Consider the following 72,089-nt stretch of genomic DNA (forward strand, 5'->3'; position numbering starts at 1 on the left):
TTTGACATAACTATTTATTACTATCAGTCCATTAATTTAAAGTTATGTTCCCTTTGATGAAATTTTGTTCCCTAAATTTATTTTATATGTTCTGTGGATCCATTCTGTGTAAATATGCATGCATATTCCAGAAGAGATACCTTGAGTGTTGCTTTCAATGGTTTCATTTAACAAGTCTATATCTTTTTAAACACATCCAGACTAGATATTTCTATAGGTAATTTATCTATCTACTTGTGATACAGCTTTGTAGCAGTTACACACAGAAATGCAATGGTTAGCTATAAATCTATGATTGTGTGTATATATGCCCCATGTTATATTTAATTTTATACAAATAGAACTATTCTAGCCCCAAGCTATTTAATTCATGAAACATTTTACTGTGTAATCCATCATCCATATTTTGAGTATGTCCTATACTATTAACCTCAATAATGACAGGGTGTCCTCCCCAGACTCCAAAGGAAGCAGATATTAGTATTCTCTTTGTTTTATGTATCATTCTTTCTCTGTTTTATGTATATTATTCATTGAACCTGAGGAACTGTGCTTTTTTATTTCTTTCATTATATATTTTTAAAAGTATGCACTATAGCAGCAAACGATTGCTTCATTTTTTTCCCTAAAATACATCTACTGCATGTTTAATCTTCAGAAACATGCATACGTAATTTCAAACAAGTTAGTTTCTTTCTGTTTGTAGTTCTTGGCTGTGTGACTAAAGGGATGTTGTAAGCGGTGCAATTTAGGACAATCTACTTTTATTCATTACTACATAATAGATGACAGTCATAGATTCCATGCTGTCAACCCTGCTTTTGCATCCTAATCATGCTAGACATTTGGTCTTCAAAAACTGAAATAAAACCCATCACCAGGACTTTCTCTTCTGGATTACGTAAGAACATAGTTATCTTTTGTAATAAATTTACTCTGACAGCTGCTAAAAAATTTACCAAGTTTTAAAACACACTCTGAAAGCAAAAGAGAAAATAGAGACTTTGGTTGATTATTTACCCAAAGCATTTATCTTTTGGGGAAACAAACAAATAAAAAATCACAAGCACATGTAGAGAAGGCATTAAGACCCTATTTTGTCTGCCACCTTGTGGTTTGTCTTGTAAGGTTTGTTTTAGGGGCATCCCATTTTTCATGAGAACAATAAGTGGCTTGGAAAAGGATAGACTGAATTTGGAATTCAAAGTCAGTCCCTGATAGTTCTCTGTAGGGAACAATAAAATAATAAAAGTTTTCTCTTGGAGACAGGCAACCCCTTTGGCAATAATGTTTATAGTCAATCCAGCCAGGGGAATGCCATCAGCACAAGTGAAATTCCAAGCAGCTCCCTAGTATCCCAGACAGATTAGTTCTCACTGTTACCTAGACAGATGGGAATTCGGCCCACATGTCATCTTAATGCTTCCCTGTTGTTAATGATGTTCCAAAAGTATCAAGGAAAGAAAATAAATGGCTGGCCTGGTGGCTGCCTGGAGCTACTATAAGTGCTGGGCCTGCTGGGTATCAAGTGTTTGTTTGGTGGCTTTCAAGGTAGAGTGGTCCATTGATTTGTTTAAACGCTGCAGTGCATTAGTGCTTCTTGCCTCCTCCCAAGACTTCAGCCTCAGTCCTCTCACTCCGAAGAGGATAACGTACTTCATTACAGAGAGAACATGTGCTCTTCAGTGACTTGAAACAGGATTGACTGACTGTATTGATTTTACCAAATTATGTCTCAGAAGCACTTTTGAACTGACACTGCGGAAAGGGAATGTAAAAAAAAAAAGGGACTTAGTTTTTTAAAAAAAGAGTACTTATACAAGCATATTGGTCATTTTTTTGAATTCTCCCAGGAATAACTTTCCCAAATTAGCAGCCCTAGGAAGTTACCACTTTTCCCATTTCTTCCTTTCTTCCTCCTTCCCTCCCTTTCTCTCTCCTTAGCCCTCCTTTCTTCTGTCTCTCCAGCTCCTTCTTCTCCTCCATTTTTTCCCTTCAGCTAATCTGATACCCAGTCTCCCAAAACATATCTTAGACATAATGAAGTACTCCAGAACAACAAATGTACAATATCTTAAGAGAACACCAAAGGAACTCAGAGGACAGAGTAATAAGGAATTCTAGTTGTCATTCAATACCAGTATGCCAGTCATTTCAGCTGGGGAAATGGTCTTCTGACTGAAACACGGATTCATCTGTATCTTCCCTTTAAAGTAAGTCACTTTGGGAGAAAGAAATACTTTTTTCCTTTCACTTTCTATGACTTACTTTTATTTCTCTTAAAACCAAAAATAGACAGTAGAAAATCAAATGCAATGAGTATAATTTTCATAAGCTTCAAATTAAAAACTACATTTTTATCTTTTTATTTATATATTTATATTTATAAACATATATTTATAATGTGCTTATATATATATATATATATATAAATCTAATTTTATTTATAAATTGAGTCCTGATTTTGGATAATAGGAGCATAATTTTGTCACTACCCAATAAGTAGTTCAATGTGATAGCTTTTCTACCAATTTTGATTTAAACTCAACAAATTCAAGGTTTTCTTTTTTTTCCTGATTCTCCATCATATGCTCTTTCAGTTCCAAGAAGTCTTATGCAAAATCATGGTATCAGGGAGAGTACCCAGTTTTTGCTTTTCTGGTGGTGATAGCTGGCGTGGACAATCTGCTTCTATCATCAGTGGTATCTGTAGAGATGGCCTTATTAAGCACCTACTATGTGCAATAACATAGTGCTAAAGGATTAGAAGATTAAATATAAGGGAGTCAGGACACTAGCTAAATACTTTGATTTTGAAGAAATAACAATACATTTTATTGACAGTTTTATTACAATTTAAACTCAGTGAGGATAAAGATTATGCCTGTGTTATTCATCACTCACACCTAGAAAAAAATGCCTGTTGCTTTATATTTTCTCAGTAAATATATTTTGAATAATTAAAATGTGTTTTGGGTGACAGCATGACATTCAGGGGGGTCATAATCAGTAGCAAAAGAGTTAATTTATTTAATCTTTATTTGCTGTATGAGCATTACATTGGTCCTAGAAATCAGTTAAACAAGGTAAACCCTGATTGAGAGGATCTTGCAGTCCCAGAAAGAAAGAATGAAAGCTGAAGGTGCAGATGAAGGTTTACTGGTACAGGTATTGCCATTAAAACCTGAGAAGGATGAGTTTTGACAAAAGGAGTTCCATTTTAGCTTTAGAAAAAAATTTGTTTAAAAAATATTTTAGTACCTCACTCTCCCCTAATATCATTGCAGGTCTAAAAAATTTGAAGTGCAACTAGGAAAACATTTAAACAGAAATAGTCATCGAATGCACTGGTACTTTGTAGCCTAATGCATAGGTCTTTGGTGTGAGCAGCTTTTTCCCTTTGTAGGGTCCAGGCTCAATATTCATTCCCCCTCCAGATCCATCTCTGCTTCTATAGATTGGACGATATTAGGTACCACTGGTGATGTCTAGGGGTTCTTCTCACAGGTGTGGCTGGCTTTGCAGGAGACCCAAACTACTAACAAGAAGACATTGAGAGAAAAACTCAGTGTATCTCAGGCCATCGAGGAAGCCAAATATCGTGGCAAATCCAAGAACTTTAATGAGGGGAACCCAGGGCATCATGGAGGAACTCATATTGAGCAGCAAGAACAAAGAGCAAAGCAAGAAATGAAAGAAGAGAATGAGCTAGGAGGGTTCTAATTATGATGGAATCATGATTACAGAAGAGTGGGTTGAGAAGAGCTGTTCAGGTCAAAGATGTCAATGATGAAGTCACCTTGGATTCAACATGAACATACTACCTAGTCTGGTAAGAAGGTACTACATAATGGAGCTCTACATTACGTAATAGATCACACATCAATATGTTAATGGGTAAACATCATGGGCTCTGACATGTCTCTTCCTGGTCACTCTACAGATGGGTCTATATTCATGCATTTAATAATTACTAGTCAAATGCATAATAGGTGCAAGACATTGTTCTGGGAACTGTGGGAAATTCATCATGAACCTAACAGAAACTCTCCTTTCAAAGTTGAAATTAACAAAGCTTTCAGAAAAGACATATCTAAAGTAGTTTGGAACATCCAGAAGAAATTTCTTTTATACGCTGGAAAGATTTTATCTAAAATAAGCTTATCTCTAAATAATAGAAAAGACTCTGTTATATTATTACTAAGGACAAATCCAGTTAGTATGAATGAGGGCTCCAAGTTCATATCTATGCCCAAAAAAGAGGGAAAAAAATGGATAGGAGGTCAGAAAACAGTGGGGTAGAAACTAAAAACACCATGAAAAAAATCCAAGAAAGGTGCATAGAAAGAAACTCATCTGCAGGTTTACCAGCTGATTCACAAGAGACTCGTGATTGGGGGGTGGGGTGGGGGTCAGAGATATTGTGTGGGCTCTGACATGCCTCTTCCTGGGCATGGCCTGGAGTTAGAAACTATAAAAAGATGTTTCTACCTTGGATGGAGTCCCCACTGCTGCGGGTCCTCTTGCTGCTAATATCCTTCAGCTCCCACAGGGCTCGATCTGCTGTGACCGCAAAGCTGAGCGGCTGGTAGAGGGCAGATTGCTTTCAACAGAGGTGACCAGATTTGGTTTCTTTGCTGCTGTGGCAGCAACTTAGGCAGCAGCTCCATGGAAAGAGGCTCTACCCTAAACCCTTTAAGGCTAGACAAGTGATTAATGTGCTAGTTTAAGCTAAAGAAATTCTAAGCACTCTGCTGGTGAGATTAAGTCACTCAGAGATCCAAGTAACGAGAGCCCACAGGAACCATTCAGAAAAATCAGAGGAGAGTAAAAGGATAACTAAAAATAACATATTTTTTTAAGGGAAAAGAAACCAGAGAGGTTTAATAAATTTATATGACCTCTCACTGGATTGTAAATATTCGAGGTGATAAGTAAATAGAAGAGGGAACGGTGCAAAGGAGAAAAAGAAATTAGATGGAGCTTACAGGTCTGCAGTGTTTGCCAGCCCAAAATGCAGTGCAGATCAGACTGACAAACTAGCTGAATTTCTTTTGGGATTCCCCAAGGTGTGTAGGAGGGGAAAGGAAGAAGACCTGAATTGCAAGAGATAAAAGAGAAAAAGAAAACCTCTGTAAGTTTGCTTTCCTAGTCCTTGAATTATAATAAGCAAACATTGCAAAAGAGAATTTAAGGAAAGAATATATTCTAGAGTTTCAAATGAAAAATAGATGACACAGAAAAGTGGGACACCTGTAATAGAAAAACAATAAATAAAAATTTAAAAAATATAGATTCATATCCAATCTCTAACTCAGTGGTCCCATGTCTCTGGGGCTCTGAGAGGAAAAGCCATCTCTAAAACACTGGGCCATTCCCTGATCCATTTAGACTTAGAGAAAGAGTCTTAACTCTAAATTTGAATTGTCTTCTCTCCTGGTACAGCTTCTTCCTTAATTTTTTTTAATTTTATTTTTTTACTGATTTATTTGGCAATTGCACAAGAATGACAAATAACCATATGGCAGGATGGGTTTGCATTTCTCTGTTTTCTTCCTTTATTTGAAGGTCAAGATTTTATTCATGCAACTTAACCAAGTATCTTAAAAATCCACCTTCTCCCTCTCCTTGAAGTTCCCCCTGTCCCTGTCTAGGGGCTTGGTTCAAGCAGGTCCTAGATGGCACTCGACGAGAAGCTGGCTTTTGGATGGAAAGATTAGGGTATGTCCATGACCAGCCAATGTTAGTGTCATCAACTCCACGTCATCACGCCAACAACAATGCATCAACATCTGCAATATCTAGGTATTTTATAGAACGTTGTGGGAACACCAAGACGACTACAATACAGCTGGTCCCTCAGGCTGGGAGAATGGGAAGGACTCAGCGCTGAAACCAGAAGACAGTTGGCCTGATCCTGCTGCTGTAGTTATGATGGCCTTCCCTCCACTTTCCCTTCTTTAAGACAGTCCTCTGTCGGCAGTCCAGGGTGACACGACAGACCTAGCTGGACAGGATTCTATTCTGTGTCACCAGTCCACCCACTGACCATAGTCTCTCAACTCAGAGATGAATGAGACTGGGCTGGGTGATTAGATTTCATCTCTAGAATGTAAGTTTAGAATGTTAGGCCTTAGGGTGCTAGATTTAGGGCAAGAACCAATGCTCTACAGAGGCAGAGCTAAGGGGAAGTTGGGAGTGAAAGGTACAGAACATTAAACTGTTGCAGAGAAAGCCAGCGTACAGCAAGATGAAGCCAGCCAAGAAGCAGAGAGAAGCAACTATGAGACAACTACGGAAAGAGAGTGAAATACAGGTTAAGAGAGAGAGTAGGAGGCAGGGAGAACAGAGGAGAGAGAAGCACCTAAAGGCTGTCTGATTAGAATAATGCCTTGTTGCATTTCCTGCAAAGTAATCTGTAACATTCCTCATAGTCTAATGATGACCCTTGTTTGGACGTCGACTTGTATAGTTTTGTCCTTTGGAACAGCAACGATGACCAAAAACATTAACTACAGAAAGTGTTGACTGATCAGTGACCTAGAATGGGTTATATTACCTTCTCTCTCAAAGCGGCAAGCTTCTTGAATGTATGATGGTGACATTAATGTCCCCTGGTGACAGAACAGATGCTGCATGTAAAAATGCTATTGTCATGTTTGGTACTTCTGTGCTTTTCTAAAGGTTTTTTTTTTTTTTTTTCCACTCTGAATCTCTAGTCAAAGCCAAAGCATTAGTGATGGAAATTATCAGCAACATTACTGCCTGTGAGGAAGATTGGAGGAGCAGGGGTCTAGGGAAGGATAAAATGCTTAGACCATGGGGAAGAAGAAGGGAAGAGGAGAATCCAGAAAGGTACTGAGGTTGATATGGCCCATTTCAGCTGGGCTGTGGGACTGCAGATTGAAAAAAAGACTGGAGTTTAGCCACTGCTTTCCTGATCACATACACAGATCAGCGTTTTCAGTTGGTTTTCCTTGTATTCTCTTTAAGGCATATTCAGTTTTCAAAAAGTCGGGAAGTGTGTGTGGGGGGGGAATACGTAAAAAGTACACTATTAACGCAAAGTTTTTTAATCGTTTATATTTTGTGTCACACCTGCACAAATTTTGCTGTGTTTTATGCTCTAAAATTTGCATTTAAAAAAGGATTGGAGTATTTCCAAATATAAATTTACATTATACTATACAGTATATTTTAATATTATGTTTTTCCAGTAGAATAATGCATATGAGAGTCCTAGTTAATTCCCCCTCCCCCTAGTCCTTTCCTTCATTTTACAATCAGTGCATTTGAAATGCTACCCCCATGGGCAATGTATACCCTAAGCCACCTGTATATAGTCTCATTACCAGAAGCAAGATTGTTCTGAGATAAATTGTAGCACAGCACCTGGCATGTCGTAAAAGGCCCAATAAATACTTACTGAGTAAATTAGTCAATAAGATTCCTTCTTAGTTTCCCGTGATTATTAATTAACATGATTCACTGCAGGCAGGCATTCTGATTCTCTATAGAAGAATAAGGAAGAAGAGGAAGGGGAGGAGAAGCAAAAACCATCTTCATTTTTTATTGAATGAGAGAATTGGACAACATGATCACGAAAACACATCGCTGTGTGTCATCCCTACACCTTTACTCCCTGCCCTCTTGGGATCTGCAGCCCTGTGCACATCCTCCTGGGGTCACTGACCCCAACGAGAGAAATGCCATCATTACTTTGTTTTAAAGAAACAAGTAGATGAAAAATTAGAAGGCAGGTTAAAAGTTTTATTCTAGTTATAAAACTGAAACATGTTCGCTGCATGTAAAATAGAAAGCACAGTCCAGATAGAAAGAGATTAAAACTCTAAAAGCAGAAATTTATAAAAGGGGAAAATCAAGGCAAGGACAAAATATATTTTATATTGGTCCTATGACAGAAACACAGATTACAGGGGAAAAAAAAAGTCAGCAAAGATATTTATGAACAGTGTGGGGAAGGGGAATCCCCCAGGTCCCTATATTTAGCAGCTCCAAGGCCCTTACGGTTTATTGTCATTGTCTGTTTAGTTCAGTGCGGGTGCTGGCATGATGTACACACCATGATCCTGACTATGCTTTACATTCATTTTGATTGATTCTGTCATCAGTAGTCTATTCATTCCTGGGGGCTTCTTCCCCTTGCAACACACACACATGCACAAAAAGACTGATTAGCAATAAAAATGCTCTTTCATGGAGTCTGCTTTAATTTCTTCCATCAAGGCAAACACTAAACTACTTCTTTAAGTATTTGAAACCCTGTGAACAAACAAACAGAATAAGCAAAACTAGCATTCATAGAGAAAGTTTAAAACTCATCACGTTCACATGATAGTAACCCCTGTTTTGTCTGTTAGCTTTTCCCCCATAGACGTAACTCCGGAATATCTCCCAATACAAAACACAGTTGTGTAAGTACTGCCCTCCATTATTTTTTTTCCTGAAACCAGGCATCACGATTCCCGCAGTCTGGACCTGCCTTAGTGAGGGCATTCCCCAAGGTGGGTTTCTAAGCATGCCGGGTATTTTCGCTCACAGGAGAAGGGAAAGAAACAAATTGCTCTCTCCGCAATTACACCAGGCGGGTCTATTGACACACAAGTGAATGAAATGTTTACACCCTGAGAGGCAGCCTCTGCATCATTCTCAAAATTACAGGCCCTCAGATCACCACTGATTGTCAAGCCCTAGAAAATTTGCTAAGAGAGACAAAAAGCAAGGGAAAGGGAGCTTAGCAGGCAGCAGTCAAGAGCTGTCTTTACGGCATCATGTCATAATGGAAACATCAATCCTGTTTTCCAGGAAAACTGCTGAAAACCCTGACCACATAATGCTGTCCTCAACTCGACTGCTGGAGATTGGCTTATAACTTATTCTTTCAAAAAGCCAAAAGCTAAATTCTCAGCGCCATGGAGAGCACAACCTAAAGATGAAACTGTAAACAATGTTGACGGCTCATTTAACACAGAAACAAATATAAACACCATCAGACCACTGATTCCAGGGTCAGCTTCTGAACAATACATAAATGTGATAGGTAAGTCAGGTGGAGGGAGTTCTTCAGTATCTAGCCCAGGATGGAGCACCAAATACACAGTTAAAAGAGCAATTGTTGGTTGACTTAAAATGTGAGTTACAATTAATTCAGAATATGACCATTTATGCAATGAAAGTTTATGAAGCAAAAACCACATTTGAGAGGATCTTCGCATATTTGATGTGCATAATAATAATTTGGGATAAATTCTAATGTTTTTATGTTTAGAAATACAGTCCTTTCCAACCACAAATATTTAATCTAATAACCAGAGCAACCACAAGTTCAACACTATAGTGCTGCCAGATCTAAGGGGCTTCATATTACCTCTCTCCAGCTCTCAAATTTCAGCTCCTACAGACATTACATGGATCCAGGTGGATTCAGCTTAAGCTTTTCTCCTGAACTGTAGATTTCACAAACATCAGTATTCCAGCATTATAGTTCATTCTTCTCCATCCTCCATCCTCACCCCCAATATGCATTTCTTTCTTCTCTATTCCAGGAATTCAACAAATAGGAGCTAACTTTGCACACAGCCCACCCTCCCAATTTGGAAGGCTCAATCAAGTTAGAAGCATCATATCCTTATTTGTCTACTCTTACGTAGTCTTATTCCAAGTCATATAAATTCTACTTTTTAAACAACTCTGTTATATTTCCTCTTCTTTACACCTACTTCTGCTTTAATTTTTTCATATTGCTTAATATTATTTCATATTTCATTATTCCTTAGAGTATATCTATTAAAATGACACACTTGTTCTTATATGTGAATTTAGTCATGCCTTTCCCAAGCTTAATAAAACCCCAGTGGCTTCTAATTTTCTATTAGATAAATATCAAACTCCTTAGAAAGCATTCAAGACCCTCCAGAGACAAAAGTCAATATAAGCCAACCAGAATGAAGTTCCATTAAGGGTGAATATTTTCTCAGCTTTGTTCATGACTGTATATCCAGTGAGTGAGTAGGAACAGTACCCAGAACAATACAGTATCTGAGATCAGTAATTATTTGCTAAATAAGTAAATATTCCTGGGCTTACCCTCTCTCCTCTCCCCCTAGGCCCCCAATGTCAGCACGGATTGCCCCTGATAGGCTCTACTCTTATCTTTCCACTTCTATTTCCTGAGAAGCTCCAGCTCACCTTGCAGTTCCTTTTAAATGTTTAAATGTGGACCATTGATGTGGAATTTTCTCTACCTTTTGCAGTAAACGCTTACAAAAATATTCTGTTCCCCAAGTATTTCTGTGTAGACATCTATTACCCAACTTACATATTTTACTACAAATATTTGTGTGTATCTTCAAGGTCTATCTGGCACATTTATTACTCCCAAATGACAATCAAAAGTAGATATGTGAGAATATTTCAACAAATATTTGGTAAATATAAGACAAATGTGCATATTTACATTTTTTAAAAATTGAACAAGAATATAAAAAGGTAGACATGGTTCTTTATTTAAGAGAAAACACAGAATACAGTTTAAAAAGTTATAATAAATATGTTAATTAAAAAAGAAATTTTTACTTATGTTAACTATTAAATGCCTATGGTAAATCTGGGCACAGGTAGAATGCCATGTCAACATTTAAGAGAAATGCTAAGGAGATAATTAATGAATAATTGCAAATAGGCTCTATTCCAAAAGCTACTCTGTAAATAGTATAGTGTTAGAAAAAAAGGAAGGAAGGAAGAGGAATGAGTGAAGAGGAAGGAAAGTAGAAAGGAGGGAAGGAAGGTAAGAAGGAAGGAAGGGGGGAAAAGGGAGGGAACATGGAGAAAATAAGGGAGAGAAGGAAAAAAGGAAAAAGAAAAAAATGCTTATGTTCTCAGGTCATTCCATAGAATATAATTTAATCCAAAATATACCAAAGATGACACAAATGGTATTGCTGAAAAGAAATCAGCAATATATATTCTTCTGACCACTTGGATATTGTCCTCTATCTTGAGAAATGTTCTCTAGAGAAGTTGTACAATTGTTGTAAGTGACACTTTATGGATCTAAGTTTGCTCTGAAATTATAGACACGCTCTTGGTGATAGGCCCTGTATTAGCTCAATTCAAACCTGGATTTGTGGGGCAATCTAGCTGCTGAAAGGGCAGTAACCTATCCCCAAGGAGGTTAGATTTTTTATTAAGTTTTGTGGGGTGTGTGTGTGTGTGTGTGTGTGTGTGTGTGTTGTTTGTTATGTTTTTAAAAATTGTTTTTGGAGGGTTTCATGCTCAAACCATGTTCTATTTCAGTACCAATAAAATTTAGGAAGATTTCAAAGAGTAAATATCTTGAAGTGTCCAAAACGAGGGGAGGAGAGGGACTCTACAATTCCCATTTACATATGTACACATTTCAGTCAGTGCGGATCCCTGATAAAAGAGCTTAGAATTCCTCTTTGCAATGTCTGCTAGAGAAAATATACACAGAGAAACATGTTCCAAACTGTTTCTTATACCTTCTCTTCCATAATAGCTTTTGCTTGATACATTAAGTATGTGCACAGGGTTTTCTGTTTGATTATTTGGGTTGTTGGTCAATTGTAAGCAATTACAGGAGTTGATTAAGCTTGGATACTGTTTCCATAAGAAAATTCACTTGTTGAAAAATATCGTATCTGTTTTCACTACACATACATGACTGGTTTGCCAAACATAAACAGAATTTAAAGTAGCCCCAAGATAAGTATTTCAAATCGAGAGCTATTGGATAGCAAATTTATATTATTTTTTCACTGTCTATTCTTCCCAGTTCTTTCCTGTGCCCCTTTCTTCCTTCTTCACATCCTTCTTTTGACTCTTTTTTCATTTAACAAGACAGCACTCGTAGTCCTTGCACTTTTTCTCCCTCCCCCCATTTCCCTCCCCCTCAGGAAAGATTGACAATGAATCAGCGTGCCTCCCGCGATTGTCTTTACTTGGTATTCCTTAATCAATCACAGCACCTTCCCCATGACCAGTAAGTAATAAAGGTATCAGTGAACGTCCCCCTTGTCATTTTAATTCTCCAGTCTTGGCCACATGACTTGCTAAACGTTTCTCCTAAATTGAGCATTAGAAAATCAAAAATCAGTTCACTTTACCAAATGGCACTACGTATGGGGAAATGGAGAGCAATGGAATCCCTTTAAGGCCTGGGAATAAAAGATTAATCCATTGCTTGATGACTACCCTGCCTCCCCATCCTTCTACATCCGACTTCAGACCCCTGCTACCTTTTCTAAATGGTACCTGGTTGCTTCTTCTCTGTGCCTTCTACCTCCTTTGGAATACTAGCCCCTGCAGATGGTATGATAAACTGCCAGCCAAATTCAATTAATTTTGTGAAATTGGGAGGAAGTGGATGTCCCTATCTGAGACAACAGAATTTCTCCTCTAGTTCCTCAGAACTAACTCAGGAGAACCATTAGCCCTGTAGTAGATTCCCTCGGTGTGTGGCACTTGTATAGACTGTCACAGATGTTTGCTGCTAACAGGATTTTGTGTCCCATGCCAAACATTTTTATGTCACTGTTACTTTTTATAAAACCACAAAATTATGACTAAGATATTTGGCTTGTATTTTCAAGAAACTAATTTGTTCACAAAGGAGAACCTTGGGGAAAGAGTCTGGTGAATAAAATAATTCATTTCTTGAATTCTCATTGCAGATAAAAATAATATGATTTTTAACTAAAATAACCCATAACTGACATAAAAGAAGCATTTTGATTTAAATTGGAAAAGGACTTAACTAGCAAAGGGGAAAATATTAGTTCAATCATCAAAACTCTTCTGATGACCACCATGGCTAGTTTTGATGACATAAATTTGCTCAGGGGGTAGGTATAGAGTTGAGTCACCAGCAAGGCAAAGGTCTATATTTGAAGGTACCAAAATAATTATCCTATATTATTTTTTAATTACTCAACATTATTCTATGGGACTACTTATAAATTTTACATCTATATCAACTTATGAAATTAAAATTCACTTCAGGAATATCCCTATCATTAATCTAATCCTTTAAAGTTTAGAATAGTTAGATCATCTTTACTTACTCTGTAAAAATAAAATAGAATTTTATTTTCTTCAGTTTAGTTCTATCATAAAATGTTAAAAGGAATAAATACCATTCAGAACTATTAATTTTCACTTCTCTCTGTTGGAATGTGTGATCAAAGTCTGAAATAAACTTTACTTTTGCCCCATAATAATACCTTTAATTTTTCTAACACTTTATTGTTTACAAAGAACTTTCATGAAGACTATCTCCTTTATTCTTTAAACAGCTTTAGAAGGTGAGGTTGGTAGTCATTATACCATCTTACAAAATAGAAAATAAAAGTATACATGAGAAAACAGAGCCAAGATTATTCAACATGATATCAAGGCAATTTAAATAACACAAGCACACATAAAAGGCAAATATTTACTCAAAAAGCCCAACGTTGCTTTAATCTACTCAAAAAATAACTTTTTTCTTCTCCTTTTTCTTTTGTATCCATATAAGATCATGAATGTTAACTAAACTTACTGTAGTAATTATCTCACAACAGTAAGTTAAGTCATTATGCTGTACACTTCAATTACATTTCAATTATAGTGGGAAGAAAAAGAAAGCTTTATGATGTAATATAATGATTTTTATAAGAAAATAGATGCTGCTGATGTCAGGTGTTGGCCAAAACAGAATCACTGGAACTGCTGCTAGCGTCCTACTTAAAACTACAAAACTGAACAAAATATACACAGAAACCGCGACCATCCACCTTGAATAACAGGTAGCAGAGAATAATCCTTGGAAAAAACAAAGAAAAACTAGTGGGGGGAGCTTATTACCAATGATATCAAAACTGCTTTGGCATTCTGCTTTGAGCAGATTCTTTAGTGGCACAGGAAGTGGACCAGAGCAGAGCAGTGATTTGGGTTATCAGAGGAGGGTGGAAGCAGGAGTTCTGGGGCACTAACAGGAAACAGCTAGTGTCTGTGACAGTGTATCAGTAAGTTTGGAGTAAACGCAGAAAGAGGACCCCGCTCATCTGTGTGGGCACTCATCGTTGGTGAGATGACACACTTAGACACAGCTGAGCAGAGACCACCTGCCTGAAGCCTGACAGGTGAATAGTGAAATCAGTGACTTAGCAGTAATGGAATAAACTGGAGTTCCAGCTCACCTAAGTGCAGAGACCTCACTGAACACCTCAGTCACTCAATTCAGACCATAAAAACATCCACTTTTCTTTCATGAGAACCATACAGTGGAATTATGAATAGTCCTTAGAACTAAGTTCACAACTTAAAAAGACCTAGCCAAATAGGGGACTAACTAATTTTGACAGGACCAAAACAGTGTCAGTAATTTAATGACAACATAATTCATACTCCATAAATTTTATATGTACAATGTCCAGCGAATAACCATAAATGATTAGACCTGTGAAGAGAGAGACAAATGTGATCTATAGGGAAGAAAAAAATAGTCAGAATTCAGATAATGGAATCTACACCTGGGTTTTTCATGCAGTTATTTTAAATGACAGTTAGTTGGTGGGGAGTGGGAGGGGTGGGGGGAGATTAAGGGGTGGAGGGACTGAGCAAAAACAAAAAAGGACTCCTGGACATGGACAGCAGGGTGGTGATTCCTGGGGGGGAGTGGGTATAAGAGTACTAAAGGGTAATGGCAAAAAAATGCAATAAATAATAAATAAATAAATAAATATATTCATGGGCTTCAAACAATAATTATAAATAATAATCTATGGGACTGTCAGAGGTAAAATGGAAATCTAAAAAGTTTAATGAAAATTTTAGAATTAAAGTGAACAATAATCTGAAATAAATATTCAATTATAGCAGATTGGAAAGGTAGAGGAAAATCACTAAACTTCAATATATATATCAGTAGAAATTATCTAACCTAAAAAACAAAGATAAAAAAATGGTTTAAAACTAAAAATAACATAGCCTAAGTAACTGTAAATCTTTAAAGCTTGTATTGTATTCCTAGAAGAGAAAGGAGTGGAACAGAAAAATATTTAAGGAAATAATGATATAAAATTGACAAATTCATTTTAAAAATAAGCATTCAGGCCCCTAAATCTCTGTAAACTCCAAGAAGAATAAGTATGGCAAAACATACCTAAGTACATCATCGTCAGACTGCTGGAAACAAAAGAGAAAAAGAAGACCTTGAAAGCAACTATAGAAAAGAACAAGCCATGTTTGGAACATAGTGATTTAAACAATGGCTGGTTTATCAGAAAAAAGTGGAGGACACACTACAAGTTAATTCTGACTTCTATGAAATGGAAACTGCATTATGAATAAGTTATTCTACATTTGAAAAAAAAAACAGTTAATGTAATTCACCAAATTAATAGTTATTGGGAAGTAGATTATCTCATCTAATGCAGAAAAAGCATTTGACAAAATTAAAACAACTTTTAAAAATAAAGTAGCTCAGTAAACTAGGTGTAAAATAAACTTCCTCAGTCTGATAAAGGGTTTCTTCTAAAAACCTATACCTAACATTATATTTCATGGTGAAAACATTTAACCATTTACAACTGAGAATGGGGAATGTCACACATAGTATATTCACTGACCACTTCTACTCAATGTTTCAGTACAGATTTTTTCACAGGGAAGTAAGGCAAAAAAAAAGAAACAAGCAAAAGCAACAATGACAAAATTGTGTATACACTAATGTTTGGCAAATTGCCAAGGTAATTTAAAGAAAAAAAGCTTTATAATAAATGTGCTCAGCTATATGTACATATGTAAAACACAAAAGAACTATTATCCCCTGTCTCACCCCATACATAAATACTGATTCAAAACAAATCACAAACATAAATATAAATTTTTATAGTATTAGGTTTGTAGAAGAAAGCATAACCACTAATGTTTATGCCTTATAGGCGGTAAAGGTTTTTGAGAAAATATGTAGAAACAATAACCCAAGAAGAAATTAAAATAAATATAAATTAGATTTCATCAATATTAATAACTTCTGCATCAAAAAACTATTCAGAAAATAAATAGGCAAACTATAGATTAAAACAAAATGTTTGCAAAGGATGTATAGGTAATTTAAAGAAATCTTACAACTCAATAAAACATGGTTATTTAAAATGTCTAAAAACTTTAAAATACATTTTCCAAAAGATTTCCATACTGTCAGCAAGCACCTGAGGTCATCAGCCAAATGTAAAATAAATGCAATTTATATTTATAATGTGCTGCCACACACCTACTCAACTGCCTAAAATAAAAATAAAAATGTAAAGAAAAAAAAGACAAAACAAAAACAATTTTAATAAAAAGGATTGACCCAAACAAATGGTGACAAATATGTCGTTCAGCCAGAACTTTCATGTAATTCTGGTTGGAATGTGAGAGGATGAAGCCAGAAACAAAACAACAGTACCTGATGTATGAATTCACGTTCATAAAGTTCTAGAAGAGGCCAAACTCAGTTATGCTGACAAACTTCTCATACACATGGCTCTTCTGGAGAGAGGAGTGGAAATTGACATGAAGGCATACAAGGAAACTATATAGTGATTTAAGAATGCTCTACACTTTAATAGGGGTGTGACAATTTGTAATAACAATGAAAGGACCTTGAATGCATTATGCTAAGTGAAGTAAGTCAGAGACAAATGCTGTATGATTCCATTAGTATGTAAAAATTTTTAAAAGCTGAACTCATAGAATCAAAGTGTAGAATTGGTATTGGCAGTGGCTAGGGGATGGGGAAAGTGGGGAGATGCTGCTCAAAAGCTATAAACTTACAGTTACAAGAGGACTATAGTGCAATGACTATAACTATACTGCATTATACTCTTCCCTGTTGTTAAAATCTGTGATGCATTCATATCATGGAATGCTATTCATCAATAAAAAGAAATGAATTACTGATGCACACAATGACCTCAAGAAATACCTGAGAACTCTTCTGAGTCAAAAATCTGATTCCAAAAGGTAATGCACTGTGTGATTTCATGTATGTAGCATCCTTGAAATATCAAAATTATAGAAATAAACAAGAGATATCTGGTTGTTGGGGGTAAGGATGGAGTGGGTGAGAACAAAGCAAAGTGGCTGTAAAATGGCAACATTAGGGAATTGTGTAGTGATGAAGATGTTCCACATTTTGGCTATATCAATGTCAGTATTCTTGTTACAATATTCTGTTAGAGTTTGCAAGACAGTAAAACTGGATAACAGACATATGGGATCCTTCTGCATTATTTCTTACAACTGTATATGAATTATCTACAATTATATACAATATCTACAACTGTCTTAAAATAAAAATGTTTAATTAAAAAAAAAGACCTCCTGAAAATGAAATATGTGGTAGGGTGCAAACACACCTAGTAACTAAGGGAGTAAAACTAAGTAAAAACTGGTTTGACCCCTGGAGTTAGTAATTAAGATTCTCTACTATGACTTGAAGTTTTGTTTTTAAGTCCTATATAAGTTCAAATATTGTAAACAGATTCAAATGCACACATACCACAGATTTTAACTTGAAAATGAATAAGTAGATTTGTATGTTTACTATAAGGTAGAGATTTGTTTTGAAGTTACTTTTTCTTGTATTTTGCTCATGAGTTTATTTTGTTCATTAGACTCCACATTTAAGTGAGATCATAGGGTACTTGTCTTTCTCCGACCGGCTTCTCTTAGCATAATACTCTACAGGTCCATCCATGTTGTCACAAAAGGTAAGACTTCCTTCTTTTTTATGGCCAAGTTTTATACTGTGATCCATCCTGGCAGTGCTTGGCATGAAAATGGTAACGTTCTGTAAAGCAACAATCCTATCGACTGATAAATCAATAACTGTCAACACATAGTTTCCCACACAGAAAACTCTGACCCAAATATCCTGACATTGTGGCAGCAAAACATGCAAACAAAGAGAAGTGGGCTGATGTTGATTTTGACATTCACTTAGGAACCTACATCTAGGAATCTTCAGTATAACCCCATTTGTAGAGACCATGTCCTTGAAGCAAAAGCTACCCATGTGGCAGAATTTTTCTCCTGAAATTATCGCACCATTTGAAGACCTGTTTATGCCCACAGACCTTAAGCTGTAAGCAATATCATGGCACTTTTGTATTGTGGAATCAGTTGAACTTAAAGAACACTATGACATTTGAGTTATGATGACCTCTAGTGATATTTTTTGAAGGAACTGATAGATTAAGCTCATTTAGTTGGTGACTGCAAATAGGAGCACTGGATGCCATAATTAAAAAGCCTCTAGTATTTTTCCCCCTCAATATTAATCTGGAAAAATAGGATAAAAATTTGGTAGTGTTTCATCTGCTAGAACCCACAAACCGAACTGATTCCCTGGGGCTAAGAGAACTTAGATTTAGTGTTTCTTGGAGACACTTTCAAGATACTCCTCATTCTCAATTTCTTTGACACATGGGACCATCTGACCTGACAGGAGAAGTAACCAGCCTTTTCAAGAACCTTTGCTTTTTTCCCCATCACATCTGGGAATCACTGAGAGGCAGCATTCACAAACTTGTATCTAGTGTATCCTTTGTTTGGACACCAGCGTCCACTCAGAAAAATACAAATAGAGTAAAATGCCTTTAGTTACTCTTTGGAAGACTAATTCCAAAAGCTAGATTTGGAAGTAGAAAAGTATGTGTCAATGATCATGCAATTTAATTGAAATATTTGAGTATATGTCATGCCTCATGATATGCCTACAGCATAAAAGTCAGAAGAAAAAGCTGACAGGGATTTTGAGGAAGTGTTTTCAGACATGTATAAAAAAGTGAAATGACACACAATTTAAATGTTCCCTAACCACATATATTTTGAAGTTAGATACATCTGAGATCTAAATGGATGGAGACATTACTCATTCCAGAATCGCTCTCTCCAAGGTTTGCAGCAAGGTAGGAGATGTTAAGCAGAGAGGATTAATGAAGTCTTGCATGTTCTCATGGGTATAGCTTCCAGGCCAGTGCTGAAGTTAAACCCCAAGATGAAACATAAAATATTTGAAATTTAACCAACTTCTCCCAGCTCAAAATTAGCAAAAATAAAAAGGCAGATAAAATATAAGAGGTTGGTAGTAGGGCTAAAGAATGATCATGTAAATTGTGACCTAGTCCTGGTTCAATTTAACAAGTAGAGAAATCTGAATGATCAGCCCCTTCACAACTACCTCACAAAAGATAGAGCTTGCATAAATAAAGAAGCAAAACCAAAAATTATAATCTATACTCAATATATGTAATATAATAAAAAGTATGAGCCATGCAAGGACATAGAAAACTATAGTCCATAATTAAGAAAAATTTCAATAAAAGATTATTTATTATGCCCAGTAATTGAAATTATTAGACAAGGATTCTAAAGTAATAATTATATATATATTTAAATGGGTGAATAAGTGGGAAGCAGAAAACGTTGAGTGATGGGAGAAACATGATTTGGAAGTAACACATGGCAGCAAAGGGTAAGCTGACTTGTTCTCCTAGAGAAGGATAAATAGAATAAATAATCTCCAGAGGAGGGCCAGAAGTAAATAATTCACATGGAAAAGGAAGATGGCAAAAGAAAATAGTACTATCAAAAAACAGAGTTCAATTTCAATAATGCCCATTTGGCATTTATCAATTGTCAAGCAGCATTTTTATATGTGCTTCAATTGATACCATAGTGCGATCATGCATCTATAATTTGGAATTTTATAGATAGAAAATTGAGAGACTGAGAAATTAAGTAATTCTCCTCAATTTCTGATAGTTGGACATCTTGGGTATCTAAGTCCGATGTTGTTACCATAAAGCACACTGCCAGGGGAAGGACTGGTAGGAGAGAATGAAGGTTGGAGGGAAGATACGAGTTGTAGGTGAGAATATAATACGGAAATGATGCATCAATTGTGAGAAATGCATCTTTATTTTTATTCTTAGTAATGGATAGTACTTTCGAAGCCCATTTTCAAAGTCCCTTACAACACAAAATTACCACATCATTTGGGCTCATGAACCCAATATGTTACCTCCAGCTATAATACGTTCAAAAATTCCTGTAGTGCAGTGGTTCTCCATGGGCAGTAATTTGCCCCCCAGGAGACATTTTGCCATTTCTGAACACACATTAATAATCACGACTGTGAAGATGCTGCTGACATCTGGAGTGGAGAGTCCAGGGTGCTGCTGAACCTCCTACAGCGTAGAGTGCCCCACTCAACAAGCTGTTGACAGTGCTGAGGTGAGAGATGCTGATTTGCTGGTGCCAAAATTTGCAGCAAATTAAATGTACTGATAGAGATACTCCTTTGGCTTAAGGAGCCCAGGTCTTTATCTTTAATATTCACACACATCCAGGGAAAAATTGAAAAGTGCTTTCATCATCTAATTAAATTTACTTGAACTGTCCTCTGGATCCTCACTCTTTACCTCGTTTTCTCCATAATACGCGTCAGGGTAGGGATGCAAACACAAAGACTAAGGCAAGGAACAGTCCGCAATGGCTGATCCGGAAGCACAGGCAGGACAAGGAGTTACTCCATCCAGTTTTCACTCAGTGGTCACATGCCCTGGTGCAAAGAGAAGCTGTTCTCATCGTTTTCGTGTAGGCGATACAATTGCTTTATCAGAATTTACGACTTTCAAAGTTAACCTTTTGTGCTTTTGCTTCTTTAGAGAAAAGAAAACGTCTTTTAGCCCTGAGATTATTTTCTTTCTCAGTTCCTTTTCATAAACCAGGGAAAAGAAACCAAACTGCTTTGAGCTTTAAATCAAATTCCACTGGCCAGATCAATCCTGAACAAATGTTTTCAACTCTCTTGGCCTCATTTTGTTTGCTTTTGAACTAAATGTGATAATACCAAAATAACGAGTTCATTAAGACTATTAAATGAGACATAATTTTGAATGCATCTAACACAGTAATAGGGATAGAGTAGATACTTAGAGATCTTAGTTTCCTCTCCCTAACATCTCACTAATGAAAAGAGGACCAACTTCAGGACCAATTTCTGACTTTTATGAATAGTTTGAGACATTGGGTTCACAAAACACAATGTATAGAACTCTAACTGTTAAGAAATTAATATACCATGGAAACAGTGTGTAATTAAAAATAATCCTGTATTATACTATTATATCTTCCCTAGTGTATCTCTGTGATGACACAACTTACAGAGAGAGAGAGGTTGAAAAGGAATCCATTTGAATTTGTGTATACACTTGAGCTTCCTGTCATTAATACTTGTTCAACTAGATTCAATATTTTCTGTAAAATTTACTTTGAGTACTTTCCTGTCCTTGAGTTTCATATACATTCTTCAAGGCCAACCAAGTTTTCTTTAAAAAAAAATACACACACACACACACACACACACACACACACACACACATATGACTGATTTCCAAAATCACATTAAGTGCTTAATGTGGCAACATTACATACATCCTTATGTAGGGTTAACATGTAAGTGGATTTGGAATAACATTCTGTAAATTATAATCTTAGCAATGCCAGGAAAATTATCTTAGTAAATCTCTAACTTTTCTAGATTTTTAGATATGTTTTATTTAATTTGTCATATGAAAATTTCCAGAAATCTAATCCATTAGGAAACTTTGAAATTTAGCTAAGCCTCAGTCATTAAGAGAAGTCAAACTGTATAGCCTTATTTAGAAAATTATTACAGTAATATTTTAACTCAATCTATAGACTATATCTCTGAGTCTAAAAGGTGCATTAGATATTATATAAACTCTCCTCTTTTAATTTGGAAATGATAAAACTGAAGTCTAAATACATTAAAAACTTTTGTTGGAATACACAGTTCTGGAGTAGCAAAGATTAAACTGATAATCCTAATATCCTGATTCTAAATTTAGAAGTGTTTGCCTTTCCTATATTCACAAAATTTTTGAAGTATGATTATCAAGATAGATTTCCAGAATACGTCATTTTTTTCCCATTAATTTTCTCAGCATGCAAAACAGGCAACAAGGCAGATATACTCACGGTTACACTTCTTAAAAGAAAAGCTAGATGGTATCAGTAGAAGTGAACTGTACTGGAGAAGACATAACTGAGGAACAGAAAAAAAACATCTATTTGAAGAGAGGTTTGTGTTACTTAACCTCAAAAAAAAAATAAACCTCTTTCAGCACTTATAAAAATAAATCTGACCATGCACTGGGGATAAAAGAAATAAGATTTGAGAGGAATAAAAAATTATTTTAACAAAGTAAATAATAGCAGAAGCACTTACTGTTGTCAGAAACTTTATAAGATGATCTATAAATCAAATCAAGAAAATTTAGAACCATTGAAATTTTCTCCCACAAATTATTCCTTGGAGTTTATGTGAGAGTTGGAAATTTGAGCTGGATAAATAGATTTCCACCCTAGACTGCCATTTTTAAATGTTAAGGTAATTGAAAATTATGATAAGGCAAATAATAAAATGGTACCGAATACAAATTATTTCAAGTAACCTGGTTTTGTAATAATTATAGAATTTATTGTGGTTACTTTAGTCTGTTTGTTCCTATAAGAACATTTCCTTTATTAGTCAACTGATGGGTTAAGAAAACATACATAGAAAATAGTTCAATAGCCAAAAATAAACTAAAAGGAATTACATTTTAACTTAAGAATCACATCACAACGTGACCGAAAACAACAAGGATGCCAGCCTGTTAAACCAAGCACACCGTTGTCCGGGGACAGCCAACTGACCTGGAGTCTGCACGATCCTTCCCCACGTGGGAAGGCCACCCTCCCCTCCATGCCCCCAGTCTTATTAGGGACTTCTGGACCCAAGGGTAGGTAGGACGACGACCATGTCCAGCTTGAAGCAGCTAGAGGAGCTCGAGAACTTCGCCCATTGTCCTTTATAAGATTATAAAGGGTCTTAAGTCCGAGAGGGAGGGATTGTTATTTTTTATTGCTAAAATAATTAATTAATTATATATATTTTTTTTTAAAAAGAAGAAGAATATGTGAAAGAGTGAAGTGGGAGAGCTTGTTTGTATGACCCATGGGCATGGACTTGGGGGGGATTGCTGGGGGCGGGGGGTACTGGGCGGAGGGGAGCAAAGGGGAAAAAATTGGAACTATTGTAATATAATCAATAAGATATACTTAAACATATATATATATATATATATATATATAACATAAAAATGTATCATTCTGAACACCGTCATATCTTTCTTTCTCCAATTATTTTACATAATCTGTTGAGCCTTTCTTTTGGGAAACATCCTATAATATTATTGTTTGTATGACTTTTACTCACTCAATCTCTTTTCCAGATCAAGTCTTTTTCTTTGATCCAAGCGCTATACACAGTTAATTTTCCATGCACAGTAAGATCCCAGGGAAATGGCCTCTCTGGCTCTCACTAAATTTCCAAAATGGTCTTTTGTATTTTCCAGCCCCAGTTTGCTTGTGAGCACTCTCTCCTGTTTTCTCTCTCCTCTGCATTAATGCTGAGGAAGAGGCTATAGTACCATGTGCCATCTTGAAGGGGCTCCCAGTGCCCAGATGTGACAAAATTAGGCAGTTAATTAATTAATCAATTAATTAATGGATTATAACATATAGAATAAAACAAATCTTATGAGGTCATATTGATAGGAATAATGGAAATGGATAGACCTTTTTTACAAAATATTCCAATTAAAGGTGGAAGTGGTGATTAAAATAGAAAATCACCTTTTGTCAAACCCACAGTAATAACTTTTCTATCAATAGAGGCTAAAAACAATGGTGCAAAGTTTGATGAAGAACAAGAGATTTATAGTATCTCAAAGTATTGTATCTCTCCACAATTACAAAGGAAAATATAGTAATTTTAGAGTGGAGAAACCTGAAAGACACCACGTTAAAAGAAAACATTAACAAAAATGAGAAATTGACACCATGTGTCTCCTGATATGATGCACTGAAAAGACACAAATCACCTGGGTGATTTTCTTCCATAAAAATAGTGAACCTCTATCCCTGCATGTAGGCAGCTTGGGGGTTGCAATCTGTTCTAACAAAAAGAAATTTGGTTCTGTGAAAGGATGAAAGGCAATGAGACTGTACAAATAAACAATGTTAAGAATGAAAAAGGGAACACCAGAACAAATGATACAGATATTAAAAATAATAAAGATTGCATGAACAACTTTTGAAAAATGTAAATGAAATGAGTAAGTTCTTAGAAAAAATATAGCTTATCGAAATTCATTAAAGACAGAATAAACAACTGGAATAATCCCTTAACTACTAAACAAAACCAGTGAGTGCTAATGGAAACATCATTCCTCCAAGAAAATCCCATTCAGAGTGCTTATCATTCTGTTCTAACCAACACTAAAGGAAGACATAATCCCAGCCTTATAGAACACCTTGCAAAGAACATGGTATTTGATCTGAAATGTATCGATAACAGGCTAGTCTCACTTAGGAACATAAATGTAAAAATCCAAAGCAAACTATTATAAAATCAAATCCAGTAATAAATAATGAGGAACATGCAGTCTGAACAAATTTAGTTCATTTGCGAATGGAAACTGCTGGAAATTGGTAAAGATGAGTCTCAGTATGAACACTAAAAGAAACTTGAGTAATGAGTATAGTTTGATAAATATCGAACTTGTTTTCCTTTATAGGATACCAAAGTTAAAGCAAGACACACAAAAACAACAACAAAAAAATGCATCCTTCAGTTTTACCATCAACAGAAATTGTCTTAGATATAATAAAAGTATTAGTTTATATTTTAGCATAATAAAAAGGGAAATGTTTTTAAACCCCCATATTTGAGTCTATTTGAAAGTTCTTCATGGATTTTTCATAGTGTCAGACTGTAACGGAATAAAAAACAGGTTCAGCTGCCTATCGCCACAAAATCAAATTCATTAGTCAGATGCTGGTACAAAAAGAAAGAGACTTTATTCAGGTGCTGTGTGACCTGGGAAAATGGCAGACTCCTGTCTCAGACCATCTCCTCTTTCTGCCATGGAAAAAGTCCAACCATGTCCTCAGCAAGGCCATGACAAAAGCTAGTGTCCAGAGCTCCTATTCCATTTTAAAGTGCAGTTCTTTGGAACCCAGAGGTGGGTGCTAAGCAGTCTTAGTCCCCAGCCAGGTAGCTTAGCCTGTGCCTGGCTGCTGTCTACTTGAGGCTCTCTCCGGGGACCTGCATGTGAAGCTCACACAGCCATGGGCCATGTGGTGCCAAGGCCTCATGCTTTCGTGCTCCCGGGTGAGAGAGCACATGAACATATGCAGGAGTGCATCAGCAGGTGGGCAAGAGAGTAAGAGGCTCCCATCTGGAGGCCATGGGCCATGCAGGCAGCAAGAGAGTGCCCTGTGCTAGTCCAGGTCACAAGCAAGAGAGTGAGTGTTTGTTCCCCTGGGATTATATTTGCTTGGGTGTGGGATGGACCAGGTGCTTCCTGAAAATGATCAATCAACTTCCCAAACTTTCTCACACTTTGGACAAGTCTACCTCCTGACCGATCCCTTCTTTCCCCAGGTGAGAATAACAGGTCTCATTGTCCAGCACCTCCCAGGGTGCCATTTTGATTCTTGTGGGGCATGTGCCTGCCTTCTCCTGGCCCCACTCTTAGTCTGGTACCAGGGGGTGGGGATGAGGCTTTTTTTTTAAACCTTTTTGTGCATTCAGCATAACAGCCTTCCCTTGCCGCCATCTTGGCTGATGGGGGAGACTCCCTGGCACTCTGACTATGTTTTATTGTAAAAAAAACAATACATATTTTCAGATAAAAGCTCCCTCGTTTCTTTAATTTTGTGTATTTGAAGCCACAGTGGAATTAAAACAATTTTATGTAAACTAGTTGAACTTAATAGATGGTTCACCACTATGAACTCTTACGTTCCTAGGCATTAGCTATTCCATAGTTTATTTTTTACATGGACACTTTTCAATGAAGATGATACATTAAGGAGCCTTATGAACAAATGACATGTTTTTTTGTCACTAGAGGACAACACCTTGAGTCTTTTGTTTTGTTTGCTTGTTTGTTTTGAAAGGAGGGAAAGGAATGAAGTTTTCCAAATTAGAAAGTTCAGCATCGTACAATAGTGTGACAATTGCTCTCTGTGTTGGAAAACAGTGTGAAAAATGAGATCAAACCACTCTGCTTTTCAGAAAACATAATGAGCAGACAGCTGTAAAATCTAAGGACTGTATGAGGAACCAATTTGAAATTTAAACAACAGAGAGGACATCCATTATTCAAATTGCTATCACTAGACAAGTATAAAATTTATTTGATGTAAACATAATTTCTGAAAGGTAGCTAAGAATTTCCCTCTTCAAATGAAAAATGAAACTCAATCCCAGAGTTTTGGCATAGAGCAGTCTTACATTATTGCATTATTTCTGCTTTCCAAGGCCTGTATATCAACTGGTAGAAAGAAAATGAATATAGATATTTTTCTTTGAAGTTTCTACTAACAATAATGGAAATTTTGTTCCAAAGCAACAATATCCCAACACCTGAGGTAATCTGAACATATATTTGTTCTTTGCTGAAGATGCCTAAATAAAATATGTATATAATTGATACATGATCTAATACTAAAGCAGAATCCAAAATAATTAAATCCATTAAACCAGAAAGAGAAAAAAAAAACAGATGTCAAGTAATGAAGTTGGAATAAGGCATGGGAATTCATGAGTGTGAAGTGGGCCAAAAGTTGGTGAGAAAATTAAATCAGAAATCTGCATGCAGCGTTCTGCATCAGGGGACTCTCGCGGTTCTGAGCGCCTGGCCCAGCTTCTTTCAAAATGTCTACTGTTCATGAAATTCTGTGCAAGCTCAGCTTGGAGGATGATCACTCGACACCCCCAAATGCATACGGGTCAGTCAAAGCCTACACCAACTTTGATGCTGAGCGGGATGCTTTGAACATCGAAACGGCCATCAAGACCAAAGGTGTGGATGAGGTCACCATCGTCAACATTCTGACCAACCGCAGCAATGAGCAGAGGCAGGATATTGCCTTCACCTACCAGAGAAGGACCAAAAAGGATCTTGCGTCAGCACTGAAGTCAGCCTTGTCCGGCCACCTGGAGACAGTGATTCTGGGCCTGTTGAAAATACCTGCTCAGTATGACGCTTCCGAGCTGAAGGCCTCCATGAAGGGGCTGGAGACTAATGAGGACTCTCTCATCGAGATCATCTGCTCCAGGACCAACCAGGAGCTGCAGGCTGACCTGGAGAAGGACATTATTTCTGACACATCTGGTGACTTCCGCAAGCTGATGGTTGCCCTTGCAAAGGGTAGAAGAGCAGAAGATGGCTCTGTCATTGATTATGAGCTGATTGATCAAGATGCCCGGGGTCTCTATGATGCTAGAGTGAAGAGGAAAGGAACTGATGTTCCCAAGTGGATCAGCATCATGACCGAGCGGAGCGTGTGTCACCTCCAGAAAGTATTTGAAAGGTACAAGAGCTACGGCCCTTCTGACATGCTGGAGAGCATCATGACTCCATGAAGGGCAAGGGGACACGCGACAAGGTCTTGATCAGAATCATGATCTCCTGCAGTGAAGTGGACATGTTGAAAACCAGGTCTGAATTCAAGAAAAAGTACGGCAAGTCCCTGTACTATTACATCCAGCAAGACACGAAGGGTGACTACCAGAAAGCGCTGCTATACCTGTGTGGTGGGGATGACTGAGGCCGAGGGGGCTCAAGCGTCCAGGAGAGGTGCTCCCGTGCTTCCAGCTAATGATTCTAGAAAATCACCTTGCAACTAATAGCCGCCTTTGCCCATCCCCGTGAGGAAGGTGTCAGCATTGCCCCTGCCCTGACCTTATTTCAGTTGCCCAAGCATCGCCTGGCTTTCCCGTCTAGTCTCTCCTTTTAGCCAAAGAAATGAACATTCCAAGGAGTTGGAAGTGAAATCTATGATGTGAAACACTTTGCCTCTTGTGTACTGTGTTGTAAACAAATGAATAAACTAAATTTTTACTTTAGAACCAAAAAAAAAAGAAATCTGCATGCAAAAGAACAGAACATTTTCTCGGGAAAAAAATAACTTTAAAACACATTTGTTTAAAATCCTCTGGGAATTCTCCTACGGTCATACAACAAATGGAGAAACATTCCTGCAAGAAAATATACTAAATCTCAGTAAGAACAGTGAGGAGTCTGGGGCATTTGAGCCATGACTCATTCACTCTCCCCGAACCATAGGTGTGTTGTTGTAAAAGTTCTAGCCTGGGCGTTCTACTGCTGGCAAGTACAGCCCGGGGGACGGGGTTTTCTCTTTTCCCCTAAATCCCAGTCTGGGGACTGTAGTTTCAATCTGGGAGGCAAAAACTGCCGTTGACACCAGTATGTTTCATTAATAAAGACTGAAACAGGTACATATTACCCTGATGATGACAGGACCTGAAAGTCACGTTACTATAATCAGCAAGCATAAAAGTATGAGAAAAAAATATTAGAAAATTTGTAGACTAGGTTGCCAAATGTCACAACTACCATAAAACCATATTAATTAAAATTATTTGAGAGTGGCACAAAAATAGACAAGGACTTCCATGTAGCCATATAAAGAGGTTAAAAAAGATTCCAATACATAGATTAGTTGACATAGATAGTGCTTCAGATGAGAGGTTTGCTTACTTTCTAATTGCCAAGGAACAAAAGTTTTACCAGATAATAGGAAACATAAAAGGTAATTTATACCAGGTAGACAATTGAATTAGGACTCACATGTGTCATAATCAGAATAAATAAAAATAACAAAATATATATTTATTTACCCCATAGACAACTATCAAAATACTTGAAAGTATACACATAGTTGTAGATGCAGGAAAAATAGTACTGATAGAATAATAAATTGACAAACTCTCTTTGAAGGCCATAAAGTAATGTTTGTTGTATACCTATTGAAAAGTACACCTATTATTTGGCTTCAGTATTCTATATACATAGTTATCATATATCAGATTTAAATATGGGAGGTAATCTAGTGTGGGTGTTAAAAAAATGCTTTTGCATCTAATTGTTTCTAATTTCAGCTCTGCTATTTTCAAGATATGTAACTTTGAAAAATTATTGTAGTTTTTTCTTCTTCGTTTTCCCCATATGCAAAGGAAATTTTAAAAAAAAGAGTACCTCCTTTATAGGATTTAATGATAATTTACTTATATAATATATATAATATCTCAGAAGGGTGCTCAGCATGGAGTAACTACTCCATAGATGCTTATTATTAAAAGTATGCAAAGAAATGTGTGTAATGAGACTAATGATAGCATTGTTTTATAATAGAAAACTAAGGAAAACAGTAAAATAAAGTCAAATTCCATAATCTGTCATTATGGGAGTATTATGTATTTTTATAATAAAATGTAAAACAGATATAAATATTATGTAAATATACATCTGCTGATATAAAACTATCACCAACATATGCAGTTAAAATAAAAAATAAAATTGTGAAAGAGAACACATAGTATGCTCTAATTTTTTGAAAAGAAAATATCTATCTATATATTACCTATATTTTAAGTGCATAACAAATTTCTTAAAGAGTCACAAGAAAAAGTAATCAGTGTTTTTGGAGAGAAGACCTGGGTATCTGGAGTATGAAATACTCTTTTTTTTTTTCTCATTATATACTCCTTTGCCTTATTTAAACTTATTTCATTTGTATAGATTATTTTTAATTAAAAATATGCTAAAATTAAAAATAAAATGACCTTACTTTCAACAAGAGTAAAGACACTTTTATGACCTATGTTCTTAATTATTTTCCTAGCTTATACAGCTGCTCCTTCTATTGAATCCAGGATACCATAATTTATGAGCAGTTATATATATGATAAGGTTATATAACTAAGTTAACCTTGAGGTAAAATTCTCAAGAATGTTATCTAGACAAAAATATTGCTTAATAAATCCAGCATCAGATCATCCCTACCCATATTACTTCATTTAACCCTCCTTTCTTCTAGCCACAAGACATTGAACTCCTTCAGGCCCCTAAATATACCGTCCTCCTGACATCAGACTCTTTGTATGTGTTATTTTTACTCTTTGAGAGACTCTACTTCCAGCTCCCAAATAAATCCAATGTATTCTATAGATATTAGCTCAAATCTTACCCTTTACTAAATAATGAGTTGGGTTCTTTTTATTATCTGATGAACACAGTTATAGTCATCAGAAAACTTACTGGAACATGAAGAGAAAATTATACCATGATAAAAGTTATTTATAAGTATTTTTACACACTGGATGGTAAAAGCAAATGGAGAAGTAATATCATTTCTACTTAGATTTAAATATGAAGGAGTTTGACACTTAAAAAAATATATTCTGAAGATTGTTTTAAAAGATTTTGAAACAAAAGTAAAATTAGCTGGGACATGTTTGTTAGTAAACTCAAATCTAACAATTCCCTTCTCATCTTAAATTAACCAACATCAGATAAAATTTCCTTTATTACTAAAGACCACAGAGTCAGGTTAAATTATTTGCAATTATGTTGCTTTGAAAATTATGTGTTTTATTATCTTAATTTTATTATTTTTAAATACATTTTTATCCTGAGATGAAAATAGATTCACATACAGTCATAAGAAATAATAGAGAAATTGGATATACCTTTTACCCAATTTCCCTAAAGGTAAAACTATGGTACAATATCACAACCGGGATACTGACACTGATACAGTTAAGATACAGTTAAGAGCATTTTCATCACTACAAGGATACCTTCTGTTGCCTTTTTATAGCTACAACCACTATCTGCTCACCCCTACTTCTAGCTTAGTCCCCGGCAACCACAAATGTTTTCCCCACTTCTTTAACACTGTCATTTCAAAAATGCTCTACAAATGAAATCACATCATATGTAAAATTTTATGACTTTTTTCATTTGTTAATAATTCTGTGGAGAATTATCAACAGTTTTGCTTTTTTAATTGCTTAGTATTTTTCCATGGGATGGATGTATCACAGACTGTTTAACAGTTCATCTGCTGAAAAATAGCTTGTTCCCAGACTGGGGCTATTATGAATTAAGCTGCCACAAATATTTGTACACAGGTTTTTGTGTGAAAATAAGTCTTTATTTCTCTGTAATAAATAACCAGTGAAATTGCTGGATTGTGTGGGAGGTGTATGTTTAGTTTTTTTCTTTTTTCATTTTCATTTTATTTTATTGATTCCAGAGAGAGGGGAAGGGAGGGGGAAAGAGAGGAAAAGAAACATCAATGTGAGGAAAAAATATCGATTGGTTGCATCTTGCACAGACCCCAGATGGGGACCTGAGGACCAAACCCAGAACCTAAGTATGTGCCCTGACTGGGAATTGAACCTATGACCTTTCAGTTTGCAGAATGACATCCAACCAACTGAGCCACACGGGTGAGGGTGTTTTTTGTTTGTTTGTTTGCTTGGTTTTTTTTATTTTTTATTTTTTGCTTGTTTGTTGATTTTTTAAGAACTATTCTTAGAACTGTGGTATGCTGTGAGACACTTCCTGTCTAACTGATCTTCCTTCCCCTTCTTTCACAGGCATCAGAGACCTGCTTCATCATCTAAAGGACCTCTTGGCATCCTCTGTCTCCCTCCACTATAACATTCTAGAAGTATCCCCGTAAGTCTCTGGCACAACTAATCTGTTTTGGTGTCTACTTTACAGAGGACACAACTGAACAAAGTAATTGTGTTTATGTAAAAAATGAATCAGGGGAGTCCTGTCCAGTGTGGCTCAGTGGGTTGGGTGTTGTCTGAACAGCAGAAGGTTGCAGGTTTGACTCCCAATCAGGGCACATGCCTGGGTTGCTGGCCAGGTCCCTGTTAGGGGCGTGTGAGAGGCAGTCAATTGATGCTACTCTCATGCATGGATGTTTTTCTCCCTCTTTCCTCTTCCTTTGTCCTCCCTCTAAAAATAAATAAATAAAATTTTAAAAAAAATGAATCATTGGACTAAAACATGTTAAATATCAGAAAGATAAGTATCATGTGGATTTGGAACAACATTATGAATGTTGTGAAGAAGTGTCTTAACTTTGAGAAAATTGCTTTAGAGAGCCCAGAAAAACATTAGAATAATATACCTTTCTATATTTACTTTAGCTATATTAATATCTCTGAGAGATTAGTCAGATATTAGAGTGGTTTTAAATAAATCTCAAGTTCTTTGAACTCTTTTAGAGTGTAATCCCTCTCCCACTGAATATGGGATGGTTTTGGTGACTTGTGTTTTAATAAAGAGAATAAGGCAGAAGTGCCTAGGTCATAAAAAGCAACCTCCTTCTGCCTAGTTCTTTTTCTCTTGGGATATGTTACTTGTAATCCCTGAACCTACATGTAAGAAATCCTGCTGTCCAGGTGCCACTATGCTGGAGAAACCAGAAATCCCAGAAGTTCCAGTTTCCTCAACTCCAGATGTTGAAGACTTCCCCACTCAGGCACCAGATATTTGATTCCAGCTTCTAGTTTTCAAGCTTCCCAGTCTATGCCAAGTGAATCCGAAACAAGCCATGTCCACCAAGGCTGCTCTTATTCCCAAGCAACATAAATACTATAGGTATGAGGGGTGGTGGGGTTTTTTTTGTTTGTTTGTTTTTGTACAAGAAACTTCTAGAACTACTACATTTCTGGATCTTGCTCTTTTATACTTTGATGTTGGCCCTTTTCCCAACACCAAGTAGATAACACAATTTCATTTCATTTCAGAATTCTAATTTAAAAGTAAGAAGTTTACTTTAAGTTTTAGGAGCAGCTGCCTATAATCAACCCCCTATATCTTCACCATAATAATAATAAATGTATTTATTTATGTAATATTCAACCGTGGAAAGCAAAATTAGTATAAGATCATAAGTGTAGCCTGGAATATGGACTTAACATTCACCAATTTCTAAGGACTGTAAGGAACCAGGACCCAGTTTTATTTTATATAATATTCAAGAAGCAGAATCTGGAACTAGCCATGCTCTTTAAACGTACTTTGAGCTATAATATGTAAAGGACTGGATTATCTCAGTAGGAGACTGTGAGGCTTTACCCTAAAGAAAACACACAGGAACGGAGTTTCACACAATTATCAACCTATCATCAGAACATTTGCCTTTTACCAGCTTTTTGAGCAAAATAATGTTTAAAAGAAAACAAAGGAAAAAGATTAATAATGCCACTCTGAGCAATCTCAAATATATCCAATTTTCATTTCTTTTTTGTAAAACTGACAACTACTGTTTGAACAAGCTGAGAATTTGATAAATGTCAGCTTAACTAATTAAGTTTTTATCCCACACTTTTGAAATATTTCTTTACCTCCTCAAATAAAATAAATAGTTGTATATTCATTTTAAAATATAGTGATTGATTAATAAATATAACATAATGACACAAGGAAAGTGCAACTGAAATGTAATTTGCTGACCTGTAACGTTCCTATGAAATAAGATGAATGTAGGTGCAATAATCTTAAATTTTAAAAAGTGTTTCATTTTCTGAAAGCTCCTTAGTGACAGAAGTGAAATTAAATAAAAATATTAATGCTCTCGATCCAGAAAACAGGATCATAAATTCCATTTCATGTCCCATCCAAGCATTGCAAGTGAGGCCTAACAACCAGCCCACCTGCACTAGAGAGCAAGAATTAATCTATGAAATGACATGCACATCGGAAACATGCAATATGTCAAATGGATTTGGAAATTTAAGATCTTTGTGAATCGGAATGCATTCTTAATGCACACTTAACTTAGGTTTTGTCTAATCATCCTGGAACTTACCCTTCTTTTCTTCTTATATATAAGTTTGAAGGGACAGGACTAATACTGAGATTTATTAAAGAAGGTTAAATCTGATACGATTGTTTTTATTTTTGAGGTCTCCACATATTGGGCCTCTTTTCTCTTCCCCTGCCTTTTCTCTCGGTTCTTTTACTCTTCTGCAGATTTGTTGGTATGCCTTATGTAGCTTCTTGTTGGCTCTCATAGGCTCAAGGACTATGAGATATACCTATTCTCGAGGAAGTATCAAAAAATAGATATAGTCAATAAGTTAATGTGTGTTAATATAAATATGAGGAAATAGGAGGAAAGAAATCAAGTGAAAGTAGAATCAGAGAATGCTAAGTGGAGCAGAAGAGAGTCATTCAGGCAATAAAGCCTAAATAGAATAAGACAAAAGAAAACAGATCAGTTGGCGTCTGAATCAGTGGGGAGAGAATTACAGAAGCAATACTTGCAAAAACAATTAAGCTCCAAGTAAGGAACGAGACTTCTCCATGGAAGAAATGAGACTTCAGTGAGAATTTGAATGAAATCTAGGCAATTAATTAGCAGAGGGTAAGGTATATTCAAATTTTAATGAATGTGCATTCAAAATATATGTCACGTTGAAATTGAATTGGGTTGAGGAATGAAGCTATTGCCAGCATGAAAATATAAGGAACAATTGCCCAGAGTTATTGGGGTGGGAGGATTGAGAAATTGAGTCCGATGATAAGTGTAGAAGAATACAGGAAACCTGACAATCACATCAAGATGAAATTGAGGTAACGGATAATAAGGAGACATTATTGGCATTTACTGGTCTCAGCATGATTTCTTCGTGATGAATATTTCTTAATCTCAGAGCCAGAAAAAAACGACACTGAAAAAGTATCCATGACTCTCCAAATAGGATGTCTTCCCAGAGCCACCTAACACATTGACATTTCTGTACTGAGGCCCGTGTAAGGTGTCAGAGAGTTGGGAGTCATAGCTGCAATACATGACACAAGTATGCTCATCAGAAATGTCATCCCCCTTGGCATAGAGAATAGGGAAGATGTCATCTGGGAATTGTAAGACCTAAGCCCAAAGGGAAAATATTTTCAAGAGATTCTGTTCTTCAAGGTTTAAATGCTCATGTGTTCAGAGATCTGGCTGATAATTAACATGGTAGCTTTGTACAATATGTCAGCATCTTGAAATTTAGCAGGAAAGTCACTCAAGCAATTTTATTTGACAATATCCTAAGTTTACCACCCTTTAAAATGTCAACTTCCTCCACTCCCCAAATTAGATATATTGCCTAGCTATTATGCAATAGGTGGATGTTTTTTCAGTCTGAAATAGCACTGCTCTACTTTGTATGTGACTCAGGAAGCTGTGACCTGCTATTTTAGTTTCGTCAAAACAGCTCAGGTGGCACTTGCCTGACACCTATTGGAATAGTCACAAAGCTATTTATGCCCTGATGACCTAAGTGGCAATTTGCTAAGCATTTAGCACCAACCCTGTTCCATTTATATTTCTTAGTGAGTCTTGTTTTCTTCCGCCACAGCACTGTGTCTCTAAGCATTATGATGAGCAATGGATTTGTATTGGATGGTCTATAATCAATACGTTAACCTATGATGAATTGTTCAAAATGACCAGATAAGTCTTAGAAAAACACGTTCATGCAAGAGATAAGCTTACCCTGGCAAACAAACTTACTTTCTATACAGACTGCTGAGACTTCTAGTCACGCTTGAAAGTTTACCCTCTTTAAGGCGTGAGCATTGCAGGGAAGACTTGGTCAACATTTCTGCAATCAATGTTACCAAGGAATATGTTCCATCCATGTATTCAATCCTTCATTTAATAAGCACGTAAAACAAAGTTCTCAAACTAGTGGCCAATTAATTGCATTTAGCCCCCAAACATATTATTTTTCACTTAATAATTTTTAATTAGAGGTATCCCCAAAATCTTCAAATAGGAAAATGTCAAGGACCCCCAGGAATATCAGAAGACCTGGCAACACTGCATGCCTGGAAGGCAATACTTGGCTGAAGCTCAGTACAGGCCACCTGCTTCGGGCAGGCCCCTGAAGCTGTCATGCTTTCCCCATCTCCTTTCTTTTCCCAATTCCCCATTAAGTTTACAGCAGGCGTTCTTCAAGTTGGTTTTCAACTATGTTATGTTTCTGAACTTGAACATGTAGGCTTTAAAGGACTGCTACAAAAGCATAAATCTTTTAGAATGGGAAAACAAATTATCATTGTTGGAAAAGGAGCAGTGTGGTATTCTTTGTGTCCGGGGTGTGGGTGATAGATGGTTACTGAGTAAACTGGCTTTCTTCTGAAGATTCTGATCTTGAGGGGAGGAGACAAGAGTCTGATGAGTTTTGTTAAAATCCTTTAATGAATTCCAATTGCAGAAGGATAGACTCCTGTCAGCAAGAATCCTTAGTATCATCCAGTTCCCATTAAATATGGGGAAACAGACACAGACTCAAACTAGGCCACCAAGATTCTCTCTCCCGTACATTTGGATATAAATTTTAAAGCTCCCAAATGTCTGCATGTGACAAGAACTATAAACTCAATTTCTGTAAGTCATTTTTTGTATTTCATAATATAGATAAAATAACAAGAGAGTCAGCCTTCAAAGAACTATGGCAATGATAGTGACAATTATCTATATAGTAAATTTTTGGAGGGAAACAAAACTGAGGATCCTAAAGACTTTTGAGTAACTAGCCACCAGCCCAACACACACTTCCTTGAATTTCAAGAAATACTCATGTATTCTTAAAATAAAAGTCCTTTTGCTTACCTAGCTTGATCTCCATTACTTGAAGAAAAAAAAATCTAAACAATTATAATGGAAAAAGAGAAAAATCTGTTATACCAGACCCTGACAGATAAAACAATAATCTCAACATTCTTTACCATCCATCAGACTGAAGGGGCAAAGAGAATAATGCAAATTCAGCTACTTTAGCTTAATTCTGTTTCTCTATAGTCCCCTTGGTTTTCTAAAATCTAGCACTATTCTGCGTTCTACATATTTCCAGTTTTAAGCATGCAGAATTGTAAATTATTATAGTTTATTATTGCTATGTTATTCTGTTTTATTGTTTGTTTCTCCTAGTTTGGATGTTATCTCTTCTAAATTTAAATGCAGCAAGTAGAAGCCATAAATTAATATTTATTTTATTAGAATTCCAGTAATAGATGCAATGACATTGAATGCTTCCAAGGTGGTTTTTAAAGCCTCCTTCTGAGGAAGTAGTTTGAGACAGTCTCTTTTTATAAATGAAGGGAAAAAAAACAAAACACTTTCTCATTAATGAATTATTTTGCATATGAAATCTATGCAGTCCTGGTATGGGAACCATAAAGATTATTGAGATAGGAATAATGCAGTGAGCTGAAGTGATATTCAACTCCAGTGACTATTTATTTAAACCAGCCTTCAAATAGTTTAGTATAATGTATCAAGTGGGACCATTTCTTAAAATTCATGGTCTCCTGTCTCTTTTCTGTTTGTTAACCTCAGATAAATATTAACGTTTCACAACTCATTGTATAAATGGAAGGGATGGGGGAGTAATATAATTGATTTAAGAATAGATCAGTAAGTGTATAGAAAACACTAAAGTAAATAAGTAGTTTGCAAACTTATCCCCACCCCACCCCCACCCTCCACAATGTTTTAATGAAAGATGGTTTCTTATCAGGCCAGCACTTATTACGCCTAGAGGCATGTAGAGTCAAAATACTCCTTTAACTACATGCCTTGAGGTCATTTTAAAGTGGGAAGAACAGTTCAGTTATTTTTCTTTATATACAGCAGCCACTGAAATTTACATTTATATTGTATATATATATATGTATATATATATATATATATATATATACACATATATGGTGCAAAAGGTTATTGTCTCTTTTGAATATGTAGTAAATCCTTATATCAAACACAAAGAAATATATGATTTTGTTCATAGAAAATCTATTTCTCGTGCCTTTGCTAAAAAAATAAAATGGGTTGAAGGGATACTGAAAATATATTTGTTCAAAAAATATCGAATTTTCATTATTTCCCAGCTTTACTGAGGTATAACTAACAATGAAAAAAGCACATATATTTAAGCTTTAATGATTTAATAAATGTATACAATGTGAAAATGTCACCACAATCAAGCTAAGTAACATATTTATGGCCTCAAATAATTACCATTTAAAAAAAAAATCTGTGTTGAAAGGACTTAAGCTCTACCTACGTTATTGTTAACTATAGCCCCATGATTGTACATTGATGTATAGAGTGAGGTGGAAAGCCCAGTTTGGCCCGGGGACTAGAAATGAGGAGGAAAAGTGCAGAATGGGCACTGAGAAAACCCACTGGTGAAATTAATGCCCCGAGACTGTGAAAGAAAAAGTGGGGCGTAATGTTAGCAAATTTTGAATGCCAGTGTGATGGAAGATTTAGGAAGGTCATTTGGAGGCTAAAGCATTGAAATTCACTCAGTTTGGGGCATTTTTTTCCATGAAAGAATTGAGGGAGGGAAATGCCTTGAACAAAGCTTTGCTCCAACATCACCTTGCTGCAGGCAAAACATGTCTGGCTCCAGGGGCACATCAGGATTTTTTCGAGAGCCCCAGGCACTGTTTTCCTCCCAGTCCCTTCATTTACATATGAAAACCTTTTCTTCGACCTAATAGTTCAGTTTTTTTCCTTCTGATTTTAAAAGAAATGTAAACATTTTCATGGACCCTAAAGCACTGTGAACCCTAAGTACTGTGTTTACGCTGCTTAATAAATGAATTGGCCTTATCTGGTCCACAAGAGAAAACACACCATTTAGGGGACTGTGTAGTTAGAAGATAAATGAATGGTCCAGAATGGTGACAGGAGATTAATTAAAGTAAATGGGGCAAAGGTAAGAGTTAAAATCTGAAGTTCGAGAGGAATTAACAGGACATGGAAATTATTTGGAAATAAAAGTGAAAGATAAAAGTCCAAGATAAATTCTAGATTTTCCTAAGCAATCCTGAGGACAGTGCAATAGATGAGGTTCCCCATTTCCTTTGTCATTTTCTCTTCTGTCTTGTCCACAAACTGCCAGTATCTACTGTTCTTAAACTGCCTCTATTCTCTTCCCACATGATCTCTGCTGACCTATCAAGGCACTTGACATAGTTCATCACTCTTTCCGCCTTGAAATATCACTCTCCTTTGGCTTCGAGGACATGCACTTGCCTAGTTGTTAGCCATTTTTCTAGTAATTTCTCTGGCTCTTTTGCTGAATCTGCATCTACCCAAATTCTAAGGTTGAACCTCTTTTTTTCCTATATTGGTGATCTATGGTTTTTTCCATCTGTAAAGTGATCCAATTCTATTTGTGGCATTTAGTTGTATATATGGCAAACTTATGTTTTCAGGATGAATTACTGCCTTGAATTTAACACTTGTATATGCAACTGTCTACTTGACATGTCTATTTGGACATAAATAGGTGAGTCAGGCTTAACTTGACCAAAACTGAACTCAGGACATTCCCTTATAAACAACTTCCAGCAGAAGTGCTCCTCATCTTATTTAGTGATAACCACTTTTTTTCAGTTGCTTAAGCAAAAATTCTGATATCATTCTTGACTGCTCTCTCATAACCCATTTATAAACCTTCAATAATCACGTTAGATCTTCCTTAAAAATGTACTCAGATGTTGACCACTTCTTAATAGACTGTCCGCCAACATCTTTTCTAGAATGGAACTCTCATACACTGCTTATGGTAAGGTACAATAAACTGGTACAACCACTTTGTAAAACATTCTGTCAGCTCCTTAAAAAGTTGCACATGCATCTGTCACAGAATCCATTCATTCCACTTCTAGGTTCTTAAGCAAGATAAATGAAAACAACCTCACACACTAAAATTTGTAGATACTCATAGGAGTTTTATCTGTAATAGACAAAATTTGAAAACAGTGGAAGTGTCCATTCACACATGAATGAAAAACAAATTGCCAGAGAATAATATTCAGAAAAGAAAAAAAGGAAGTTAGCTGTTGGCACATGCAACAACATGTATGAATCTCAAAATACCTCTGGTGAATGAAGGAAACCAGAAGTCAGACAGGACTGTGTGCTTTCATATTTATAAAATGCCATAAAACATGAACTAATTTATAGTAATTAAAAACAAATCTGTTTCAGATCTCTATTATTGGGGTATGGAGGGGAGTGGAGAGGGGCTGTAGCCAAGGACTTCTAAGGTACAGGAGGAAATTTCTCAGGGTTATCAATGTATTTGTTCTATTAACCTTATGATGTTTCCTGGGCATGAAAATATGTCAAATTTATCAAATTGTATTTTTTTAAATGTGGATTGTTTACTGTATATCAATTATAACTCAGTAGAGCTCTTTAGAAATAAAGTTAACTGAAAAACATGAGAAGGGAAAATATCAGATAATGGGAATGCCAGAAGAAGAAAGAGAGGAAAAAAACAGAAGAACTATATTCAACACAATAACATGACTGAAAATTTTCTGCAAATTAATGTCAGTCACCAAAAAGACATATCCAGTAAGCTCAGAAGATACCAACAATGATAATGCCCATATCCAATTGAAATTTGAAAAGACATAAAAAGTAAGAAAGTAAAAAGCAGTATTCAAAATGCATAAAATTATATTAGTAATCTCAGTAAATATAAATGGCTTAAATTCACATGTTAGAAAATAGACTCTCATGTAGAAAAACAAAATAAAGCTTAATTTTGTCCTTGAAAATATACCTGAATTATAACGAGAGAGAAAAATTAAATGTAAAAACATCTGAAAAATGATACAGCCTGAAAGCATTAACCTCAACAATAATAAAAAGTCTAGCATTAATTATGGAAAATAGTCTTTATGGAAAACAGGTAATTTTAGGAATTAAGAGAGTCACTAACAATATAAAACATATTCCACGCATGTAAAATATATATATAAAAATTCCACACGTTTATATATAACATTACCTTTAAATAAATAAGGTTTACAGTGATCCCTCACTTATCATGGGTTTTACGTTCTAGACCTCCCTGTGATATGTGAAAATCCACGAAGTCGGAACCTTACATTTATTTTAGTAGTTACTGTACAGTGCCACAAAATCCTGCGATATAGCGAAAAATCTGCGAAAGATCATTAAATATAATATTTTTAAAAACCCTGCCATAGAGTGAGGCCATGATAAGTGAACCGTGATATAGAGGGCCTACTGTATACAAGTATTATCAAACTGAACAACTGCTAAGATAAAATTACCTATAGATTCCAGTGTTCCATGTCCAACATCAGAATTGTTAAATTCAGCATGCAATATTACATAATTTTCACAAATAGGTGTTTAAGAACCTGAAGTCATTCTCTGAAGTCATTCCAAAATTTCAGGAGAGAGGTTAAATAGGATGATATGGAGTTTTCAGACTTGAATATATACCAGAATCCTCTGTAGGGATTAATTAAATACTGATTGCTGGGCCTTATCTGTAGAGTTTCTAATTTAATACAAGTAAATCTGACGTGGGGCCTGATGATTTGCATTTCTAATAACTTCTGAGGGGACCCTGATGCTTCTGGCCAAAGGATTACACTTCAAGAACCACTGTCACAGAGAGATATCAGTTCATGGCAATATTTAGGGAGGTATCATTCTTCCTATCTTGCAGGACAGGGCTATGATATTGAAAGAGAAATTGCTTAGGGGAGACCTATATTACAAAAGTAAAATTTGCTCTCATTATTTAAAAATCTTAATTGCCTTTGCTCTTATCCTAAATTAATGTTACTCTCCGTGTCACTGTTGAAGTATAACTAACGCCTCACCTCTGTCAACCAATGGCCACTGGTGCCAATTCAACACCAACAGGAACCCCCAATATGGGGAGTGTGGAGGAAGGAAATTTTATTCAGTGCAAAACAGTTGGACTGTGATAACAGCGTGGCTGTGTGGCAGCCATGGGGCCTGGCCCCTCCTACCAGCTAGACGACCCTGCTCTGTTTCTCGATGATCTGCTTTGCGCTGTGCTTTCCTGCTCTGCCATGCTCTGCTTCACTCTGCTCTGCTGAGACATCTCCAGTGTTTCAGCTCAGCCAGGAAGACGCAGTCTTCATTCTTCCCAGGAAAGGGAAAGGGCGCTCCGCTAGCCCGAGGGGGCGCTAGCTTATTCGACAGAAATCCCTGTCCCTGGACCAATATTGGTCTGTTCTTATGCACATAAGGACTCCAAATCCTTGCAGTTTGATTGGTCAAAAAACCCACTATATTTACTGATCAGAACAGAGCTACTCTGATTGGCCACAGCTGCTCAACTCTGATTGGATGGGGAAAGCCTCCATCCTATTGGTTGAAACAGGAAACTTTTATAAAGGCTGACTCAGACATCAGAGACACAGTGCAGGCAGGTAGTTCAGTGCAAAGGCTTCTCTGTGAAGGGCAGTTTGCAGGAGAGGCTTGTGTGTAAATGACTGCTAGGCTCTGTTTTTTAAAATTTGAATTCAGTTACCACTGGATCCCTTCTTAGTAGCTGGTTTTTTGTTTGTTTGTTTTTTTTTCCTTAAGGCTCTCACATCTGATTATGTTACCAATCCTACTGATTCTATTTCTTTTAGTACCTAGTAACCCATGTGGTCTTCCCAATTTTCATCTCACCCACTCAGAATTTCTCAGCTGAATATTGCAGTATCATCTGCCCGATCCCCTCTTCAGTTTCTCCTGACTCCTGTAAAATCCATTTTATAAGGCGTACATGATATTTTTGAAGGATGGCTTAAGTTATTTCATTTCTTTCCTCAAAAGTATTTATTTCTTTGTGTGTAGTGGATATTTTATATGCAATGTAGAGTAACCAAGAAAATCTTTGACATGATATTAACATATTCACGTAGTAAGTATTCATTAATTGCCTAATATGTGAAACATCCTGTGCTACGTTCTGGTGACCAGGTGTTAAAAAGGATAAAATCTGGTCCTTTTCTCGTGAATGTAGAATCAAATGGAGAAGGCAGACATAGACAGGTGATCTCAAGTGGAACACTAACAGTTGGGAGGCTTCATGTCTTTCATTAGATAGCCTAAATCCTCCACAGACACACATTTCTTCTAATATCTCTACATACTTCATATAAGTCACATCATATTATTTTCCTTCCCCTAAAATGTCTAATAAGTTCTTGTCTTTGTTTGTAGTTTTGCCACCATCTGGTGTGCTTTCCCTCTAATTCCCCCATTTGAGATCCCACTCATTTTTTAAAATCCAATTCAAAAGTCTTCCTTTCTCCCCCAGGTCAGAATTGATTGCTCCATCTTCTGCACTCCTACAACATATTGAACTGCAATTTGTATAGTGGCTGACTTACCAGTCACTCCCGCTGGATGCGTCCTGCGGGAGGGCAGCAGCTGTGCCTGCCACGGCCACAACAGCACCTCGTGCAGAGCATCCATTTAAATCATGCCTGTTAAATAAATAAATAAATGCATTTAAACTTCTTTTTTCTTGCTTTGCAGACAAAACAGTATTTGGTAATTGTAATTTTTTTTCACTTTTTAACCCATTGCTATACAGGCTTAGAGATAAGGGAAAATGAGTTCTTACTATTCCCATCACACATTAAAGAACTAAGGTCTCAAAAATACACTCTTTCTTAATTATCCATTAATCATTATTAATCAAAATTACAAGTGATAGCTATTTCTGATACTTAGTGTTAATTATATATGTAGCACTTCTTTAATGAATTTGAATTAAATTTAGATTTATCTATTAATAGATCATATCCATAACTAAGCTCGTTTTTATTGCTCTGCGATACTTCAAACACCGAGGCTCAAATTTTCAGCATCTTAACCAATGACTCAGTAATCTATCTTTTTTGAAGAAACCCAAAACTTTTGTCAATCAAACCTCTGTTGTCAAAATCAATGGTAAGGAACTGTAAATTGTATGGAATAATGATAAGAGAAAAAGCCTGATGGTTTTACAAAATGGCAAGAGGTTAACTAAGTCTTCAGCTTAATCTATGTTTTATTAAGGAAAATTGTGCAGTTTGAAAATCCATGAATGCACTTCCGGCCAAGATGGAGGCTTAGACGGACACGCTAGGTCTCCCTCTACAACTATAGAGGAATACAACTACTTCAAAACAAAGGATAACTAGAAATTCCAGAAAATAAAACTACACGGAAGTCCAACATATGAAGTTATAAACCAGCGGTGCCATTTGGGCAGGTAAGAGTTAAAGTGGGCAGTGCTGTTTGCGGTCGCACCCGGAGCGGCGGGGCGGTGAGGAGTCCTGGCTACGCAAGCCCCTGGCGGTGCGCGACCCCGGCGAGGAGTCCTGGCGGCCAAGCCCCTGGCGGTGCGCGACTCCGGAGCTGGGGAGAGCGGCTACGCATCGCCTTGAACAGTGAGGCCCAGGGGGACGGGAGGACGGATCCCGGTCTCCTAGCTGAATAACTGTGTGAATCCATCTTGGACCCCCGCCCCCAAAGAAAGCACCACAGGGCTGCGAAATAGGTCGCGGACAGGCAGACACCGGTCGCTGATTTGTGACGCGTACACAGGCACTGCCCCCGACAGCCGGCCCAAGAAAACAAAACGCATCTGTCAAAATGAGGCAGGCAACTTTAGAAATACCGGTAACACAACTCACCAGGCAGCAGATAGAGAACCTGACAGATGAACAGATAAGAAACCTGTCAGAGGCTCAGTTCTGGGCCATTGTTATCAGGTGGCTTACAGAATTCACAAAAGAGCAGGAAAAAGATATGAAAGAAGTGAAAAACTTTCATAACGAAAGGAACAAAACAGCATACGAGACAGAAGGAAAGGAAATAAAATCCAGAGTTCATTTCAACAAACTGGAATATGGAGAAGGAACAAGCAGTCAACCAATGCAGCGAGAGGAAATGGGAAGCAATAATGAAAGGATCAGAAACCTCTGGGACAGCTATAAAAGGCCCAACATAAGAATCATTGGTTTGCCAGAGAATGAGGAAGATGAACTAGAACTTGAAAAATTGAGTGAAAATATAATAAAGGAGAACTTCCCAGACTTGGGGAAGGGAATAGACCTGCAGGTCCAGGAAGCAAGGAGAGTTCCCAAGAGACTGGACCCAGGGAGAACCACTCCAAGACACATTATAATCAAAATGTCAAAAATTAAAGATAAAGAGAGAATCTTAAAAGCAGCAAGAGAGAAGAAAAGAATTATGTACAAAGGGGTCCCAATTAGACTATCAGCTGACTTCTCAAGGGAAACCCTACAGGCAAGAAGGGACTGGCAAGAAATATTCAAAGTAATGAAAATCCAAAACCTACAACCACGAATACTCTATCCAGCGAAATTGTCATTCAGAATAGAAGGACAGAGAAAGTGTTTCCAGGACAAAATAAAACTGAAAGAGTTCATTAGATCCAAACCACTGTTATATGAGATGTTAAAGGGACTGGTTTAAAAAAAAAAAAAACAGAAGTTAGGGAGATGAAACAAAGGCAAACTAAATAGGCAACGAGAGTGGAAGAGGAACTGTGGGTACGGGAAGCATATTGGGGGGAGGTCAACAGGGAGGGGGAATGGGGAAAGGGAGGGAGATGATATAGGAATTGGGGATCAAGGTAGGAGGGAATGGAATAGACGGAGAGAGGTTGGGAGGAACTGTATGCACAACTAATGGACATAATCTAAAAGGGGGGGACAACTGGAGGGAGGGGGGCCACCGGGTGGAGGGGAGCAGAGGGAAGGGAAATTGGCACAAATGTAATAATTTAATCAATAAAACACATTAAATCTGAAAAAAAAAAAAAAAAGAAAATCCATGAATGCATTGAACACGTTCATTTCAGGGCCTGCCATGACCATAAATAACTGTTTCTAGGTGAAATGGTTTTGTTCAGAGTCCTCATTAGGAAGCAGTGTCGGACAACCATGTTGCGTGTTTGAAGCCCCATGAAGGTGCAGCTGGTTGGGCTGGGGTGATTTATATGTACACTATCGTGAAGCAAAATGCTCTAAATAAGTAGAAAAAAAAGTTATTAACTGAGCCAATCAGGAGTCTAAAATGAGAAGCACTGAGAGTTAACCTGCAGTAAGCTTCAGGACATAGAAGGTGGTGGACAAAAGGAAAATGGTCGATGTGGACAGAAGTGTAGAAACCAGTTCTGCCACTGGATTCCTAAAGCTTACGCTCTCACAGTCCTAATGTGCAATATTGGAATTAGGTTTGTTGACGTATATTTTACATGTGGTAACATTCATGCTTTTTAGGTGTATAGGTCTATGAAACTGACAGATGTATACTAACACTTCACCATCATCACCATCAGGATGTAGAATATTTCCATCATCCCTCAGAAAGTTTTCTTGTTTAATTAACTGCTCTACTAGTTTTACTTAGAGGACTTCTTAATTCCCATGAAGTCTGGCTAAACTGAGCCAAAAAAAAAGTCAGATACCCAAAAGTATACATTATACGAATTTATCTATATTCTCTATATGATATATAGATATGTCTATATCACCTTTGTATGTATATGTGTATCTATGATGTTAGATATCACAACTGGACTGGAATGGGACCTGAATAGAGACTATGGGATCTTGGTAATAATATTCTGTTTTGATATGGGTGCTGGTACCCAAGTATTTTTGTTATATGCAAATTTATTGATGACTATTACTTTTAATTTTATATATGGAATTAAATATATGCATAAATATTTATATATTCTATACCTTCCTGGGGGTGGGAACACTCTTAAAAAATGCTGCAATGTCTGTGAGGGAAAGTCAAAGTTCTCATAACATGCTAAATGCCTGCATACAATTTATCTCCCTTGCTACTTTGCTCACTGTATTCATTCTTTTTCAGCCACACTGACTCTCTGCCATTCCAGTCACACATCGTTTATGCTGCTTCTTCAGGAGTAGACATTGCTGTGTTGTCTGGAATACGTTCTAGCTGTAACTCCCTCACATTCTTCAAGTCTTTACTCCAATAAAATCTCAATAATAAGATCTATTCTGACCACTCTTTCTGTAGAGAGATTACTTTTCACTATTAACATGGAGGAAGCCATAAGTTCAACAGAATTTGTGGAAAAGTCATATATTCAGTTGTTTAGCATAACTGAGTTTTCTGTTAGTCTCCAAGTGGGGATGCTGTATTTAAAAATCTGGAGTTTAAAATGAGGGAATAAAAAATATACATGTATTGGAGTTGAGGACCTACAGGCATATTTACATCTTTGGAATCATGACATTACTGAGAGACTGTGCGTATACATTGAGAAGAGAAGACCACCAAGAACTGAACATTGCGGCAAACCAACTTCATGAGGCTACGGAGAAGGAAAAATAGTCAAAATAAATGAAACAGGATAAACTAGTGACGCAGGGAGAAAAACCAAACTATTGTAACACCAAACCAAGGCAATAACATACATGGAGAAGAAAGTAAAAAGTTATGTAATATCTTGCTTAAATTTAGTGTGACTGCACAATTTATTACCCAAATGGGACACTTTTGAGAGTAAGCATAATTCCCAGTTGGGGAAAGAGTTACAAAACAGACCTAACTTGGGAAACCATGACTATATTGTCATCAGACATATAAGTCAAGTAATGTGAGGAGTGAAATTGACCATTAGATTTAGCTGTGTGAAGGCAGTTGTAGAAATGAAGATAAATGCCATATGGGGAGTTGGGGAAGTGTAGTGGATTGAAGACTTTCCTCCCTAAATTCATGCCCACTTGGAATCCCAGAATGTGACTTTATTTGGAAATAGGGCCTTTGCAAATATAATTAGTTAAGGATCAGGATGAAATCATAACTGTATTAGAGTGAGCCTTCAATCTAACTAAAAAAGACAGACACGGAGAAGGTGGCCATGTGAAGTTGGAGGGAGGGATTGGAGTTATGTCACTACAAGTCAAGACATGCCAATGCCTCGTGCAGGCAGAAGCTAGAAGAGGTGAGGAAGGATTCTGCCCTGGAGCCTGAAGGAGGAGCATGCCCTGCTGACAGCCTCATTTCAGCATTCTAGTCTCAAAAACTGGGACAGAAAATTTTCTGTTGTTTTAAGCCACCCAGTGTTTTGGTACTTTGTTACGGCAGCCCTAGAAAACTAAAATAGGAGGTAAAAAAAAAAAGGAAACCACACTTACTGTAAAAGGTTTAAGAAATAATGGGAGGAGAGAAATTAGAGACGATGATAAAAAGAATGTTTCTCAAATTTCCTTATAAATTATCTGCGCTGAAGGATAGCTTTTTATTTTCTGATCTATTACAGCACAATATTTCTATAGAATAAAGTAAAACAAATTACAGCAAAAAAGAAATAAAGAACTGAAAACATAGCAGATATAAACCCTATTTTCATTGTTATTTGATTCAACTAATTGTAAAATTATTCTACAAATGGTTGCTGTAATTGTATATAATGCTTACTTCCAACTGCCTTTTAACCCTTCCCAGAATGGCACTCATAGTTCAGGACAGGAATGGGTCCACAGACCACATACTTTGAGTGTTGCTGGTGTAGGCAAGTCTATAAAGACGGTCTTAGAGAAAATCAAGTCCAGTGTTCTAAGCTGGTTGATAAAGATTATTCTGTTGGAATATCGCCTATTGTTCTTTTTTACATTTTCCTGAAAATTCTGGAGACAATTATATGTGATCTTAATATCTATAATTTTGGAAAGAGTATAACTTCAATCAAATTAGGACCACCTGCACCAAATGTGTAGCAGTTACTGCTGCTCCTCTGCCCAGGTACTCTTACATCACTATTACTATTCCTTTGGGTCCTGTCTCCACCTTTCATATAAATGTACTTGTAAAGGCCCGCACTACAACCCTTCTTTGCAATACTGTCTTTTGTCTACTGGAACGACTTTTTTCACAAAGCACCTGAGAATTTACTTCATCTTTGCATAGTGCAAGGAATGAAAATCCAGCTCCCAGCTTCTAGTAGGGCCATACTCAGAGGTACAATCTGCACTTGAGAGCAATCCTGGGGAACAGGCTGAGATAAGAATTGAAACCTCATACTGATTTGGCTTCTTTCCCTTATTACTTTGTTTTCTACATTTATTTCCTAGTTTTTAATGGAAGCGTTTCCACAGTAAGCACTTGCATATGAATCTTCACCTCAGGGTCTGTGACTGGGGAATCTGAGTTGAAGACCAGAGAGAGACAATGACAGTACAGAAAATGATTCATAAAGCAGTATTTTATTTCTGATATGTCGTGACATTCATTTGTTACACTACATAAGCCACCATGACTTGATTGCAGGAGCTAATAGAGGACAAGTTTCACTAAGCCTTGAATCTTTTCTATAACATTGGAAATGCATAAATAGGTAAGAGGAATTTTATTTATTGATAAATGTTTAGAGTTTTATTCAAGGCAACATTTCTCTCTTGAGCAAAAGATTAGTTTAGGTTTTAGAAATATAACATGAATTATAATTAATATATTTTTATTTTTTACTCTATTGTGTATACTTTAATTGATGTTTTTTCTAGCTAGCATTTTATACACAGATATTTGCATTTCATCATATGCATATATAAATTATTTATACTCATAAATTCAGTAAAGCATATATAATATATGACTATAATCAAATATAGCTTAGAAATACCCAGTGTGTGTGTCTATGTGAAGAAGAATCAGTATTTTGAAGCACACTTTTTCTTGGACTTTTATAGTCAAAGCAGAATCTAGTGGAGAATTGAGCAACACTGAATAGAATTTACTTCATGAGCAAACAATTTAACTTTCATACAATATACTCAGGGCTCCAGCTGTGAATGTCTTACAGGTTTTCACTTAATGTAACTTTAATAATATGGATTACTTCTGCTTCATTCCTAAATATACTTATTTAGGAGAAAAATTATTACATATTGATAAACTATTGATTAGTCTAAAACTCTGGACTATTGTAAAAACTTTGGCTAGGAGTACAAATGACTACAATCTGCTATGTGGATATTGTTTTCCATCATAAATAGTAACTCTGTACTAATGTGCCTGGATACTTAAGGTGTTTTTTAGAAGCATCTTTTGTTTAAGTAAAATATATTACAATTAGTGAAAGAGATATTATCAGGTTATAGTACATTACATGAAATCCAGCTCCAGTACTTGCTGTGAATGCTTGGCCAGCCCTCCCCTAGCTCAGGTGCTTATCACATGTTTTTGGATGAAGGGCCGTCTACAAGCTCAAAGGTCAACCTAGGAAAAGGGAACTAAATTTCTGTCAGGTGCAAACTCTGGTTTTGGCTTATTGTGGTAGCTTTTGAAAAGTCAGTTAATATATTTTTTTGCTACAATAAAATAAATTTCAAATGACAAAAAGGGAAGTGCATTATAAAGAAAATACAAGAAGTATCTTTGCTAGAAATGTTATAATAACCTAAGTAATCCATCCTTTGGCTGCTTTATGGAAGTTCTGTGTGGGCAATGCTTATGAGCCTCCACTTATACTAGGTAACAGAATGCCAGGGCAGGATGGGAACTCAAAAGGTCACTTAGCCAGACCCCTTTTCTTTAGGTCGTGAAGATTCTAAGAAATCACAGCTCATATTCTTTGCAGGCGATGGAAAGTCAAATGTAAAAAAGAAAAAGCATTTCTGCGATAAGTCAGTAAAAATGCATCGAAATAACCTTAGTAAAGGTGACAATTTAAAAAGAAGAAAAAATAGTTTGCATGAATGGTATTTGACTCTAATAGGTAGCTTGTGAAATGCCAAGTATTTCAGCAATAAAGTTATATTGCAGCCAAGAACTTGAGAAGAAACAGGTCCTAATTTCTACTAACTCACCATCACTTATCTCCCAACCCTAACTGACACAAAGGAACCAAGTTCATGGAAATATCAATGTTAAAATCTAGAAATATGACATTTAGAAATTCTGTAATAATTGGGTTTTTTGATATGTACAAAACTGACATTAGCCCCATAGTCTGTGTGAACATCTAGGTAGGATAGTTATAAGAATGTCTGGGCTCACAAAAGGATGACAATTATTTTTTAAAATGGAACCATTGTTGTTGTTCTTGGTGTTGTTTATTTGCTCTTTGTCTTTGTTTTACACCAAAATAATTACACATATTAAAACACTCAAGCTCTCAGTACTCATTTAGTTTCCTGGTCGCCCAAGGCCTTCCTCAATGTAATCAACCAAGTCCAAAGACTATTCCCTTTGCCATTCCCAGTGAGTTGCTATAGCCCTTTAGCCTCTTCTAACAAGACTTGGTAATTCCGGCCACTTGCCTGTCTAACAATAGGTACAAGTGTATGTTCCTAAGTATTCACTGCTAATAAGTCTGAGGTTAAAGCCCCAATATCCCTAGGTACTTTACCAGAATCAGGTTCAAGCCTTCTCTGAACTTCTGGTTATTCCATTTCCCATGATATTCTGATAATAAATTTGATCTAAGAACCATAATTATAAATCTGTTTTTCCAGAATTGTCAAGTCATAATTTTCAATTGAGAAGCTAATGCTAAGTGAGGAAGAAGTAAGTTCTTTCTATCTCACCCAGGAAGCATCATAGCTCCCTGACATAAGCTAAGGTCAATGTGGCTATCTCTCCTCTTTACCTAAAAAAAAAAAAAGCAAATGCCATTTAGGAGAAAGTTATAAATCAACTTTCTGAAATGCGAATTTTATTTGGTCAAATAACTCAAAAGAGAAATGTCAAAAGTGAACACCCATACTGCCCTGATAATTGATATCTTTTTAAAAATATGGCAGTGGTGGTAGAGGGAGTGATTGATTAGAGAGTCTTCTAGAGAGAAACAAGGTAAGTTGGTTCTGATGGCTGAAAGGGTATAATCTGCATGGTTGACTCCACTGCCATAGAGGACGAGTCTCGGGAAAGTCTGAGGATTCCATAGACTGATGTTTGCCAGAGGAGAGGTAGATTGGGGGGCTGGGTGGAAATGGTGAAGGGATTAAGAAGTATAGGCTGGTAGTCACAGAATAGTCGTCGGCAGCCGTCCGTCTCGAGAGACGATGGTGTAGCTTCTTAAGAGTCTATCTGCACCGCCGAGAAATGGCTGTGCAGTCCAACTCGGGAGTGACACGGTATCTGTCTCCTCCTGTGTTGAATTGATATCTTGCGATGACGCTGGAGTGTCCTCTCCAGTGAAGCTGAAGCTACAGAGCCTGGGCAGGGTGATATGGAGGGTCTGTTGTTGCCCATGCAGCAGACCCCCCCTCTCTTCGCAGCTGAAGGGTCCAAGGGAAAGACGGAGTCAATACAGCTTGGCTTCAGGTGCGCCGCAGGAGTGGCCGGTGTTGACTACAACGTCAAACCGCCTTAGGGACTCCGGCTCCGGATTTTCTGTCGGGGTTTACTCCCTTAGCCTTTCCCCTGAAGAGGTATGCCGCAAGGCAGCGGAGGTTTTTTGGAGTCAGAGTTTTCCTTCTCTGACACAGAATAGTAACAAGGGTGTAAAGTACAGCTTAAGGAATACAGTCAGTAATATGGTAAAAACTATGTAAGATGTCAGGTGGGTACTACAAACACCAGGAAAAACACTTCGTAAAGTATATGATTGTCTAACCACCATGCATGCTTACAGAAACTAATACAAAATCATACTGAATCTAAACTGTAATTGAAAAATAAAATAAAATTAAAAAGTCTGAGGGTTCCTTAGAAAAATGTAACTGTTTTGCCAATTCAGGGGGCAAATTATTTTGAATTTGTTTCAGTTTCCCAAGCAAGCACGCGTTTTTCTCTCCTAACCGACTTCTTTAGATATCTTTATTTTTACGTTCAGAGGAAAGAGGCAGAGCCCATTAACAGATTTAATACAAATTTTGAAATGTTGAGTAAAAAGATAAGCTATGAAGAATATAATTCAGAGCCTTAGCAGTTACAAATCAAAATTACATCAGCTGGGATTTCTTAAATGCAGCTTTCTACATCTATACATTATGAATCTTCCTACTTATGCCACATTAGCTTGTTATGATTTGTGTCATTACAGTCACTTCCTCTCCTTACTCTAATCTCTGTGGCTTCTACTTGGTAAAATACAAAAACTGCAGTATTGCAATATTAAAATTATCTTGCATGTTTGCACTTTGAAGAAGCAGGGCGCGGGCCCATGCTTTGGTTAGTGAGAGCCCACTTTTTGGCCCGAACAGTATTTCACTGGACTCTTAGTGTTACATCATGGAAGATTCTAGGCTGTGCAGCACTCTGAGTCATTGCCAACAAAGCCATTTTAACATTCATACGGTTTTACAGTGAACATCTAGGCTCTCACATTTTAGACCAGGTAAACCAAAAGGTGTGGCAGATCTTACCGGAGTAGGCCAGTAAGGAAGAAGACAGAAGTTAGAACCAAAAATAAAATAAAATAAAAACGGCTGTGGTCCTATCTCCTCAAGGGAAAATTAATCATACAACTCAAAGTATCCAGAGGACAAAAAAGTTCCCCCTTAGCTAGTATTGGCATTAATTCTGTGGGACGGAAGAAGTTTCACCTTTCAGGGAAAGGGGTACTTGAACTAAGAACAATGTCAGTTCTCTCTGACATAACAGAGTTCAGTAGGCTCCCCCAGTTCACCTCTAATTTGTAGCCTAGCAAACAAATGAGTTATTAAAAAGATAGAGGTCCAGCTCCACGTGAGAAGACCTTCGCAGGAATTGCACAGATTTTCATTCCCAAGGCTTTATTTAAGTAGGTTAAGAATCAAGTGAGGGATTTGCATTTCCCGATCCCACCTGCACATCTGCGAAACCACCAGTGGGAGAATTGGCACTTGAATTCTTTAGCAGAGGCAGTTTCAGGCTGAGGCGGTCTATTTACATAAAACTATTAATAGTAAGTGCAAAATAAGGGATAGATTTGAGTCAAAATTGATGAGCAAAGCCAGGACAAGTCATAGGAAATGAGAATTCAGGGGACTCGCGGTGAGGCGACAGATAAAAGGGTAAGAAGTTTTGAGCAGATTATAAAAGCAGGTGTAGAGGGACTCAAAACAAAATAGTTCAAGAGATAGAGGATCACCGCAGGGAATATTATCTGGGATAGACTGTTTAGTTTAAAAGACTCATCATTGGACTGAAGTGAACCTTGGTCATAACAGAAAAGTTTTGACTACTATTAAATGAGAAAAAGGAAAATCTAGTACTATAAACCAGGTATATCTGGTAGAAGTCAAGGGAAAATGCTTTTTGATGAACAGATAGAAGCCAGCATTTGCACAAGGCAAAAGGAACAGCAGCCTTTCTGAGGTTCATTCCAGCCCCTTCAGCCGGACAGGCTAAGGCCAAAGGTGAGAGGGGCCTCCACCAACTGATAGGACTGAGAAGTAAAGAACTGACCAGATATTGGCCAGATACTTTCCCATAAAGGTCACTTAGTCTAAAATGTGCATTCAGCCATATGCATAGTTATAAGAGTTATCTTTAATCTTCACCTGCATCAGATCCGCCAACTGGCCCAACTTCATTACTGAAACATCACTGTACGCTGCCCACTTTCCCCAGCTACATTCCCACCATGGTAGGCTCTACTGCCCTTGACCTCTGCAATGGCTTCTTAATCAGTCCAACTGGTTACACCCTTACCCAGTGCCCCACCCATCCCAATCCATTTTTCTCAAAGTCGTCAGAAAGATTTTAATGTATATAAGTCAAGTGATACCACTGTCTATATAAAGTCTTGTGACTGCTCTTCGAAGCACTCAGAAAATAATCATCTGGTCTTATTCCAGCACAGAATGTCCTACCTGACCTAGTCTCTGTCTCCTTCTCCGATTCCATCTTTATCATTCTCCTCCTGGGTTACCCTGCTTCAGCTAGATGAGCTTTTCAGTTCCTATAAAAGGCCAAAGGTTCATCTGCATGGAGTTCTCTTCTCCAGCTCTAAGCATGGCTTACCCGTTTACCTTCAGTCCTCAGCTCACATGCCAATTCCTAAAAGGCTGCTCCGAGAGTCCTTCCAGCTCAGCTACTCTCTCATATCGACCTAGCATTTCATGCATTTATCACAATCAGATGTGTTTTTCTCTCTGTGTTTCCTACCGCTAAAATACAGCATCAACCATGTTGTCTCTCATCTTACTATCCTAACTCCAGTTCCTAGAGTAGTGAAGGAATGAATAAAATATTTCAAATCTTATTACCACTTTTGCTTGAGTGAAGAAATGTATCTTGATGCTTATTCATCCTTAAATTTCCATTTTTCCATGTAGGCAGCTATAATTTAGTTTGACACCTTTTTCCTCTTAGATCCAAATGTACTGTGAATTAATGTCTACCCAATGGCAGTAATAGTTATCAGTACCAGAGCAAATGCTATTCAACAGGCACTGCCTGATTACTTTACATTTATTAATCTATTTAATATTTATTATGGCCCAGTAAGATAGGCACCACTATTAGCCCCGCTTTATAGGTGAGAAAATATAGGCACAGATGAGTTAATGGGGGTGGTGTTACAGAGTTCAAAGCTAGGAAATTTTGATTATACTTCAATATAATTTTTACTTTTGGGGGTTCGATGTCCCATTGACTTTACCTAGGAAGTCACAGAAATTGCATTTACTAGATCCTTTTAATGTAAAAAATGTAGAAAAATCCAAATTTTACAAAAGAAGCAGAAAAGGAATCCAGTGTATGTATATGAGACAGTGATTTTGGCAGTATTCATGAAATGTGCACTCATATTTTTATTTTGTAATGCTTAGAGTCCCTTGTCAAGTTTTCATAAAAATATGGTTTTGTGTCAGGCAATGGGTATAGTTTATTCTCTTCTTTTGAGATTATGATACTACACATAGAGTAAACTAAAAAAGGGTGACAAATGGCAAGACTCTGCAGAGGACCATAACTAAAAATACACATCACACTTGTAGACATGACCAGGCCTCCTTTTGTGTCCAGCAATAATACATATTCTTACAGTCAGGACTGTCATAGTTACCAAAAGTCATCCTCAGGAATTTGGGGATCATCAGCTCAGTAACCATCGATGCCATTATAATACAGAGCTGTGAAGAACAAAGGGATGGAAAGGAGTATCCAGGACCATTTCTGGTCTTCGTTTTAGTATTAGGATGTTTTTGTGCCTGTGACTATGGAAGAAGCAGCCTAAAATAAGATCTTGGATTTATCTAAGTATGAACTTACAAAGCCAATGAAGACTGAAAAAATAGGATCTAAAAGTAATGTGGAATCAAATTAGTTTTAAAAAATGAAGTGTAGCATAACATAACATGCTACAGGTTGCAGGTTGTTACAGTGACCCACCGAGGTAGCAAAATAAAGAGACTTTGGGATGAGGTTGCAATGAAGGAACTGTAGCTCATATAATGTATCATCAATACATAGTCCTTCACTGCATTGTCATCCTGGCTCCTCCTGGTCACATTAACCCACTGGCATGCGAGTGGGCTGGTGACATACCCATGCTTGAAAGGGGCAAAGGTGAGATTAGCAGTTTGAATAATAAAAGCAAGAGTTTCCAGGTAAGCACAGTAAGTTTTAAGTCAAAGGAGACAACCACCTAGATGCTGTTCAAATGTTTTAAACACCAGGAAATCTGCAAATATCTGGATAACAGTGGATGTTTTAATGTCCAAAAAAAAAAATATCAATTTTGAATTAACAGGATGGGAGAGATATAAGAAGAAAAAAGGCACTTTGATCAGTTGCCTCTAAATGCTCTGCCTGGTGAACTGGAATCGTGGAAAAGCTCAGCTTCCTTTAGGAATGTGGCAGAACCATTTACTTGGTTTAATTGACCACAGCTTCCCAGGTTTCCTTACTCTCTTTGGTAGATTCAAATTGCAATGATTTAGCAAGGGGCACAAGACCAACAGGAGGAGACTCTGTTCTGATCCTCAAAGACACCGCTGGTTCACCTTAACAAAATAGCACAGCAGAGAGAATAATAATGCAATTAAAATGGGGATAATAACAGTGTGTATCTCATGGGACTATTAGGTGGCAACATGCATTGATACACAGAAAGCATTTTGAACAGTTTCTGGCCTACACGAATTGTTCTTGTATGTTCACTGTTAACATTATTTTATTCTTACATCTCAATTTGCTTGTCAAAAATAGATGTAAAATTCTCATTAGTAACATGAAATTTCTGTGGGTACTGGGATTATTTGGATAAGGGCCAAGCACAGGAGAAACTTGAGTATTGGCATAATGATTACATAACACAAATAAAAGCAGGATTATTGGAAATCTGCACAACATACCATCTCGGGACATGCAATTTATTTGTATCCAAAACTTCCTCAAAGTCAGACAATTGACAGACATGTACAAGAAGCACGAACATCTCGTAACATTTTAGTTTACAGCATCTTTGTCATAGGGATTTCTCGATTTATATGCACTGTTGCCACCCACTTTGTCTATGTCATGTGTGAACTCAAGTGGCTGTCAGAGTAACTCAACAGAATGACATGGTCATGACCACCCAGTTAGTCTGGTTTTTTCCCCCTTCTTTTCGGAGCTCAATTCTCCCATCTGTTGCTTCCTGTTTTTAGCTCTCACCTGCTACCAGCAATCTAATTTTTTTTTCATTTCCTGTCTTAAGTTTCTCAAAACCACCATGGTCCAATGCCTTTCTTTGATTTATAGCCAGATGGTCACACAGGGACTCGAGGGGAGTACACCTCCTTACTCTGACTAAACAATACTATGGCTTCCATGCTTAAGTCTCCACGATTCTATAAACAAAAATTTTTCAGTTTTCTGATTCAGATTGTCCTGCAAAGGCCCAGGAGAGCTAAGGGTTATACTTTTGATCTTTGAGGATGCCAAAACCTAGTCATCTGTTTCCCTTATTGTCTTTTTTTTTTTTTTAATTGAATTTATTGTGCTGACATTGGTTAATAGAACCCCGTAGGTTTCAGGTATACGATTCTATAACACATCAATATGTCTATTGGCCATCTGTATCTCTCAGTATCTTGATACTATTTTCAGGAAAAGGGTTTGGAGTTCACCTAAATTTGTTCTATGATATTTTATTTTGTTTTTTGAGAGGCAGCTTGTTTTATTAGAAAGAGACTGGAGCCAGAGGATCCAGTTGCAAACTTGAACTATATCGCCAACGAGGCCACTGATTTTTGGCAGTTTGCATTATCTCTGAAATGCTGGTTTTTGTGGGTTTTCAAATACATAAAATTGGGCTCAAAATATCTATTTCTCAAGGTAATTAGTGAGGAGCAACTGAGATAATACTAGGTAATAATTTGTCTTATAAGTGTTAGTTGATATTTTTATCCCCAACAGATACCCAAAACATGAATTAATCTTTATTTAAATATACACTGACTGCTATACACTGAATGTAACTTACTGAATAAATGCATACACTTCTTAAATTTTATGATTGAATAGTTCTTACTTAATGGAGAGTAATAATTGAGACAAAGAAAGAGGAGTTTGTTTATGGAGGCAAGAGTTCACAGATAAAAGAAAGGTTGGTGCACAATGACTCATAGGAATACAGATATATATATAGAAAGACTGAATGGTCCAAAAGAAAATAAAGGTGCAGTTCTTACTATTTCTGGTTAATGAAGAAGAGCTTGAGGATGTATAACTATTGGTTAGATATCTTCAACTATTTATCCTCTTGTTGCTATTAACTAATTTGTAGACAGCATTTTGATGATTTTTACATCGGAAATCATCAGAACTCTAAATCCCCTTCGAAAAATATCACACAACATGCCATATGTTGTAAACATGATTAGTAAGGTAGGAAACTATAATTTTTAATCTTTCATCTTTCATAAAATAAATCAAGTGAAACAACCTCAGTTATAAAAATACATTTCGCCTGGCTGCTGTGGCTCAGTGGATTGAGCGTCAGCCTGTGAGCCAAGGGTCGCTGGTTCGATTCCCAGTCAGGGCACCTGACTACGTTGCACGTCAGGTCCCCAGTTGGGGGCGCGAGTGAGAGGCAACCACATAGTGATGTTTCTCTCCCTCTCTTTCTCCTTTCCCCTCTCTCTAAAAACAAATAAATATACAAACAAATAAAATAAATAAAAATACATTTCAGTGCAATTTTTTCTTGGCTTAAAAATGACTAGCTAGTGTAAAGTAATAGTATGCATTTATCCACAATTTCAACTATAACTTTTTTTTTTCAGATTTAATGTGTTTTATTGATTAAAATATTACATTTGTGCCAGTTTCCCCTCCCTCCGCTCCCCTCCACCCAGTGGCCCCCCCCCTCCAGTTGTCCCCCCCTTCCAGATTATGTCCATTAGTTGTGCATACAGTTCCTCCCAACCTCTCTCCGTCTATTCCATTCCCTCCTACCTTGATCCCCAATTCCTATATCATCTCCCTCCCTCTCCCCATTCCCCCTCCCTGTTGACCTCCCCCCAATATGCTTCCCGTACCCACAGTTCCCCCTCCACTCTCGTTGCCTATTTAGTTTGCCTTTGCTTTATCTCCCTAGCTTCTGTTTTTTTTAAACCAGTCCCTTTAACATCTCATATAACAGTGGTTTGGATCTAATGAACTCTTTCAGTTTTATTTTGTCCTGGAAACACTTTCTCTGTCCTTCTATTCTGAATGACAATTTCGCTGGGTAGAGTATTCGTGGTTGTAGGTTTTGGATTTTCATTACTTTGAATATTTCTTGCCAGTCTCTTCTTGCCTGTAGGGTTTCCCTTGAGAAGTCAGCTGATAGTCTAATTGGGACCCCTTTGTACATAATTCTTTTCTTCTCTCTTGCTGCTTTTAAGATTCTCTCTTTATCTTTAATTTTTGACATTTTGATTATAATGTGTCTTGGAGTGGTTCTCCCTGGGTCCAGTCTCTTGGGAACTCTCCTTGCTTCCTGGACCTGCAAGTCTATTCCCTTCCCCAAGTCTGGGAAGTTCTCCTTTATTATATTTTCACTCAATTTTTCAAGTTCTAGTTCATCTTCCTCATTCTCTGGCAAACCAATGATTCTTATGTTGGGCCTTTTATAGCTGTCCCAGAGGTTTCTGATCCTCTCATTTTTGCTTCCCATTTCCTCTCGCTGCATTGGTTGACTGCTTGTTCCTTCTCCATATTCCAGTTTGTTGAAATGAACTCTGGATTTTATTTCCTTTCCTTCTGTCTCGTATGCTGTTTTGTTCCTTTCGTTATGAAAGTTTTTCACTTCTTTCATATCTTTTTCCTGCTCTTTTGTGAATTCTGTAAGCCACCTGATAACAATGGCCCAGAACTGAGCCTCTGACAGGTTTCTTATCTGTTCATCTGTCAGGTTCTCTATCTGCTGCCTGGTGAGCTGTGCTACCGGGATTTCTATAGTTGCCTGCCTCATTTTGACAGATGCGTTTTGTTTTCTTGGGCTGGCTGTCGGGGGCAGTGCCTGTGTACGCATCACAGATCAGCGACCAGCCGGCGCCTGCCTGCCTGTCCGCGACCTATTTCGCAGCCCTGTGGTGCTTTCTTTCTTTGGGGGCGGGGGTCCAAGATGGATTCACACAGTTATTCAGCTAGGAGACCGGGATCCGTCCTCCCGCCCCCCTGGGCCTCACTGTTCAAGGCGATGCGGCGGCCGCTCTCCCCAGCGCTGGAGTCGCGCACCGGCAGGGGCTTGGCCGCAGCTGGGATTCCTCGCCGGGGTCCCGCACCGCCAGGGGCTTGACGGATCCGGGATTCCTCGCAGCCGCTCCAGGTGCGACTGCAAACAGCACCGCCCTCTTTAACTCTTACCTGCCCAAATGACACCGCTGGTTTATAACTTCATATGTTGGACTTCCGTGTAGTTTTATTTTCTGGAACCTCCAGTTATCCTTTGTTTTGAAGTAGTTGTATTCCTCTATAGTTGTAGAGGGAGACCTAGCGTGTCTGTCTAAGCCTCCTCAACTATAACTTTTTGTGCATGAAATGCATGACTACACATTATTAACTGTCCCTGTATTTTATTGTCTTAAGCCATTATAACAGATAATCGGTTTTCCTGTAATGAGCAAAGCTTACTAATCAATAATTAGCTACCTGCATTCAGAGCTAGCAACCTTCAAAATTACTTTTATGTACTTGAACATGAAGACCTAGAGGCAAATATTGTATTATCTCTGTTGAAAGATGCTCATAAAAACACAGGAAAGGTGAGATGCATTTTCATTTTACTGTTCTTAGTTATTTCATATCTGTCTTACCACAGTTTACAAGTTCATTGAATTGAATTATTTTAGAGTACAGAAAGTGTACACATTTGGAGATAGGAAATTAATTTTAGCTTCTTGTAAATAACTGTCCTTGGTGCTAACACTCTTCATTTATGTGTTATGATAACTCAGAAGAAAAGAGTTTTCATAAGCTTGATCAAATCTCATCTTCTTTAGACTAAATGAGAGAACTTTTAACAATTCAAGTATATTAAAAAAATTCAAGTATATCTAAAAACTTTAAAGAAGGGGAATAAAATGGAGATAAACTAGTGAGAGTCATAGGTAGCTTTTTACAAACTTTGTTGCTTTTAACCTTGCCATTTCATATTGGGCACAAAATTAAATGTTATTAAATAAAGAAAAATATGATTAATCATTTCCAAGCCTTTTTATGTCACCAAACAGAAATTATAAATATAAATATTGAAAAGTAAACATCAGGCAAAATTTTAACTACTTATTATATATCAGAAATTGTTAAAAACATTTCTTCTCAAATTTTCAGCTGGTAAATATCCAAATACATGGAAAGGCTGAAAGAATTGTAAAATGAACACTGTAACTTGACTTCACTACATTCACTAATTATTAATGTTTCCTCTCATTTCATGTTCTCTCTCCCCAGATCTGTGTGTGTGGGTGTATGTCACTTCACTCTTGGATAATGCATCTTTTATAACCTCAGACTAAGACATTTTCCTGTACATCCACAGTGCCATTGTTACAGTAGGAAAACTAGTTTAATACTATCATATAATATGCAATACATATTAAATATTCTGACTTGACCCAAGATGTCTTTTTATTGTTATTTGTTTTGTTTTGTTTTGTTTGTTTCATCTGTCTGCTTGCTTTGTTATGTTTTATAATCCAGGATCCAATAAAGGCTTATTCATTTACAGGAGAGCGTCTATTTTCATTTTTATTATTATTATCTACTTATTTATTATGTATTTGTTCCAGGTGTAAGCTTAGTAGTTAGACAACCACATACTTTACAATATTACTAGTACCCCACCTGGCACCATACACAGTTATCACAATATTTTTGACTATATTTCCTGTGCTTTACTTATTTTCCCGTGACTATTTTGTAACAACTACCAATTTGTGCCTCTTTCAGCCTGTGCCCCAACACCGCTGCCCCTCTGGTAAGCACCATTTCTCTCTCTTTATCTAAGAGTTCATTTCAATTCTGTTTGTTCATTTATTTTGTTCTTTAGATTCCACATATAAGTGAAATCATATGGTATTTGCCTTTCTCTGACTGATGTATTGCAAGGAGCATAATACCCTCTAGGTCTTCCTATGTTGTCACAAATGGTAAGATGTCATTGTTTTTTTTCTTATGGCCGAGTGGTATTACATCATGTAAATGTCCCATGGCTTTTTTTTATTCATTCATCTACTGATGGGCACTGAGCTGCTTCCATAGTTTGGCTATTGTGAACAATGATGCAATGAACATAGAGGCGCATATATTCTTTTGAATTACTGTTTTGGGTTTCTTCTGATAAATCCCCAGAAGTGAATACACTGAGTCATAAGGCAGGTCCTTTTTAAATCTTTTGAGAAAATTCCATGCCGTTTTTTATAGTGGCTGCACCAATCTGCCCTCCCACCTACCCTAGTGCATAGGGGTTCCCTTTTCTCCACATCCATGCCAACACTAGGCATTGTGGATTTATTGGTGATGAAAGCTTCTATTTTTATATTATACATAATGCAATACCCTCTGTGCTTTTGGTAGCCCATGATTTTAAACAGATCAAAATATCTCTGCCTAAAACTACTGCATAACTACATGGTGACACAGAGCTAATACACTCATTCGTTTAAGTTTTATTTTTTATTGAGACCCTATTATGTCCCATGTACTATTCTAGACTTAAACATACAGTGGTGGACAAGACAGAGGAGGTCTTCACATAGAGTTTAGGCTTAGGTGAAAATAGATAGATAGGTAGGTAGATAGATAGATACATACATACAGACTATATACAGACACATATATAAAAAATATATATATCCAGATAATAAGTACCATAAAAGAGCAAAACAGAACAATATAATTAAACATTATTTTGTTCTTTGCTTTTAAATAGTAGGATGACAAAGTGACTTGTTGAGGAATTACTATTAATGAAAAATTGTCAGCAAGCTAAAGTGCCAGCAGGAGAGTGTTTCAAACAGAGAGAAATAGCCCTTACTCACAGACTATGTGCAATTTCCCTACACCCAACTCACCTGAGTTGATTACATTACCCACCTGACTGTACAGGCATTTGAAATTGGACCCTGAACTTAAGAATGACTTTGTTTCTTTCCATTTTGATTTGCAGATGTTATGAATGTCACAGAAATGTAATAATCAAGATAAAACAGCACTAACATTAGTATAGTTACAGATCAAAGGCTATGGAGGCACAAGAAAGGGGATTTGCATATTGGATGTATTACTTTAATATCCAATAATAGCCAGTAACATTTACTGAGCATATTCTCTGGAGCAGGATACTTTGCTAAGCACTTTACATGTAATATTTTATTATCTAGTTTGAACAACAATAGCCCTACCCTCTTCTCATGGAGACTGGGACTTTGAGAGGCAAAATAACTTGCAGAAGTCACAGCAGCTAGTTAAGAGTGCAACCTAGCACCACAGTTCTGGTGCCTCTTGGGTATGGAGGTGAGCTCTTTAATACTAGGTTATAATGTTTCCCACTTGCTACACATGAAGTCTTAGGAAGCTTCGTTTTATTCTAGTCTAGGATTAACATTACTTATCTCACAAGGGATATAATAGAGACTCAGCCAATATCTGTACCTGCTCCCAAGCTAGGCCTTTGGTTAGTACCCATGATTGACTCTAGTACGGAACTTCTCTGGTCTGCAAAGGAGCTAATGGTTACACAAAAATGCCTCAGGCTTCCACTGCTGTTAGACCAAAGAATTATTTACAAACATTAGAAAGATAGCATCTGGGGATCTGTCTAGAATAAAATGAATAAATGCATTCCCTGCCAAGTGTCCACTTTGAGAGAAGCAGTTTTGAATAAGCACCAGGTGGACAAACAGTATGTGTAAATCTGCCAGCGATCTGCAGACTTTATCAACTTAAATCTAGAGTCTGGAAAAGGGAAGATGCAGCCCAGTTCAGCCAGCATATGATAAGACATAAACTCTATAGTACCAGATGAAAACATCAAATAAGTCTGCGAATATTGAAAATGAAATGGCTGTCACATTATACTGTGATCCATCCTGTCTTCTGCTCTTCTGCTCATGCAAACAGTTGAAGTTACAGTTTATTCCAAACCATTCTGCAAACAAACGTTTAGAGAAATATCCACTGCCCAAGCAGGCTCTGTGACCCAAGTATGAAATGCAGGTACAGGTGTTTAGAGGACTATTTTCTCATTTTAGTATAATCTCTCTCTCTCTCTCTCTCTTTCTCTCTCTCTCTCTCTCTCTCTCTCTCTCTCTCTCTCTCTCTCTCTCTCTCTCTCTCCTCCATATATACTCTCTGGCCCTTGACAGAAAAAAAAAGTTACTGTATCTCTGATTTGGTTTTCTGTTTAGTGTCACTTCTTCATTCCTTAATTGGTAACAAATAGAGATAAACTTAGGATTTGCTAGGAAAGAATAATTTTATGACCAATAGAAAAATAAGATATATTCAAGGACAAATGTGGAAGAAAATAAATGACCTTGTGGTGAGTCTCTCCTCAGATCATACATCCTTTAAAATCATTTGCAGGAAACCTATTTCTTACAATCTGTCTGGAATTGAAGCTTGCCTCAGGGAGAACTATTGAAAAGAGAACACACAATACAATATACAGATGATGTATTATAGAATTGTCTGCCTAAAACCTTTATAATTGTATACTAACCAATGCCACCAAAAAAAAAAAAAAAATTCAATGAAATAAAAAATAAAAATAAAATAGCCCTGTCTGGTGTGACTCAATAGCTTGAGCACTGGCCCGAGAGCCAAATGGTCACTGGTTCGATCCCCGGTCAGGGCACATGCCTGGGGTGAGGGCCAGGTCCCCACTTGGGGGTATGCAAGAGGCAAGCGATTGATGTATCTCCTGCACATTGATGTTTCTCTCCCTCTCTTTCTCCATCCCTTACCCTCTAATAATAAGTAAATTTTAAAATAAAAATAAAATAAATAAAGAGGACAGACATAAACAGGGTATCAGAACATGGGTCATTCTTTGAACTTTCAGATACAAGCAAAATGAATTGATTCAATGGACCCCACTATCAGAAAAATAAAAATAAAATAAATAAAGAGGACAGACATAAACAGGGTATCAGAACATGGGTCATTCTTTGAACTTTCAGATACAAGCAAAATGAATTGATTCAATGGACCCCACTATCAGAAAAATAAAAATAAAATAAATAAAGAGGACAGACATAAACAGGGTATCAGAACATGGGTCATTCTTTGAACTTTCAGATACAAGCAAAATGAATTGATTCAATGGACCCCACTATCAGAAATGGGGCTGATAAGTAACACTGTTTTAACACTAGCATAGATTGGACTAAATTAAAACACAAGCTGATCCGGGCTCCCAGGATCAAATACACCTGCTTCAACATTAATGTTATGTTAGGATGCTATCAAAGTAGCTTCTTTTGATGCAAACAATACCCAGAGATTTGTCCAACTGTGAACCCTGAGAACTAAGAAGGGCCGCGGTGACTACCTGCCCCACTCCCTCCAAAACGTAGAGCCTAGCAGCCATTCTGTGGAGGGGCATCTCACACAAACTGCGCTTGGAGAAGTCTCTGCACTGAACTGCCCGCCTGCACTGTGTTCCTGCCGCCTGAGTCAGCCCTGATAAAAGAAGTCCTGGAGTCTGGCTTTCTTCATCCAGTCGGAGCTGTGAAGCTCCAACCAATCAAAGTGGCTCTATTCTGACCAATCAAGGACCAGGGGTGGGGAGTTTCTGTCTGGACATGCCAGCTCCTCTCCAGCTCCAAGGGCACCTTCCATTGAAGAGGGTAACCGTGTTTCCCCAACCAGAGCTGAAACGCCTAAGACTTCTCACAGGAGCCGAGCAGAACCAGCCAGCACAGAGCTGGGCAGAGCTGGGCAGAGCTGGGCGGAGTGGAAGAGGACCGACCGTTGCAGAGTGGAGCCGCCTGGCTGCAGAGGGACCTGGCCCAGGGGCAGCCTCGTCACTGTGCTATTTTGACAGCAGCCCCCGTAGCGCTGTCGAGCTGTGTCACAGTAGTGCTGTTTTCACAGCCCTGCTGTACTAGCATCCAGCCGTCTGCACTAAATAAACTTTCCTTCTTCACCGCACCCCAGATTGGGGATTCTCGAATTGGCGCTGATGACCATCAGTTGACAAGACCTAATCACAAAAAGATGATTCATTGAATCTTATTATGTCCCCTCTACTCAAATGTCCATGAAAGGAATCACTGAATCTGAAGATTGAAAATAAGCCAATGTATATGAAGCCATAAGTAGGCATGTCCCTGCACTTTGCTGTGGCATTTTGCTTTGATTAGAGTATTTGACATTGTCATGACTCCTTCTCTATATCCCTTCATAAATTAAAAATATAAATTGGATCTAAGGTACTTTTATTTGCAAAAATTCCTGAAGTATTTCTATCAAGAAACCCAAGTTTAATCTTAATACAAGGGTGCTGGAAAAACATAGAAGAAAAGTCTTAATGAAACTTCAACTAAGGCCCAGCGGCTAAATTCCACACACCACTCGGTTTTGTAAGGCCTGTGAGCCACGGATGTTTTTAAATGATTGGGAAAAGCAATCAAAATAGAAATATTTTATGACATAAATATTATATAATATTCACATTTTAGTCTCCATTAATAAAAATTTATCCAAACATAGCCATGCCCATATGTTCACATATTGTTTGTGACTACTTTCAAGCTACAAAACCAGAGTTTAGTTGTTGTGACAGACACTATATGGACCACAAATCGGAAAAGGTTTACAATCTGGCCTACAACAGGAAAGGTTTATTGGCCTCTGATTTAGAGCCTTATATTATTTATGATTTGTATTCTTTCCCATTCAAGACTCTAAAACAATTTCAGCTATTCTAAGTTTTGGCTTCTTCTCCATTAGTGTCATTTATTTATTAGAGAGCATGCACTAGAGTACATAATTCTTTCAGAAAGCAGTCGCTAAAATCTGTAGTCAGTTATTCAGCAAACATTCATTCATTCATTCATTCACTCGTCAATACATTTTTGGACTATTTAAACCTCAGCTACTTATACTAGTAATAAAATCCTGTAACGCTGAGTTGACTAAAACCATAAAATAGTATATTTTTTCTTTATCAATCATGGTGCCTGGAATATGGCAACTGTTTTATAAATACAAATGCTTATGTGGATGAATAACTATTTGATTGCTATCTAGAATAAGACACAGTCCAACAGAAGAGACAAACACATAAGAATGCAGACTCACTCTAAAGTTTATGAAAAAGATATAAATGACTTCTCTATAATAACAGAGGGTGAGGTGGCGCAAAGGTGGCTTTTGAAAAGGATCCTGAAAAACAGGATATATATGAGCATATATACTATATATGTATATATACTATGTATACACATATATACATATATTGCATATATATAACATATGTGTGTGTGTATACACCCTCTACTTAGCACCATGTGGGAAATGAGATAAAATCTGGGGTTTAGAAACAAGAATCCTGGAACTAACCAAAATGCTGATATGAAGAAACTAGAAAGATTCATCAGGACAGAAGACTGAACCAAACGCAGGAACAGAGGAGTTAGCTGTGCATAGGCATTAGGGCTGGTGAAAATATCTTGGCAAGCAGAGAATCATCAGGGCTGTCTGGACTTAAGTGACAGACTGACATTCCAGGCAGCAAGAGAGTAGCCACAAAATCTGGCAGCAGCAAAGCAAGTGACAGCATCTCAACAAAGGAGTCTGAATTTCTGAGACAAGTCTCCCCCGCCCAGCCAGTGAACCAGAACACCAGGTCTGGAAATTAGGATAATATGCGATAGGTGCCAGTCCAGGCAGACAGGAAATTCAGCAAGGATAATAGCAAGTACAAAGTGCATAACAATAAGCCCTGGGGTCGGTAAGAAGAAGACAGTCAATGAAACAGGCCAGCTGGAAATTAAGCAGGGTCAGGAAAGTTCAGCAGGAATGGTGTTTTGGCACCAGAATGTGAGTGAGAGAGCATTCCAGTCCCCAACTAAGGAACTAGTCATCCAAGTAGGTTTCCATGTTAAGGGATTACACACATATACGCATACACACACACAGAGTCACTGACATACAAACAAAATAGAACCAGACAGATATTTTTTCCAAAGACTTAGGCAAATGCATTATTGAAAGCATATTATAAGGCATAATTAGAACTGAGAGGGGTGTCAGGATGCAGCAAGGAAAAACTTTGGCTTATCAAGTCAGCTAACTCCTTGGGTAAATGAATGGATCGTCCTTAATGTCCTTTGATCATGGACGGTGTTGATTCCAGGACCTATCATTAAAATTCGGCCACACTTAAAATTTGAGAGCTTTGATTGTGAAAATTAGTGGAACATTGAGACAAAAGAACAAGGGAGAATTCAAAACTTAAAAAAATAACAAACCCTCAGTAAGCTTAATGATCATTGAAATAGTGGATTGGTGAGCCTATAAGAACATAGGTTGAAGTAAGCAAAATAAACTTCATTAGAAATTTGGAAGCATTAACTGATTACTTGGGCAATACAATGTAATACAAAAAATTTAGGTAAAAGGCGACTTGGATTTTGGTTTTATTTTTACCATTTTTTCAAAGTGTGACTTTGAATAGACACAAAACATGTCAGAAGCTTATATTTCTCATGTGTAAAACTTAGATACATCTTAATCCAAACTTTTATAATGATTGTCCTATAGTTACTGGTTCTCCTATAGATATTAAGAATGGATAAAACTGGATAGGTAGAAGAGAAAGTGGAAGACATCTTAAGGGAGAACAACGAAAAAGATGATGCATGGTTAGAATGCGAGGAAGCAAACTAAAAGACTAGGTTTCTGACAAGAGAGAAGATTTTACAGAGTAGAAGGAAATAAGCTGAGAAATTATGGGGTGGCCAGATTTTTGAAGATATACCAAGTTGAGCAGGGAAGTTGATCCTTCAGTTGCTGATAATAAGAATCCAGTAACTGATTTAGAACAAGTGAGTGACAATGTGAAAGTCAAGCCTAAGCAAAGATCAGGTTTAAGAAGGACAACTAGAAGACTGCCCGGCTGTACAGCTGAGAAAATAAGAGGCTTTCCTATAGTAGTGGAAATATGAGAGACAAATGGAAAGAAAAAAATGAAGAGGTCCCACACAGATTATGGTGACTAAATCTTTAGAAGGAAATAATCATTTATCATGGTAACCAGGGGGAAAGCCATATCATTAATAGAGAGTCACATTAGGAGGGCCTCTCAGTCTGTTTGGGCTGCTATAACAAAATACCACAGACTGAGTAGCTTATAAACAACAGAAGTTTTCTCACAGTCCTGGAGGCTGGGAAGTTTAAGGTCAAGGTGTCAGAATGGCCACATTCTGCTGAGGGCCCTCTTATTAGTTCATAGCTGTTAACTTTTCTCTGTGTGCTCATATGGTAAGAGAAAAAGGGATGTCTCCGGAGCAACTTTGATAAGAGCACTAATCCATTTACAAGAGCTTCACCCTCAAACCTACTTACCATTCAAAGGCCTCACCTCCTAATACCATCAACTTTGGGGATTAGGATCTCTACATATCAATTTCATAGGAACACAAATGTTCAGAATGGAGTAAGAGGTGACTACTTTTAGTAGTAAAATGTTAAGCATGGATATGAACACATTCATATGATATAATTGAAGAACATCTAAGTAGAAATGACCAGAGTGAGTTTGTCATGATATACTGTAGTTAAGTGATAGTTTCATAAAGAAATCTAGTAGTCCTCAGAATAAAATAATAAAAATTGTGGCATTGTCTGTGGAAGAACTAAATGCACAGAGAAAAGAGAGGGCTGGAAATAATCTAGGCATCTCTGCCGGTTTCTTAAAACAATCTGAATAGGAGAAAAGAAATAAAGGGGGAAAAAGAGGAGGGGAAGAGTTTGCTAAGCCATGGGTCCTATTTATTTTCAAATTATATACCAAATAGCTTAATCAAAAGACATAGACTGTGGGACTTAATCCATCATGAGAAACTCTGAACTTCAATGAAAGGCAAACTATGATTCTTGTAGGAGACGGCATCATTTCAGAGGCAAAAAGAGGGAAAGTACAAAACTTCGAGAATCTTTTTAAAATTTGAAAACTGATCTTTGATGTTCATTTTTAATTTAAGAAAATAATTCAGTGAGACCCAGAATGTTCTAGCACTGCTACATTTTAAATGCATCAATACCTCTGCTGTTGGCTTTAACTGAGAACTCTCTCTCAGATGCCAAGATTTCCCCTCCCTTCAATACCTGAAAACATATTTGGCCCCTCCACCACCAGCCTGAATCCTGTTCACAGCATCACTGTCAAAATTCACCTGGACTAGGAATACGCAAAAGAGAAGACAAACAGGTAAAAATATCAAACAAGACTAGGCAACATTTATTGTCAGCAACAGTAATTGTCAGCCATTTGGCTACTTGTTCTCCATGATGACAAGTCACTGATGATGCTATAAACTAGCTGCTCATCACATCACCAAGGTTCACAAAAAGGAAGGCTCTCCTTTGAGACAGTAATCAGAGAATTTTTTACAGAATTTTTTTCAGGACTCCACATTAAATTTATAACCTTATCTGAATTATGGATTCTTTATTTACTTTTATAAATAAAGGGAAGTGTTATAATAATGGGGGGTATAAACTACTAGTCACGAGAGTTGATTTCTATAACTGTTGTTTCCATAACTGCCTATATTCTTTGGACATTGAAAGAACGAGGAGAAAAAGCAAATATAATAAACCAATCTTTATCTTGTTCTTATCATATAGATGCTTCTGTTTATACATTCTAAATTAATTTCTCTCTACAACCCACTTTCATTTGCAGTGAAATAAGCTAATAATAATCAATAACAAAAGTGCAAATAATTCAGTGGAAAATGAGGCAATCAATATTCATATACAATGTATAGTACAATAAACATTTAAAAGAGAATGTTAGAGTATAGCAGTGGGGAACTTGTAAATAGACTCTCTGTGGAAGGAAGCTCTCAGGTATAGTGTTTGATAATTTCCAGGATGTCAATGTTCTTTCTAAACATGGCATGTTTCAAGCCACCAATGTGACATACTGTATACAGATTTGGGAAGGGGGCAGAATCAGCTCTCGCAAGCTGTTAGGACCCAGTGTTGTCATAATACAGGTGTAGAGAAATGGACACACTTATACATGATTAATGACACATTCTCTTTGCATGCCATGCTATAATAAGATTCAAAATTATAAATATAAATAGAATTTGATAGGCCAATTCATCATCGAGGTATCTAAATACGGAAATTCTTACACAACAGTCCAAGATATCAGAAACTATATCTATAGTTTTCTATACACTACAGTGACTTTTTCTTATAGTTTTGTTTGTAATAGCGAAGCTGAATTAATAAATAAATGGCTATATAAATTTATATCACACCTATATAAAAATTTATTTTAAAAGAAAAGATATAAAGAAGGAAGAGATAAAAAGAGAGAAACTTGGAAAGTTAAACTGTTACTTCAAAGAAAAGATAGGGGAAGGAATATGATGAAGATTTTCAGATTTACTCTTTCTATTTCTATATTATTTGAAAATTTTTAATAAGCATTTTTCATAAAAATGAATCTAATAACAATAATACCTAATCAAAATCTTGGTGAGAATCATAAAACATACATGATGAGTTATAAAAAATGTTAGTTACCTTATTTATTTCTTAGGGTCTCTTATTCTTTTATCCTCTAATTATAAAAATCCTATAATCT

The 72,089-nt window shown here is 36.9% G+C and overlaps 1 pseudogene; it reads left to right on the forward strand.

Moving 5' to 3' along the window:
• Window positions 1-26,809: 26,809 nt before the first annotated feature.
• Window positions 26,810-28,072, forward strand: LOC149998226 (annexin A2 pseudogene; annotated as a pseudogene).
• The last annotated feature ends 44,017 nt before the right edge of the window (window positions 28,073-72,089 follow it).

The sequence above is a fragment of the Furipterus horrens genome, unplaced genomic scaffold (genome assembly GCF_987537825.1).
Source record: "Furipterus horrens unplaced genomic scaffold, mFurHor1.1.pri manual_scaffold_11, whole genome shotgun sequence".
NCBI classification, from domain to species: domain Eukaryota; kingdom Metazoa; phylum Chordata; class Mammalia; order Chiroptera; family Furipteridae; genus Furipterus; species Furipterus horrens.